Consider the following 72,089-nt stretch of genomic DNA (forward strand, 5'->3'; position numbering starts at 1 on the left):
TAAGAATATGGATTATGGCACCAGATAGCCTGGGTTTGATTCCTGAACACTACCTTAGTTTTCTGTGGATAAATTATGGAATAACTCTGTCACCCAGATTTTTAAAGTGTAGTTATATAAAATTAAAATTATGTACTGAATTTGAAACCAAATAATTGTCGGAATAGTTGAACAAATACCTGAATAGTTGTATAGGTGAAAAGTTATTTGTAAACAAAATATTGTCTGGGGATTAATTTAAAGTAGATTATAAAAATGAGAGATAAAGCAAGAGCCCTAATATTTATTCATTTGCAAGTAAAACATCTTTTCCAAACAGGCTTAAACAGTAAAAATATCTGTTGGATTATAAAATCATAAGAATGTTTTATTGCAATTTATCTGAATCTGTTTCTCTGTGATTTGTTCAACTATGCCCTCCATTATTTATTGAGTTCATCTCCCTGTTTTTTTTTGTTGATGGCAAAATGTACATAGACTGTGGCAAATTTAATATTTACTCACCATGACAGTCAGAGGGACAAACACTAACTTTTTCAGGGATCTCTTTTAAAATAAAAGATATAGTTTTCCCCAGAAACTTCCAGAAAAATCTCATATTTTTTTCTCACTGGCCCCAACTAAGTCACATACTCTTCCCTTAATAGACCCCTGGAATTCTCTGTTGCTAAAGGTTGGGGTGGGTGCTGCAGAAATACAGAACAAAAATCAGGATTCCTTTAGAAATGGGAAACAAATCAATGAATTCAAGTGCTACTAAAAATGTCTGGTAAAATAGAGGGTGATACAGGAGGTACAGCATCCATCAAATTCAGTGCTCCCCCAAATTTTTGGTATCTAGATTCCCTTTGGTTTGCCAAATGTCTTAGGATGTAAAGAACTTTGTTTATGTGGATTACATCTATCAATATCTACCATATTGAAAATGTAAACAAGTTGAAATGTGTTTATTAAACATTGAAAAGTAAAAATAATAAGATTATGATCTATTACCTTAATTAAATTAAAAATATCTTGAAGGAAGTATTTATTGAATGACTAAATGTGTCAGGCACTTTATTGAGCATTCATGGCATGAAATCAGTTATGTGATGTTTGATATTCAGGAAGAAGATAGGCCTTACTTTTGTTATCTAACAGTTACAATTTACCATTTTTTTTCTTTAAAGTTTTGCCCATATCTGTGCACTCCTCTCCTTTTAGGGTATCTCCAGCCTCAGGTCTCCTCATCTAATACATGGTTTGTTGAAGTTAGTCTCCTTGTTTCAGAGCTGTAAGTCAATTTCAAGTTCAGGTTTCTGAAAGGTACCATCACATTAGTCTGTTCCCTGAAGACTTTAGTGACTGATGGTTGTAAGATAAATTCAGATTCTCAGAGTGGCATTTAAGATACTCAGTAACCTGACCTGCTTCCCAGCTTTTCTCCTACATTCACCAACAGTTCTCACCAATATTCTGTCAGCTTTCTAATTCAATTCCATGGTTCACCTCCCTCATCCCCTTTCCCAGTGCCACACTCCTTTCCATAGACATGGACTCTAGTCATACTCATTCCTTTTTTCCCCCCAAATATATTTTTTTTTCTATTTTTAAGGCACATTTTCCTTCTAATACTACTTATGAGCTAAATATTCCAGACTAAAAAAATCTTCCTTCCTCCTTTTCTTCCTTCCTTCCTTCCTTTCTTTCTTCCTTCCTTCCTTCCTTCATTCCTTCATTCCTTTCTTTTCCTTTGTTTCTTTTGTCTTTTTAGGGCTGCACCCAAAGAATATGTAATTTCCCACTCTAGTGGTCAAATCAGAGCTGTAGGTGCCTGCCTACACCACAGCCACAGCAATGTAGGATCTGAGGTATGCCTGTGACCTACACCATAGCTCACTGCAATGCTGGATCCTTAATTCACTGAGAGAGGCCAGGGATTGCAACTGCATCCTCATGGATACTAGTTGGGTTCATTACCAGTGAACTATATTGGGGACTCCAAGAATTTCCATTTTCTTAAATGCAAGGATGTGGGGAGAAAGGCAGCATTGACTCAAATTCCAGCTCATTTTCATGATATAGATGAACTTGGACAGGCTTCTTAATATTTCAAATTAAGAGATATTTACTAAGGAAAACATGAAAATTCATATCTGATACATTGGTAGGCAATATAATGAAAAGTCTAGCTTTGCACTTAACAGATGGTATATTCACAATACATTTTTTTTCTATTTTTTGCACATATAATTATTGTTTAGCTATTTAAAATTTTAATGTTTCCTGCATCATTTGTGTTTGAGCAGCACCTCCAAATTTTTATTAATGCTATACATATATCAATCCTTACCTTGGAATCAGTCCAGTTTAATGGTGTCCCTAACAACAAGCAAAGCAAATAATAATACCAGAGAGAAAAGCTGTATTTACTTAATATACTTGGGAATTACACTGCCATGTATGATGGTTAACCAATCAAACTACATGAAAACATGAAATCTATGGAATTGTCACTATAAATAGAATCATCTTCAAACTATAGATTGATAAGCCACTCATATATTCAGATACTCTACTTTAGAGAACTTGAGAAATATTTGTCCAACACCAAAGAGGAAATTGTTCTGGATTAGAGAATACATTGCTTTCAAATTCAAACATAATCTCTTGAACAATGCAAAACTGAGGACCAAACTGAAATATATTTGTTTACTTTTGTCATACAATGTTGTAAAGGGGGCTTAAAAATGGATTAATACTTGAGGACTTGGAATATGTGATAGTTTGTAAGATTGTGCCTTGGGATCCCAGGATACTGCCAGCAATGTTAAAGGGAGGCGACCTCCATATGTAGTGACTTCCACTCTCAGCATTTGTTGAAGTTGTTAAAACAAATTTTTCCCTTTAAATTTTGCTTTTTACCACAAGGAGAAGAGCTTATCCTTCAATTTTCTCCTCTCATCTTCTGTAATACAGGCACACAGATTCCGGGGAATGTTCATTCCTCTGATGTGTTAGATTTAATGATGGTACACCTGTAACTCAGTACTCACAAGGATGTTTTGATAATCAGAGGGAGGATGCTTACATTGGGAGAGTTTTGTCTTTATGAATTTATGGACGTATAATATGTAAATCTAGGGAACTCATGTTTGTTTTATTCATCTCAAATAAGGTCTGTGTTAGTTTTTACAAGTAAAGATCCTTAAAGTAGATTTAAAATCACCTTTTCTGTACATATAAACTTTTTCATTGAGGAAGAAGTTTTCATATGCTCTCCCAGTGTTGTGAATGTTTTAAATGAGCAAAGATCAGATATATTATATTTACCCCTTAGGATTTCATGAATGTCATGAAGGATTAAAGAAAGGACATTCAGTTTTAAATACATGTGACTAATTCACTTTGCTGTACCCCTGAATCCAACACAATGTTGTAAATCAACTATATTCCAATAAAATTAAATTTAAAAGGAAGATAAACTCAGATAGTTAAGGAATAAAATGTGCATTGTTTACCAATTCTTTCATCCTTCTTGCAAGGCCATACCCATTTTTATGAACACTGACCCTGTCTATGTCATGTTCTTGTTGATTTTTGCCCTTATACATGCATCCTTTCTTCCTTTATGTAAACTTAGTTTACATAGAACGGTAAATTAATAAAGTTTTAACTAAATGATCCAGATGATTCTAACTTCCAATTTCTGTACTCTCAACCAAGTCTTATATACCTGATAGCTTACAATAGCTCTTGTATAGTCTATGGTTTTTTTTTTTCATACATGTACACACAATTTCCTTATGATGCTGGAGGCATTTTGAGGTTTAGTATGATTTATATTTCTTACAAGATCTGTACCATGCTCTGTGCAAAATTTGATTTTGATTCCAGTCTTACTATCACTACAGCAACTTGTGATACATAAACTGTTTTCACTATTCTGCTAGTGATACTCAGGGACTTGACTGGTTGTTCTAACAGTGAAACTTATTGACCTCTTCTGAAGTTTGCGTGTTTTAATTTTGAATGAGAGTCTACAAAGATGAGTTCCTGTCATGGCTCAGCACTAACAAACACAACTAGTATCCATGAGGATGCAGTCTTGATCTCTGGCCTCACTCAGTGGGTTAAATGATCTGGCATTTCCATGAGCTGTGGTGAAGTTTTCAGACATGGCTTGGATCTGGTGTTGCTGTGGCTGTGGTGTAAGCTGGAGGCTACTTCTCTGATTCGACCCCTAATCTTGGAAGTTCCATATGCCATGGGTGTGGCCCATACAAAAGAAAAAAGGAAAGAAAGAAAGAAAGAGAGAGAAAGAAAGAAAGAAAAGAAGGAAGGAAGGAAGAAAATTATTCATGGCACATCTTTTTTATTATTATTGGTTTTTTTAAAGTGGGAGTTTTGTGGTACAACGGAAATGAATCTGACTAGCATCCTTGAGTTCGCAGGTTTGATCCCTGGACTTGCTCATTGGGTTAAGAATCTGGTGTTGCCACTAGCTGTAGTGTGGGTCACAGATAAAGCTTGGATCTGACATTGCTGTTGGTGTGGCATAGGCTGGCATCTACAGCTCTGATTTGACCCCTAGCCTGGAAACTTCCATATGCTGTGGGTGTTGCCATAAAAAGACATAAAGAACTAAAAAATTAAATAAATAAATAAAATATTAATTATAGGCCACTTAAATATTCATCCTAATTGAAAAAAGAATTTCTGTATAAGTACCTGAATTAATTAACGGAGTTATTTTATGTTGTTACCTGTATGTTTGAGATTCCACCTTAATCAGAAAAAGTTAGTGATATGAAGTGTCAGTCTCTTCCTAGTTTTTCCACAGCCTTCAGTTTTGAGAAGAGTTGGGAATATAACTGAGTAGTTAAAAACCTAACAACAATAACAACAAAAAGACTTAATACTTCAGATAAATAAGTATTATTAACAAATACTAAAAAATAAATTTGAATACTTTCATTACCTAGATTTCATTGAAAAAATCTTGTAGTATCTCTTGTTTGGTTTACAGTGTTAGTTTGCACAGAATTTTGGAATATAAATAATTGGTCCCTAAAACATTTGGGATTAAAATAATGAGAATACGTGTGACTACAAATAAGTTAGATTCAATAATGATATTCCTTAAAATGCTAATTTAAAATTTTCATTCAAATTCTGAGGGATCTTTCTGCATTGATATCAGTGTATTTCTGTCTGGAAATTCATAGCCAACAGATATAAAGATGCCCTCTGAGACAGTGACTTTAAAGCAAATTATACACCACATTAACAAAAGAAAAGTCAAAAATCACATGATCATCCCAATAGATGCAGAAAAAGCATTTGACAATGTCCAAAATCCATTTATGATAAAAACTCTCACCATAATGGGTATAGAAGGAACATTCCATAACATAATCAAAGCCATTTATAACAAACCCACAGAAAACATAATACTCATTGGAGAAAAATTGAAAGCCTTCCCACTACAATCTGGAACAAACAGGGATGCCCACTCTCACCACTGCTATTCAACATAGTACTGGAAGTCCTAGCCACAGCAATTAGACAAACAAAAGAAATAAAATGTATCCAAATAGGAAGAGAAGAGATAAAACTGTCCAAAACTACTTTAACTGATTAACATTTTTTGTTTGGCTTGTTTTTGTTTTTCTATTTTTTTTTATATTGAGTTTTATGAGTTGTTTGTATTAATTTGGAGATGAATCCCTCGTCAGTCTTTTCATTTGAAAATATTTTCTCTGATTCTATGGATTGTCTTTTTCTTTTTTTTATGGTTTACTTTTCTGTACAAAAGCTTTTAAGTTTAATTAGGTTTCAGTTTTTTATTTTTCTTTTAATTTTCATTACTCAAGGATGTGAATCTGAGAAGATATCACTGTGGTTTATGTCAGAGAGTGTTCTGCCTATGTTTTCCTCTGAGAGTTTTACATTATTCCATCTTATATGGAGATCTTTAATCAATTTTGAGTTTGATTTTGTGTATGGTATTAGACGGTGTTCTCATTTCATTCTTTTGCATTTAGCTATCCAGTTTCCATGCACCACTAGTTGAAGAGACTTTCATTTTTCCATTGTATATTCTTGCCTCCTTCTATGTAGATTTGTTAACCATTGGTGTGTGGATTTATTTTGAGGCTTTCAGTCCTGTCCCATTGATCTCTATTTCTATTTTTTGGTGCCAGTACCACACTGTTTTGATGCCTGTAGCTTTGTAATGTAGTCAGAAGTCAGGGAGCCTGATTCCTCTAGCTCCATTTTTCTTTCGCACAATGGTTTTGGCTATTCAGTGTCTTTTGTGTTTCCATACAAAGTTATTATTTTTTTTTTTTGTTCTAGTTCTGTGAAAAATGCCATTGTTAATTTGATAGGGATTGTGTTGAATCTAGTAGACTGACTTGGGCAGTTCAGTCATTTTGACAATTTGGATTCTTCTAATCCAAGAGCATGGTATAACTTTCCATTAGTTTGAGTCATCTTTGTTTTCTATCATCAGTTTCTTAGGGTTTTCAGGATACAGTCTTTTTTTTTTCTCTTTAGGGGGGTTTATTTTGAGGTATTTTGTTCTTTTGGATGCAATGGTGAATGGGATGGTTTCCTTCTTTTCTCTTTCTGATCTTTCATTATTAGTATATAGAAATTAAATCAATTTCTGTGCATTGAATTTGAATCCTGCAACTTTTATTGAATTCGCTGATGGGCTCTAACAGATGTCTTTTAGCACTTTTAGGATTTTCTAGGTATAGTATCATGTCACCAGCAAAAAGTGATAGTTTTATTTCTTCCTTTTTAATTTGAATTCCTTTTCTTTTTCTTGTCTCACTGCTGTGGCTAGAACTTCCAAATCTATGTTGAATAAAGGTCACAAGAGTGGACATCCTTGTCTTGTTCCTCATCTTAGCAGGAATTCTTTCAGGTTTTCACCATTGATAATGATGTTAGCTGTGGGTTTGTTATATGTGGCTTATGTTATATTGAGGTATGTTCCCTCTAGACCCCCTCTCCGGAGGTTTTTTGTAAAAAAAAAAAAACATGGGTGTTGGATTTTGTCAAAAGCTCTTTTGCATCTATTGTAATGATAATATGGGTTTTATTCTTATATTGTTAATATACTGTTGTAATGATTGATTTTTGGGATATTGAGAAATCTTTGCCTCACTGGGATAAATCACACTTGATTATAGTGTATGATCTTTTCAATCTATTGCTGGATTGTTTTGGCTAGTATTTTGTTGAGGATTTTTGCATCTATGTTTTTCAGAGATATTGGCTGGTACTTTTATTTTTATGTTGTATCTTTGTCTGGTTGTGGTATCAGGGTGATGGTGGCCTCATAGAATGAATTTGGGAGTGTTTGTTCCACTCCATTTTTGGGGGAAGAGCTTCAGAAAGATAGGCGTGAACTCTTCTTTAAATGTTTGATAGAATTTTCCTGTGACTCCATCTGGTCCCAAAATTTTGGGTTTTTTGGACATTTTTATTTATTTTTACTTTTCTTATTTTTTGTTTTATTTTTTTGTCTTTTAAAATTTTATTTATTTATTTATTTATTTTTAAGGCTGCACCCATGGCATATGGAGGTTCCTAGGCTAGGGGTCAAATCGGGGCTGTAGCTGCCATCCTATGCCATAGCTATAGCCACTTGGGCTTGAGCCACATCTGAGACCTACATCACATCTGAGGGCAATGCAGGATCCTTAACCCAGCGAGTGAGACCAGATATTGAACCTCTGTCCTTATGGATGCTAGTTGGGTTCATTAACTGCTGAGCCATGAAGGGAGTACATATTGGACAGTTTTAAATCACAGTTTCATTTTCTGTAGTTGTGATCAGGACTTTCACATGTTCTATTTCTTCCTGGCTTAGTCTTGGAAGATTGTACATTTGTAAGATTCCGTACATTTTTTCTAGGTTTTCCAATTTATTGGCATATAGTTATGTATTAGTCTCTTATGATCCTTTATATTTCTTTGATGTCCATTATAATGTCTCATTTTTAATTTCTAATTTTATTGATCTAAATCCTCTTTTTTTCCTTGATGAGTCTGGCTAAGGGTTTATCAATTGTGTTGATCTTTTCAAAGAACCAGCTTTTGGTGTCATTGATCTTTTCTATGGTATTCATTGTTTCCTTCATTTATTAATGCTTTGGTCTTTATGATTTCTTCCCTTTTACTAACTTTGAGATTTATTTCTTCATCTTTCTTGGGTTGCTTGAAGTGTAAAGTTAGATTGAGACTTTGCTTCTTTCCTGAGGTAGAATTATATTCCTATCATTTTCCCTCTTATAAGTTTTATTTTTGCTACATCCCAAATGATTCATATCATTGTGTCTTCATTTTATTTTGTGTGTAGGTATTATTTGATTTTTCTTTGATTTCTTCAGTGATTCATTGGTTGTTTAAGAGCATATAGTTTAGTCTCCACCTGTTTTTTTTCCCTGTTGTTGATTTCTAGTTTACAGCCCTTTGGTAGGAAAAGGAGCTTCAATTTTCTTAAATTTACCAAGTCCTTCTTTGTGGTGCAGAATATGATCTATCCTAGAGAATGTTACCTCTACACTTGAGAAGAATGTATATTCTGCTGCTTTCTGATGAATTGGTGTATAAACATCTATTAAGTCCATCTGGTATAATGCATCATTTAAAGCCTGTGTCTACTTTTGATGTTCTGTCTGGATGATCTATCCATTGCTGTAATTGGAATATTAAATTACTCCACTATTACTGTGTTATTATTGATGTCTTCTTTTATGGCTATTAGCAGTTGCCGTTTATATTGAGGTGCTCCTATGTTGGGTGCATACATATTTACAATTCTTACATCTTTTTCTTGGATAGATCCTTTGATCATTATGTAATGCCTTCCTTTGTCTCTTATCACCATCTTTATTTTAAAGTCCATCTTGTCTGATATGAGTATTGCTACTCCTGCTTTCTTTTGATTTAAGTTTTCATGGAATATAGTCTTCCATCCTGTCACTTTCAGTTTGTATGTGTCCCTAGACCTGAAGTATATCTCTTGTAGACAGCATATATATGAGTATTATTTTTATATCCATGTAGTTCCTCTATGTCTTTTAATCCATTTCCATTTAAGGTAATTGTTGATGTGTATGTTTTTATTTCCATTTTATTAATTGTTTTGGATTTGCTTTTGGCTTGTCATTTTTCTATCTTCTCTTGTTCTCTTGTGGTTTGATGACTATCTTTAATGGTGTGGTTGTATTTCTTTTTTTTTATTGTGTATGTCTCCACTGTAGATTTTTTGTTTGTGTTTACCATGAGTTTTTTATATAGGAGCATATACATACACACACACACACACACACACACACACACACAATTTTCTTAAGTTGGTAGGCTCTTAATACAAATGAATCTCCAGTATTCTGCATTTGTACCCTCCTCTGATTTCAGTAATTTCTTTGTCTTTACTTTTGATCAGTTTCATTTATGTGCATCTCAGTGAGTTCCTTCTCAGATTATTCTGTATTCATTGTGCTTCCTGCATTTAAGTCAGTGTTTCTTTTACCATATTAGGGAAGTTTTGGGCTATTATTATCTCTTCAAATATATTCTCCAACACTTTCTCTATATCTTCTCTTTCTTATACCCCTATAAAGCTACATCATTGGTGCATTTAAAGTTATTTCTGGGTTCTCTTAGACTGTCCTCATTTCTTTTCATTCTTTTATTTATTTTTTTCTTTTCTGCATCAGTGATTTCCACCAGTCTGTCTGTCACCTTGCTTATTTGTTTTTCTGCCTCCTGTATTCTGCTATTTGTTCCTAGAAGTGAATTTTCTATTTCACTTAATGTATTTTGCATCTCTTTTTGTTTAACCTTTAAATCTTCTATTTCTTTGTTCACCTTTTCTTGTAATTTATTGATCTTGGCCTCCAGGTGTTTTCCGAGATCTTGGATCAGATTTACTACCATTACTCTAAAGTCTTTTTCATGTCAGTTGCTTATCTAAATTTCATTTTTTAAATCAGTTTTTGCCTTGTTCCTTTATCTGGCTCATATTCCTCTGCCTTTTAATTTTGGATATTTTTTTGTGTGTGGTATCTTTTTTCATGCTGGAGGGTTGTAGCCTCTATGCTTCTTGTGTATGCCCCTTTACAGATGATGTTGATGCAGGCATCTGTGTCAGGCTTCCCGCCCATCAGAAGGGCTTATGCCAGCCCACAGGTAGGTGAATCTGAGCCTTGTCCCTCTGGTGGGTGAAGATTTTTCTCTGAGTGTTATTAGAGGTAACTGTGTGTCTAGGAGGACTTTAGGAAGCCTATTTGCTGATGGGATTGCTCTGTTCCCACCCTGTTTTTATTTGGCCTGGGGCTTCTCAGCCCTGATGGACTGAGCTGGATTTTTCCAAAATAGCAGCCTCCAGAGGACCTCACACCAATGATTTTTCTTAGGACATCAGCCTCCTATGTACTGTCCTCATGGTGAGCCACAACCACCTCCTGCTCTCCCATAAGACCCTCATAGAGTCATAGATAGGACTAACCCAGATTCTTATGGAGTCCCTTCTCTTCCCTGGCATGCAGTGCACATGAAACCATGTGTGTACTCTCCAAGAGTAGAGTCTCTGTTTCCCACAATCTTACGGAGTTCCTTCTCAGAAGCCCTGCTGTTTTTCAATGCCAAATGCTCTGGGGGATCCTCCTCCAAATGCTAGACTCCTAGGGTGGGAAACATAACATGGGGTTCAGAACTCTCACTCATGAGGGAGAGCCTCTGTGATATAGTTATTTTCCATTCTGTGTGTTGTCCATCTGGAAGGTATGGGATTTCTTAGATAATGAAAGTACCTCTTCTACCATCTCAGTGTGACGTCTTCTTTGTCTTTGGGTATAGGATATAATTTTTGGTAGTTTCAGGTCTATTTTGTTGATGGTTGTTCAGCAGTTAGTTGTAATTTAGGTGATGTAAATAGAGGAGCTGAGCTCGAGTCCTTCTAATCCAACATCTTGTCTGTGCCAAATCCAAGTTTTAAATATTTAGAGTGAAAGAAAAAAGAAGAGTGATGGGGGAGGAGAGAGGAAACTAGAGATGAAGGGAATGGAGAAGAGAAGATGAAATTGGATCAAAGGATAAAAAAGGAAGGGAGGAAATGGAAATTAAATGGAAAGGAATGGACAAGGAAAAGGATAGAAAGGGAAAGATACAGAGTAACAAAAGGAAAAGAAATATTTCTTTTAAATAAAGGAAAGAGAGGCAAGCAGGTTAGGAAGTTTCCAGGCTACGGGTTGAATCAGAGCTGCAGTTGCTGGCCTATGCTACAGTCCCAGAAACGTGGTATCTGAGCCATGATGTGACCTACACCATGGCTTTCAACAACATCAGGTCATTTAACCCACTGAGCAAAAAGGCAAGGATCAAACTTGCCTACTAATGGATCCTAGTTGGGTTTGTTACTGCTGACCCATGAAGGGAACTCTGAGGAAAACTTTTTTGATGTAATATTTGAGAGTTTATTTTTGACTTTGTTAAATAATGTGTCTTTGAAACATTCAAATAACTGTGTTCTTCTTGGTAGTTGGATTTATGAATCTGGAGATTAGGGGAGTTGTCAGAGCTGGAAACATATGTTCTGGGTCATCTTCATAGCGATGCAATTAAAAGTAATAAAAATAAAGGAAATCACCTAAAAAGAAAGATTTGGGAGCATAGAATAGGGACTGTTAAATTTTGGTTGAGATTTTCGGCCTCTACCCAATCTCAATAAAAACATTTAGACTGGGTAGAGGTGGAAGAATCTTTCCCAATCATAGTACTTATTACTTTTTAATTTAACAACAATTAAAATTTCTCTTTTCACTACTGGAATAGAAGAAGATAGATTGGGATACTTGCGTTTTTACTGTGAAGATTAGGGAGGATTGAAGTAGGCCCCTCTGTGTATGAAGAGCATGTGACTCTTTGATCATGCATGAACAAAAAGAAGGCTTAAGAAATCAATGAATAAGGGAAGAGTAGTTAGTTATATACGCTTTTCTGTAAATGTTATATAATTGTATAATTCACACTTCACAACATTCTAAAAAGAATCCAAGTTGAGTAAAATGCTGTGTAAAAAAATGTAAGCAATGAGAAAAGTATATAAATTATGTTTATGTCATAACTCTGAATGAGGGGGTCCTGTGAATTTAACACAAGTGGAAGAGGTAAATCATTAACCAGTTGACTTAGCAGTGGAATTTCTGGATGATATGGTAATTCTGTTTTTAATTTTGAGGAATCATCATACTTTTTCCATAGTGGCTGCACCAATTTACATTTGCAAAAACATGGTACAAGTGCTGCCTGTTCCCTCAGTCTCATGTATACTTGTCTTGGGATTTTGATAATAGGTGTGAGATGATATCTCATTGTGGTCTTAATTCCATTACCCTGATGATTGGTGATTTTGAACACCTTTTCATGTATGTCTTTTTAGCCATAAGTTATGTTTTTGGAAAAACATCTGTTAAGTCCTTTGCCCATTTTTAATTAGAAATTAGATTGTTTGCTTTTTCACTGTTTAGGTGCAAGAGTTTTTTTAAAATATATATTTTTGTATATAAATCACTTAGCAGATATATGATTTGCAAATATTTTCTCCCATTTGGGAGGTTGCCTTTTCATTTTTTGTTGATGGTTTCCTTTGCTATGCAGAAGTTTTTAAATTTAATGTAGCCCAACTTGTTTATTTTTGCTTTTGTTGTCAAATCTTAAAAAAAATGTTGTGTGCAATGTAAGGTGCTTACTACCTCTTTTCTCTTGGAGTTTTATGATTTCTCACTTAGACTACTTAAGCCATTTTGAGTTCATTTTTGTTTATGGAGTAAGATAGTGATTCACTTTCATTCTTTACTCTGTTGCTTTCTAGTATTTTCAGAACAATTTATTAAAGAGACCATGTTTTCCCTGTCTTAAAAATTGTTATGCTTTGTTGTAAACTAATCAATCATGTATTCCTGGGTTTGCTTCTGGACTCTGAATTCTGTTTCATTGATCTTTGTGGCTACTTCTATGCCATTACTGTGATTTTATGATTACCATAAGTTTGAATATGGTTCGTAATCAGGAAGAATGATATATCCACCTTGGTTCTTTCTAAGCTTGCTTTGGATACTTGGTGTCCTTTTTTTGCCATACACATTTTAGTACTGTTTGCCTATTTTTTTGAAAAATGCCATTGGAATTTTGATGGGAATTGCACTAGCCTGAAGATTTCTATGGGTCATATGGATATTTCAACAATATTACTACTTCTGATCCATAATCATGAACATTTTCCATTCATTTGTCTTTTTAATACTTATCAATTTTTTTTATACTTACATCTTACAAGTCTTTCACCTCCTTGCTTTTATCTATATATTTGATCCTAGGTAGTGTGTGATACAATTGAAAATAAAATTTTTTCCTTAATATTTCATTCCTCTAGCCTGTTGATAGTGTATAGACATTCACCTGATTTTTGTATATTGATTTTGTATCCTGCAACTCTACTGAATTTTCTTATTGTTTCAAACATCATTTTTTGGAATCTGTAGTGTTTTCTATGTAAAATATCATGCTATCTACAAACAAGGAAGACAAATAATGACATTTTCACTGCTACCTTTCAAGTTGGATATCTTCATTTTTTTTCTAAATCAATTGCTGAGACTTCTGATACTGTCTTCATTAAAAGCAACAAGAGTGTTCATCCTTCTCTTGACCCTAATAGCAGAGGAAAATCTTTAATATCATTTAGCAAAGGACTTATGTATTACATTTATTACATTGAGATACTTTTCCTCTATACCCACTTTATTTAGTTTTTATCATAAATGGATGTTAACTTTTGTCAGCTCTTTTTCCATTAATCTATTGAGGTTATTATCTGAGTTTTATTCTTCATTCTGTTAATGGAGTATATCACATTGATTAGTTTTTGAATGTTGAACCATCATTGCATCTCTGGTATAAATTTGACTTGTTCATGGCACATGATCTTTTTAATGTGTTGTTGAGTTCAGGTTGCTAATCTTTTTTTTTTTTTTTTTTTTTTGGTCTCTAAGTTTTTGTAGCATGTGTTCCTGTCTTTTTTTATGTTTTTTTTTATTTTATTTTCCCACTGTACAGCAAGGGGATCAAATTATCCTTACATGTATACATTACATTTACATTTTTTTTCCCCACCCTTGTTCTGTTGCAACATGAGTATCTAGACAAAGTTGTTAATGCTACTCATCAGGATCTCCTTGTAAATCTATTCTAAGTTGTGTCTGATAAGCTCAAGCTCCCGATCCCTCCCATTCCATCCCCCTCCCATCAGGCAGCCACAAGTCTCTTCTCCAAGTCCATGATTTTCTTTTCTGAGGAGATGTTCATTTGTGCTGGATATTAGATTCCAGTTATAAGTGATATCATATGGTATTTGTCTTTGTCTTTCTGGCTCATTTCACTCAGTATGAGATTCTCTAGTTCCATCCATGTTACTGCAAATGGCATTATTTCATCCTTTTTATGGCTGAGTAGTATTCCATTGTGTATATATACCACCTCTTCCGAATCCAATCATCTGTCGATGGACATTTGGATTGTTTCCATGTCTTGGCTATTGTGAATAGTGCTGCAATGAACATGTGGGTGCATGCGTCTCTTTTAAGTAGAGTTTTGTCCGGATATATGCTCAAGAGTGGGATTGTGGGGTCATATGGATGTTCTATGTATAGATTTCTAAGGTATCTCCAAACTGTTCTCCATAGTGGCTGTACTAGCTTACATTCCTACCAACAGTGCAAGAGGGTTCCCTTTTCTCCACAGCCCCTCCAGCTCTTGTTATTTGTGGATTTATTAATGATGGCCATTCTGACTGGTGTGAGGTGGTATGTCATGGTAGTTTTGATTTGCATTTCTCTTATAATCAACGATGTTGAGCATTTCTTCATGTGTTTGCTGGTCATCTGTATATCTTCCTTGGAGAACAGTCTATTCAGGTCTTTTGCCCATTTTTCCATTGATTAATTGGCTTTTTTTGCTGTTGAGTTGTATAAGTTGCTTGTATATCCTAGAGATTAAGCCCTTGTTTGTTGAATCGTTTGAAACTCCTTTCTCCCATTTTGTAAGTTGTCTTTTTGTTTTCTTTTTCCTTTAATTTGCTATGCAAAAGCTTGTCAGTTTGATTAGGTCCCATGGGTTCTTTTTTGCTCTAATTTCTGTGACTTTCAGAGACTGACCTGAGAAAATATTCATGATGTTAATGTCAGAAAGTGTTTTGCCTATGTTCTCTTCTAGGAGTTTGATGGTGTCCTGTCATATATTTAAGTCTTTCAGCCATTTTGAGTTTATTTTTGTGCATGGTGTGAGGGTGTGTTCTAATTTCATTGTTTTGCATGCAGCTGTCCAGGTTTCCCAGCAATGCTTGCTGAATAGACTTTCTTTTTCCCATTTTATGTTCTTGCCTCCCTTGTCAAAGATTAATTGACCATAGGTGTCAGGGTTTATTTTCAGGTGCTCTATTCTGTTCCATTGTTCTGTCTGTCTGTTTTGATACCAGTACCACACTGTTTTGATGACTGTGGCTTTGTAGTATTTCTTGAAGTCTGGGAGAGTTATGCCTCCTGCTTGGTTTTTGTTTCTCAGGATTGCTTTGGCGATTCTGGGTCTTTTGTGGTTCCATATAAATGTTTGGATTGTTTGTTCTAGTTCTGTGAAAAATGTCCTGGGTAATTTGATAGGGATTGCATTGAATCTGTAGATTGCTTTGGGTAGTATGGCCATTTTTACAATATTGATTTTTCCAATCCAGGAACATGGAATATCTTTCTATTTCTTTACGTCTTCTTTAATTGATTTTATACTTCTCAGCATATATGTAGTTTACCTCCTTGGTCAGGTGTATTCCCAGGTATTTGATTTTTTGAGGTGCCATTTTAAAAGGTATTGTATTTTTGTATTCCTTTTTCTAATATTTCATTTCTGGTATACAGAAATGCAAGTGACTTCTGAATGTTAATCTTATATCCTGATACTTTGCTGAATTTATTAATCAGTTCAAATAGCTTTTGGGTTGAGACCTTAGGGTTTGCTATTTATAGTCTCATGTCATCTGCGTACAGTGACAGTTTCATCTCTTCTCTTCCTATTTGGATGCCTTTTATTTCTTTGTTTGTCTAACTGCTGTGGCTAAGACTTCCAAAACGATGTTGAAGAGCAGTGGTGAGAGTGGGCATCCCTGTCTTGTTCCAGATTTGAGTGAGAAGGCTTTCAGTTTTTCCACATTGAGTATTATATTTGCTGTGGGTTTGTCATGAATGGATTTGATTATGTTCGGGAATGTTCCCTCTATACCCACTTTGGTGAGGGTCTTGATCATGAATGGATGTTGGACTTTATCAAATGCGTTTTCTTCATCTATTGAGATGATCATATGATTTTTGACTTTTCTTTTATTAATGTGGTGTATGATGTTGATTGATTTGCATATGTTGAACCAGCCTTGTGAACCTTGGATGAACCCTACCTGGTCATGTTGTATGATTTTTTTGATATGTTGTTGGATTCGGTTTTCTAAGTTTTTTTTGAGAAAAAACCTACTACATGGAGACTAAACCATATGCTACTAAAAAACAAATGGGTCAATGAGAAAATCAAGAAGGAAATTAAAAAATACCTTGAGATAAACTATAGTGAAGACACAACCTCTCAAAATCTATGGGATGCTGCAAAATCAGTGCTCAGAGGGAAATTTATAGCAATACAGGCCTTTCTCAAAAAAGAAGAAAGATCCCAAATTGACAACTTAACCCTCCACCTGAATGAATTAGAAAATGAAGAACAAAAAAGAACTAAAGTCAGCATAAGGAAGGAAAATATAAAGATCAAAGAAATCAATAAAATAGAGATTCAAAAAACAATAGAGAAAATTAATAAAACTAAAAGCTGGTTCTTTGAAAATGTAAACAAAATTGAAAAACCCCTGGTCAGACTCACTAAAAAGTGGAAAGAATTCAAATAAATAAAATAAGAAGTGAAAAGGGAGAAATCAAAATGGATACTGCAGAAATACAAAAAAAGAAAAAAAAACCATAAGTGAATACTATGAACAACAAATTTGACAATCTGGAAGAAAAGGACAGTTTTTTAGAATCTTACAGCCTGCCAAAACTGAATCAAGAAGAAACAGACCAACTGAACAGACCGATCAATAGAAATGAAATTGAAGAAGTCATGAAAACACTCCCTACAAATAAACATCCAGGACCGGATGGCTTCACAGGCAAATTCTATCAAACATATAAAGAGGATCTGGTGCCCATCCTCCTTAAACTCTTTCAAAAGGTTGAAGAAGAAGGAGTACTCTCAAAGACATTCTATGATGCCACCATCACCCTAATTCCAAAACCAGATAAAGATAACACCAAAAAAAAAACTATTTTCCAATATCTTTGATGAACATAGATGCAAAAATTGTTTAAATTTGGTATCAGAATAATGCTGACCTTGTAAAATTAATTCAGAAGTTTTCTATTTTTGGAAGAGTTTAGTAAGTATTGGCATTAATTCTTTAATTTCATTTTCATTTTTTAATATTTTTTCCATTATAGTTGGTTTTTAGTGTTTTATCAATTTCTAACTGTATAGCACAGTGACACGGTCACAAACACACACACACACACACATATATATGTGTGTATATATATATATATATGTATATATGTATATATACACACACACACATTGGTTTTCTTACATTATCCTCCATCAGATTATATCCTAGGTTAATTCTTCTTTAAATGTTTGGAAGAATTCATCAGTATAGCCACATTTTTCTAGACTTTTGTCTCTTGGATGGTTTTAGTTTACTGCATCAGTGTCCTTACTAACATTTACTCTGTTGAGATTTTCTATTTCTTCATGATTTGTTCTTGGGAGAGTATATATTTCTAGACAGGTATCCATTTCTTTTAGATTGCCCATTTTGTTGCCCATTGTTTATATATTTTCTATTGTATTTCTAGCCTCTATTTCATTTATTTCCAGTATGATTTTTATTTTATCTACTTCTAGTAATGCTGATCTTTGTTTATTTTCTCAGTTTATTTTTGATATGCAAAGCTCATTTATTTATTTGTGATCTTTCTTGTTTCATCATATAGCATTTATCACCATGGATGTAACTCTTGTCACTGCATTTGCTGTGTCACAAAATTTTTGTACATGTTGTATTTTCAATTTTTATAATATATTGTATTTCCACTTTCATTTGTCCAATTTTTGTAATATGTTGTATTTCCACTTTCATTTGTTTCTATTTGATGTCTTCTTTCACACAAGAGCTTTTTCATCAATAATTTGACAATGAACTTACCTCAAGAAAATATAAAGAACACTTACAACTTAATAAAAGAACAAATTATGCCATTATAAAAAAGCAAAGGATTTTGAATAGTCATTTTTTCAAAGAATATATGTTCCAAAATTATAAAACAAGATGCTTGACATTATTAGCCATTCAGGAAATCAATCTAAACTGCAATGAGATACTACCTTGCATGAACTATAATGGACGTAATAAAAAAACCAGACAGTAACAAGTACTGCTGCAGATGTGGAAAAGTAGAACACTCATGCAGGGCTGTTGGGAATATAAAATTAAACAGCTACTTTAGAAAGCAGCCTAGTAGTTCTTCAAATGACTAAATGTAAATTAGAGTTTGGCATTAACATATATGAAATGTACTTCAATAAAGAAAAATTAAATTACATTTAAAATAAAACATTTTGAAAAGTCTAAAAATAGACTTACAATATGACCCAAGAAATCTGCTGCTAGTTGTAAACCCAAGCAAAATGAAAATATATGTATAAACACAAACTTACATGAATTTTCAGAACAGTGTTTTTCATATTTGAAAAACTTTTTCAAAAGTGTATTTGGAAAGGCACAAAACTCAAATATCCATCACAGTAGTGAAGAATAAAGTTGATGGACTCAAACTGCTTGATTTCAAGACTTACTAAACAATGACAGAAATCAAGATGGCATGGTAGTTCTCAAAGAATAGGCATGGGGGTAGAGAATAAAGAACCTAGAATAGGCTTTGATCTTTGACGAAGGAGAAAAACAAATTCGGCAAAGAATGCTATTTTCAAATAAGATGTGTTGGAGCACATTTATTTCTACATGCAAAAAGCCTTGACACAGGCTGTACACATTTTACAGAAGTTGACTAAAGTAGACTATGCATAAAAATGTACAACTCAAAACTATAAGCCTTCTAAGAGAAAACATGAGAGAATATTTAGGTTGGATAACTGGGAAAAATTTTTAATGTGAATTTTATATTAGATGATACTAAATTTCTTGTTGATAATAATGATATTATGACCATGAAAGAAATGTTATTTTGATATTTATGCAGAAGTACTTTCAGATAAAGTGTCAAAACATCAGATACGTCCACACATAATACACACACACGAAGGAAATACACATTTGGGTACAGGCAAATGTGGTAAAATAACAGTTGTTTAACACTGTTTAAAAAAATTGAGCTCAGTATCTGTGTAAATCAATTTTTCTGTAAGGTTTGAACTTTTTCAAAATAAAATTAGAGGAAAATGTCACTGATTTTATTTTTCTTGTATCTCTTCATTATTTCTCTGCCCATTAACAACTTAGCTTTTTGAAAAGTATTGTCTCATGCTATTTTGACTTCTTTATGCTACCCATAGTATGACTTAGTTGATTTTTAAATTATTTTATTTTATTTTATTTATAATTTATAATTTTTAATTCTATTTATGCTTTATTTTATTGATTTTAAATTAAAATTTTTTTCTCTCAGGTTTTGATGGAATAATGATGCCTACTTCTCATGTTTATTGTGAGGCTTAAATAATATAACCCATGTAAAGCACTTAGCACAGTGTCCAGCAGATCTTAAGCTTTCAAGAAATGGTGATCATTTACCCTGCAGATTTCAGATCTCCTTCCCTCCTCTCCCGTGCTTTAGATCTAAATTTCTAACCACCTTGGAGACAGTTCATCTGAGTATTTTTATGCAACCTAGCAGATACTGTATCTAGATTTGAACTCATCTTCCTTTTCATCATTTTTCCAATTCACATGTTCTTTGTTTTTCCCACCAGCTACACTTTCAGTGGTGACATTATCTTTGATGCCTCTTGTGTTCTTGCTTTATTCATCCTGTCAGTAACCATGGCTTTCAGGTTCTACATAGGTCTCACTAAAATTCAGCCGTCATACCCTAGTTCAGGCTACTGGATGATGAAAGGAGACTTGCTGCTCTTTCTGCTGTAATCCATTATACACATTTTCCCAGTCTTATTTGTAAAAGCATAGATTTGATCACATCAACATTTTACTCTAAAGCATTCAGTGATTCCTCATGGCTTATACTGCAACAATTCTAGAAGCAATCTAGAATCACTTAGATTTGGTCTCAAGTCCAAGCTCTAGCATTAGCTAGTTTTATCTTTTCAATGTGTTCAGTTCCCATTGTTTTGCTTTAGTCAAACTCACTTTTTTTAAAAAGTTTTATTGAAGTAGAGTTTATTTACAAGGCTGTGATAATTTCTGTTGTACAACAAAGTGACCTAGTCATACACATACACATATCCATTCTCTCTTAGATTCTGTTCCCACATAGATTATCACAGAATACTAGGTAGAGTTCTATGTGCTGTATAGCAGGTCACTGTTGGCAATTCATTCCATAAAACTCAGTATGCATATGCCAATCCCAAACCCCCAGTTCATCCCTCCCACTGCCCTCACTGGTCCCCTTTGTTAACCATAGGTGTATCAAAGTCTGTGAATATGTCTCTGTTCATTCGTATCCTTATGTTTAGATTCCACATATAAGGGACATCTGATATCGTATAATGTTTGTCTTTCATGGTCCAACTAACTTCACTTGGTATGATAGTTTCTAGGTCCATCCATGTTGCTGCAGATGGCATTATTTCATTTTTTATGGTTGAGTAATATTTCATTGTATACATGTACCACATTTTTCATCCATTCCTCTGTTGATGGACATTTAGGCTCCTTCTGTGTCTTGGCTATTGTAAATAGCACTAAAATGTATATTGGGGTGCATGTATCTTTTTGAATTTTGATTTTCTATGGATATCTGCCCAGGAATGGGATTGCTTGATTGCATGTTAGTGGTATTTTTTTTTTAGGAAACTCCATACTGATTTCCATAGTGGTTGCACCAAGGCACATTTACACCAACAGTGTAAGAGAGTTTTATTTTAATTTAACTGTATGGGTTATAGTTGATACCATGATATATTAGTCTCAAATGTACAGCAAAGTGGATCAGACTTACATAGAAATATATCCACTTGCTCATATAAGGTATAACAAGCTGTTGAGTAGATTTTCCTGTGCTACATAGTAGGTTCTTGTTAATCACTGATTTTTTTACAGTAGGGTGTATATGTTATTTCCACCCTTGCAATTCATCCCTCCCCTACACCGTTTCACCTATGGTGTCCATAAAATTGGTTTTGAAATCTGAGAATTTGTTTTATAAATAAGTTATTGAGTGTAATTTTTATTAGATTCCATCTATAAATGCTGTCATGTGATATTTGTCTTTGTCTGCCCTACTTCGCTCAGTCTGATAAGCTCTAGGTCCATCCATGTTGCTGCAAGTGACATTATTTCATTCTTTTTTAATGGCTGTCAGCATTCCATTGTATATATGTACCACATTTGTTTTCAATCTGTTCTCATGTTGATGTACATCTAGGTTGCTTCCCTGTCTTGGCTATTGTAAACAGTGCTTCAATAAACATTGGGGTGCATGTATCTTTTTGAATTACAATTTTCTCTGGATGGATGCCTAGGAATGGGATTGCTGGATCATTTGACTTAGTTGTTAAGAATATGGACTCGGAGGCAGATAGTCTGAGCTTGATTCCTGAGTTCCACATTAATATTTCTTTGGACAAGTTATGAGAACTCTCTATCCCTCATATTTTTAAGGTGGAGTCATAGGAAATTAAAGTTTAGTAATGAAAGTAAAAGTCTTAATAGACGTGCTGAATAGTTCAATGTATACTACTGAAAAGTTACTTGTAAGTTGAAAAATGTATGAGGATTAATTTAAAATGGGGTTAAAAAATGGGAGCTAGAGTAAGAGGTATGGATATATCAGTTACTGATTATTCTGTTGTAAATCAAGCATTTTTCCAAACAAGCTTAAACAATAAGATCTTTTGTTTAATACAACCAGAAGGAAGATTGATTCCAGTGGCTCTGGGTCTGTTTCTGTGTAATTCATTCAGCCATGCCCCCTTTCTTTGGACTTCATCTCCGGGAGAGTTTACCTCTTGATGGCAGATTGGATGTGGACTGTGCCTGATATCATATTGACATACCATGATATTCAGAGGGAGAAACATTGCCTATTTTGTGATCTCCTTTAAAATATAGGATCTATATTTCCCAGAAATACCCAGAAAATCACTTCTTTTTTCTCATTGTCCCTAAATAAGTCACACATTCTTCTCTTAGACATCTTGGAATCAGTGTTGTTAAGGACGGGGATGAAAACAGTAGAGGCATACAGCTAAAATTGTGGTGCCCTTAGAAAATGGAAACAAAATCAAGGCATGCGAGTCTAAAAGCTAAAAATAGCTGCTAAATTAGAAGATAATACTGGATGTACAACATCCAGATAATTCAGAGCTTCTCAAACATCTTTTTATCTATATTCCTTTTAGCCCATAAAATGTATTAGGAAGCTAAGGAGCTTTGTTTATGTGAATTATTTCTATCAGTATTTACAGTATTAGAAATGAGAACTAAGAAAGTAAAACATGATTATTCATTTATTCATTCCAAACTAAAAACAACAAGCATGTTGCCCTTTTATTTTTATAATTATATGAAAAGTTACTGGGAATGTGTGTACATACATAAGTGAATCACATTGTTTTACAGCAGAAATAATCACAACACAGTAATGTAACTATACTTCCCCAATAAAACTTTAAGAATTGGAAACAATATTGAAAAGGAAGGTTTATTGATGGCCAAATATATCAGGCTTCATATTAAGTACTGATGATATCAAAACAGTTATGACATGTTTGATCAGGAATAAGATAGGTCTTCATTATATTATCTAACAGGTTCAATTTACTATGTAGAGTATTCTCTCATTTTAGAATATTTTTCAGTTTCAGTTCTCTTCATCTAATGTATGAATGACTGAAGTTGCTCTCCTTGCTTCAGGTCTCTTTACAATCAATTGCAAGATCAGGTTCCTAAAGTGTATGCTCATATTAATCTGCTCCAGAAAGACGCTAATGTTTGATGCTTCTAAGCTAGATTCAGATTTCTTAGGGCAGCCCTTAAGATTCTCAATAATCTGATCCTCTTCTGGTTTTTTTTCCTCTCACATTCACCACCAGCTCTCACCAATACTTTTGTCAGCTCTCTGACTCTGTCCCACAGTTCACCTCCCTGATCCCCATTCCCAGTGCCACACTCATTTCCATACTCATTGATTCTGGCCATACCCATTCCTGTTTTTCTCCAAATCTTAAACTTTTTCCCATGTCAAAGGCACAATTTCTTCTAATGCTACTCAAGAACTAAATGTCCCATGTGACAAAGATCTCCACTTTTTGAATGCCTAGGCATGTGGGGGAAAATGCAATACCGATTCAAATTCTAGCTCATTCCAGTGACCTGGATGAGCTTGGCCAAACTCCAAAATATTTCAAAGTATGAGATTTTTCTAAGGCAAATCATGAAAAGTCATTTCTAACCACTTGATAGGTTTAGTGTTTAAAAAGTTTAGCTTAGTTACAGGCAGACCGTAGGTTCTCAGTGAATGAACTTTTTTCTTCTTTCACATTTGCACATGTGAGGATCAATACATATGTTTTGTTTAGCTCTTTCAATTTTTGCTGTTTTCTACCTCATTAATGCTTGAACAGCACCACCAGCTCTTTGTTAATCCTATGCATGTGTCAATACTTTACATTGGACTCAATCCAGGTTCATGGTATTCCCAATGACAAGATATGCATGTAATACTATCACAGGGAAAAAAAAACTCTTTTAAAAAAGAGCTGTGTTCATAAATTATGGTATCATACATAATGGAAAATGATTCAAACTACATGAAAATTTAACATGCATTCAGATATCTGTACAAATAGCATCATTTTCAATCGCAGATTGATAAATCACTAATGTATTCACATATTCTCTTTAGGAGAACTTGAGAGAAAATTGGCTAACATAAATAGGAAAACATGCCTGATTAGAGAATGCATGCTCTGCTTGATTTCATAGTCAAATGCAATCTCTCAAACAAACTCAAAAACAAGAATCAGATTTAAACTTAGAGCATACTCTTGTCACACACTGTTGTTTAAGAAGGGATCAATTTAAGAACTTGGAATATGGCTGAGTTTGTGTGATTATGCCTTGAGATTCCAGAATATGGCCAATAGTATTAAATGGAGGTAATCTATGTAGTGAATTCTATTCAAAGCATTTGTTCAATTTGTTGAAAATTACAACTCATACTCTGAAACTAAAAGCTACTGCTGTAACTGAATACATCTTGACACAGTTTGTGACTCAGGAGTGATTTTGTCTTCTTAGGCCCGGGCCACAGCACACGCAGGTTCCCAGGCTAGGGTTCTAATCAGAGCTACAGATGCCAGCCTCTAACACAGTCACAGCAATGTGGAATCCGATCCATGTCTGCAGCCTACACCACAGCTCACAGCAACGCCAGATCCCTAACTCACTCAGCAAGGCCAGGGATTGAACCCACAGCCTCATGGATTCCAGTCAGGTTCCTTTAACAACTGAGGCATGATGGGAACTCCAGCAGTAATTTTTTAGTTCACCCCTGATGGAAACTTGTAAATTAATTTTTGGAATACATTCTGGCAGAATCTCTCCCTCTGAATTTATTTATTTAGCTCAGACTATCATGTTTTACTGATATAATATTTTATATGTAGTGGTCATTTTTTAGTTTGTTTGTATTCCTTAACTTTGAAAATAATGTTTTATCAAGTTAAAATCAGTTTTTTATATGGGATATTTGTTTCAGAATGTTATGACCTCTTAATCATTTTTTTCATGACATTGATTACTTCCTTATTTCTTAAGCTATAAATGAAAGGATTTAATAAGGGAATAACTAGAGTATAAAAAATAGCCAGGGGTAAATCTTTGTCTTCTTCATTAACTGAATTTGGTCGAATGTACATGAAGAGAAGAGATCCATAGAAGATTGAGACAGAGAGAAAGTGGGATGCACAAGTAGATAAAGCTTTCCCTCTGCCCTTGGTGGATTTCATTGTGAAAATTGTGAAGAGGATGAAAAGGTATGAGATTATAACTATTGTAATACTGAACGTTTGAACTGACCCAGAAAAAATAAATATCATTAATTCATTGAGATAAGGGTCAACACAGGAGAGTCTGTATAATGGAAGAACATCACAAAAAAAGTGGTTGATTTGATGAGACCTACAGAAAGTTAACCTAAACAGAAAACCTACATGAATCATGGAGTGCAGGTTACCAGCTATGTAGGCTCCTGTGGTCATCTTAATGCAGAGTTTATTTGACATCGTGGTGTGGTACATCAGTGGGTTGCAGATGGCCACATAGCGATCATAGGCCATTGCTGCCAAGAGAAAACAGTCTGCAGTTTCAGCTAGGCAGAGGAAATACCACTGTGCCATGCATTCATGGAGGGAAATCATTCTGTCCTTAGAGAAGAAATTCTGTAGCATCTTTGGGGTAATGGCACAGGAACAACAGGAATCCATCAGAGCGAGGTTGCCCAGAAAGATGTACATTGGGGTGTGAAGATGACGTTCTGTACATATCAATGCCACCAGACCAAGGTTTCCCACCATGGTGATCAGATAGATTGCAAGGAACACGAGAAACAGAATGGTCCTCAATTCTGGGTGATCTGCAAATCCTGTGAGCACAAACTCTACTGTCAAGGATTGGTTATCCCCAGTCATGTCTACATTCATTGTCTGTTGAGACAGGAATTATGGTTATACAAGATGGGCAGGGAGGTTGTGGTTGGTGGATACAAACTGTTACACTTGGGATGTATGGGAACGGGGCCCTATTTTATAGCACAGGAAACTGTTCATAATATGTCACCATATTGTACAATAGAATTTGTAGAAATATTGTAAACCACCTATAATTTAATTTATACATATTTGTAATTTGAATATATGTAACTTTCCTTTTAAAATTTTCTTTTTCCACCAAGGAATGAGCTTCTTCTTCAAGCTTTTCCTACTGTCTTGTGATACAAACACACAAACTTCTGGGGGCATTTGTTAGCCTAACATGTCAGTTCCTATGACTTCAACTCTGAAACTCAAAATTTGCAAGATTGTTTTGATAGTTACAGGAGCGTTGCTCAGAGTTACAAAGGTTTGTTTTTATGAATTTATTCAACTAAAGTGCATAAATCTAGGTAATGATTTTTCGTTCACTGTGCCTACCCAATTTCAGTTTTAATTTTTATATTAGAGATACTGAAAATGCTTTTAAATCACTTTTCTATATGTGCATACATTTGCATTAGCAAAATTTTTTTCATATAGTTCCCCAGTAGGGGAAATATTTGAAGTCATCTTTCGATGGTATGTTTAAAATATATTTTATTATTGTTTGAAGGTTGCTAAGGATTAAAGAGAGAAATGCTCAGCTTTGAAGAAAGTCAACTCACAGATCTAAGGAATAAATATATGTATTGTTGGTCATCTCTTTATCCCTTTCCTAGTGTCATACCCATTTCCAGAAACAGTGACTTTCTCCATACCATTATTCCTATTTAATTTCGCCCAGATATATACACATTTTCTTCTTTTACCTAAAACATTGTTTATATATAATGATACTTAATAAAGCTAACTAAATGCTTCTCATCATTTTTATTTTCACTTTCTAGACTCTCCAGCATGTCTATATACCCAGTACAAAGTATGATGATTTATGTCTAATCTTCACTGCATTTTGTGCATATGTGCACACATTTTCCTTACTGTGTTGTAGACATTTTGATTTTAGCTTTAACTTTTAATTCTTACAACAGCTGTACTGTGCTATGGGGATAAAGTTGTGTTGATTCCAGTCCTACTTCAATCTCAGTGACATTAGATGGGTGAATTTGTGTTCAGAGTCCTGCCAATGATCCTTAATGACTTCTTTGGTGGTCCTTCCGGGGATCCTTAGTGACCACTTCCACAAAATGAGTCTGTTAATTTTGAAGGAGATTCTTCAAAGATAATTATTCAAAACTTGTTATTTACAGAAATTAATGTTAATACACAAGGTATGTTAAAACTCATACAATTCAATGAGAAAAAGCACAAACATTCAGATTAAAGAAAGGAAGTAAAAAGTTATTTTTACAAAGGACATCAAAATCACCAAGTGATACATGAAAATATGTTCAACACCATTAATAATTAGCAAAATGCAAATCAATACCATGAGCTATCACTTCATACATGTCAGAATGCCTGTCATCAAGAAGACAAGAGAAAACAAGTATTGCCTAGAATGTGGAGAGTACAGAATGTAGAGAAAACTCTTGTTGGGAATGCAAATCGTTTCGGTCACTATGGATGCCAATATCAATTTTCCTCAAATAAAATTAGAACTACCTTGTGATCCTGCAATTCCACTTCTGTGTATATACTAAAAGGAAGTGAAAACAAATTATCCAAAAGAGATATGAACTCCTGTTATAGCATCATTATGTACAGTAGCCAAGTTATAAAAACACCTAAGTGCTACTAAATAAAGATTAGTGGATAAAAGTGAAAGGACATTCAGCCTTGAGAAAGAAGTGTATCCTATTTGCAACAACATGGGGATATCATGCTGGGATAAGTCAAAGAAAGACAAAAACTTCATATCTGAACAAGCCAAACTCATAAAATAGATTAAATAGTGGTTGCCAGGGTTTGGATAGGAGAGATAGTGTTTATGAGTACAAGCTTGAATCTAATAGATAAATAAGTCAGGAAGATCTAGTGAACACTATGGTGAATATATTATTATAATCATTAAAACTGTTCAGAGTCTAGATCTCAATTATTGCCACCACCGGAAAGAAACGGCAATTTCATGACTTGATAGAGTGCTAACCAATGCTGCAATTGACAATCATATTACTATTTACCATTATGTGAAATCAACATGGTATAAACCCTAAACTTACGCAATGTTACATGTCAGGTATATTTCAGTAAAGTGTATATCATAAAAATTTAAGTATGTCTTATCTGAGTTGACTGAGTACTATTTTTATATTTCTAAGAAAACTGTGTGAGAATTTTCTGAAGTATGTCACAGTAGATCAAAGACAATAAATAAAAGTTTACCTTTATACTTATTTTTTCTAACATTTAGAAAAGAGAAAACCCTTAAATCTTAATACATTTTTGAAAGCAAGTTGTAATTTTCTTTAAGTGGCTATCTTCTATCATTATTTAGTGATCTCCTAGGAATATTTAGTGATTTGTGTAGTCATATGTATTCCATATTGAATATGATTTATTTTTCCATAACCAAATTTTGAAATAAACACCTTGGCTGAAACTTTTATTTATTAGTTTTCTTTAAAATATAAAATGTTAACCACTTAATTATTCCCAAAATATCCAGCACAGTTACTTTGTGTCCTTACCTGTGTATTTAAGTCTGACTTTTAATCAGAGAAGGTCAGAGGGCTTTGCAGTTTGAATCTCCTTATAGTTTTTCTACAGTGCTCAGTTTTAAGTAGAGGTAGAGAGATAACTGAGTAGTTGAAATCTCACAACAGCAAAATACTTTAGATAAATAAATATTAATGAATGCTAATATTAAAATAAAAAATTGGAATATTCCCTTACCTGGATTTCACTAGAAAAAAGTTTTGTGACACCTCACAATTGCTTTGTGGTGTTGCATCTCAAAGAATTTCAGAATATAAACCTTGGTCTTGAAAACATTTGGGATTAAAAGAATAAATATGTTCAAATACAAATAGGTTACTGTTGATAATTATGTTCTTTACAATGAGAGTTAAAATTTTCCATAAAATCCTAAGGGATATCACTGCACTGACATCAGTAAGTTTCTGTGGGAAGATTCAGTTGCCAATACCTATCAGGAATTCTGTGATATAATGAGGTCAAAATAATTACCTTTGTGAGGGTCAGTAAAGATTTTATGATACCTATTGATAATTATATAACTGACCACATTTTTATTTTTTGTTTTAATTTTTTAAATTGTTATTTCCCCAATACAACTTTTTTTTTCCTACTGTACAGCATGGTGACCCAGTTCACTTTTATATTGTTTCTGACTTGTCAAAAGTGCCATCTGAGCAGAAAAGAATCTCATGTTTGCTTGACTTTTTTATCAGGGTAATTAATATGGTTTATGAAAAATGATTAGAATTTTGTGAGGAGACTAGAAGCTGTTGTATGTTTATCACAGGGTCATCTGTGAGTTGATTTGTTCTGATGTTTTGCAAAATACCATTGGAAACTCTGATATTATTCCTTAGTCCCATACGTGAATTACCTAGATGGTTTTCCTTCCTTTGGTTTTCCCCGACTGCCTTTATTTTTTCACTCAGTCTTTCTCCACTCATGCCACTAATCACTGATCAGTATACTACATGTTTATTTGTTAGTGCATGTATAGGTAGTCACTGACTTCCCTCCTCCCAGTATTAACATATAGGCTCAAAAGAGAAAAGGTTTCTCTGTTAGGTACATTCATCTATTTATAATACCTTGATAATAGGTGGAAATTTACAGTAGTTAAGAATGATTTGTCCTGTGAAAGAAAAAATTATACCCAAATATTTGAAATGTGCTTTCATTAGTTTTCAGAGAAATTCATTTTTGATTATGGTATTTCAGATGCTTCACTGTCTGTGTGTATTTGACATACAATCTTGATTTTTTCTTCTTTCCGAGGACATTACCATTTGCCATGTTCATTCCATCACTATTGCTTTGTGTACTTGCTTCATTAATTTACTTGTAAGGTTTCCTTCAACTAAAACACCATTTTAAGCCTCTGTTTTCATCCCAATCTGCTCATTCTGGATTGCAAATCAGATCTCCATGAAGATGTTCCTAGGTCCTTTATTTTTTTAATTTAATTTTATTAGAGTATAGTTGATTTACACTGTTGTATTAGTTTCAGGTGTACAGCAAATGAATCAGTCATACATATAAATAAATCCATTCTGTTTTCCCATATAAGTTATTACAAACTATTAAATAGATTTTCCTGTGCTATAAAGTAGTTCCTCATTAATCATTTATTTTATTCATTCATGTTTATATGCTATTCCTAACGTCTCAATTCATCCCTTCCTTCAGTGGTTTCACCTATGGTAACCGTAAGATTTTCTGTAAACAATAATGTTTTATTACTTCATTTTGGATTCAGATGCCTTTATTACTTTTATAATTGCTCTGGCTAGAACTTTTAATCCCATGTTCAATAAAAATGGCAAGAGTTGGTATCCTTGTCCTGATCCTGATTCAGAGGAAAAACTTTCAGCTGTTTAGTGTTCAGTATCATGTTAGCTGTGGGCTTGTCATATATAACCTTTATTAAGATGAAGTGTTTTCCCTTGGTACCCACTGTTTAAAAAGTTTTTATAATAAATCGTTGTTGAATTTTGTAAATGTTTTTACACATTCATTGAGGAGATTATTTGATTTTTATCTTTTTTTTGTATTTTTGTCTTTTTAGGCTTATATAATACTTATTTTTTCAGATAAACTCTTTTAGATTATAATTTAGAAGTCCTGGTACTATATAGTTTTTAAGTCCACACTGGCAGCATATGGATGTTCCCAGGCTAGGGGTCCAATCAGAGCTGTAGCCGACAGTTTACACCAGAGCCACAGCAACACGGGATCTGGCCGCATCTGCAACCTACACTACAGCTGATGGCAACGCTGGATCCTTAACCCACTGAGCAAGGCCAGGGATCGAAACCCTGTCTTTTTGGATGCTGGGCGGGTTTGCTAACCGCTGAGCCATGACAGGAACTCCACATCTTTGGTTTTTTTTTAATGTTTATATATTGATTAGATTCTGGAAGTTAAGCCATCTTTACATCCTTGGACTAAATCCCACTTGCCAATTGTGTATGATCCTTAAACTGTACTGTTGAATTCAATTTGATAATATATGTTGAAGATTTTTGCATCTTTGCTCATCAGGGATACTAGCCTGTCATTATCTTTTCTTTTGTGGCCCTTGTCTGGTTTTGATATCAGAGAGATGCTGGCCTTGTAAAATGTGTTTGGAAATATTCCCTCCCCTTCTATATTTGAAAGAGTTTGAAAAAGATTAGTATTGTTTTTTATATTATTATGCTTATTTTACTTTCATATTGAGGTAGAGTTTATACACAGTATTATGTAAGTTTCATATACACAGCATAATGACGAAGTACTTTTACAGGTTAAAATCCACTAAAATTTATTACAAGATAATGTTTGTCATGAAAAAGAATGAAATAATGCCATTTGCATCAACACAGATGGACCTAGAGTCTATCATAACAAGTGGTGCAAGTCAGATAGAAAAAGACAAATATATGATATCACTTATATGTGGAATCTTAAAAAATGGTGGACATGAACATATTAACAAAACAGAAACAGACTCATGGACACAGAAAGCAAACTTAGGGTTACCAAAGTGGAAAGTTAGAAGGAAGGGATAAATTGGGAATTTGGGAGTGACATATACAGATTAGTATATATAAAATAGATAAATAACAAGTATCTAATGTTTATCACAGGGAACAATAATCAATGGTTTATAATAACCTATATGGGAAAATAATATTATATGTGCATATATACATATGTACACATAATAATTTTATGTTTGTGTCTACATATTATATATTTTTGATATTATATATTTTAGATATGTATATATTCATAATGTGTATACATACCCACACATATAACTGAATCACTTTGCTATACCCCTAAAACTCACACAACAGTGTAAATCAACTATATTTCAATTAAAAAAAAGATAGTGGCTATATTCTTTTTATACATCATATCTTTATTGCTTATCAATTTCATACATAGGAGTTTGTATATCTAAGTCCTACACCCTTAATTTGCCTCCTCACCTCTTCTCTCTCCATTTGGTTTGATTTCTCCATTGGTTTGATTTCTCCATCTGTGAGGATGTTCCTGTTTTGCATATACTTTGTATTATTTTTTAGATTCTACATATAAGTAATATCACATACATTTGTCTTCTGACATATAGTCTGACAAATATTTCTAACACATTTAACTAAATATAGTATTCTCTAAGTTTATCCACATTACTTTAAATTGTAGAAACATAATTTGTTATTTTTGAGGAATGTTTCATTGTGTGTGTGTGTGTGTGTGTGTGTGTGTGTGTGTGTGTGTGTGTGTGTGTGTGTGAGTATATATACCCATACATGCTGACATTTTTTCTCAATTAGTCTGTAGAATGTGGCACATGGGTTGCTTCCATATCTTGGCAATTGGAAATAGTGCAACTGTGAACACTGGGGTCCATGTAGGATTTAGAATTAGTGTCTGTGTTTTCTTTGGATATATGCCAGGAGTGAAATTGCTGGATCATGTAGTAGTACTATTGTTAATTTTATGAGGAACCTCCATTCAGTTTTCAATATTGACTGCAGCAATTTAAATTCCACCAAACGTGTTCAAGGGTTCCCGTTTTTCTACATCCTTGCCAACATTTGATATCTGTGGAATTTTGGATGGTAGCTGTTTGACAAAGGTGAGGTGATATCTCATTCTTTTTATTTGTGTTTCTCTAAAAATTAATGAATGTTGACCTTCTTTCATTTGCCTGTTATCCATTTATATGTATTTGGAAAATATCTATTCTGGTCTTCTGCCTGTTTTGAATAGGATGGGTTTTTGGTTATTGATTTGTATGAGATGTTGCAGTATTTTGGATATTTATACTTTGCCACTTATATATTTGCAAACTTTTTTTCATTCTGTAGATTGTCTTTTCATTTTGTCAACTATTTTCTTCTCTACGAAAAAGCTTTTAAGTTTAATTTGGTCCTCTCTGTTTATTTTTGCTTTTACTTCTTTTGCCTTAAGAGAGATATAAAAAATATTGCTGTGATTTATGTCAAAGAGTATTCTCTTCTGAGAGTTTTGTATTTTAAGGTCTGACAGATCTTTAATCTCTTTGAGTTTATTTTTTGTATAGTATGTGAAAATGTTCTAATTTAATTCTTTTACATGTAGCTGTCTGGTTTTCTCAGCAACAGTTGTTGAAGAGACTGTCCTTTTTCCATTATTGCCTCCTCTTTTCTTGTCATAGCTTAATAGACCATAGGTGTGTGAGTTTATTTCTGGGCTCTTGAATCTGTTCCATTGGTCTGTGTGTCTGCTTTTGTGCTAATCCATACTGGTTTACTTACTGTAGCTTTGTAGTACAGTCCAAAGTCTAAGAGAGTTTTGGTTTCAGGTTTGTTCTTTTTTCTCAGGTTATGAGTGTCTTTTATGGTTCCATCTGAATTTTAGGATTATTTGTTCTAATTCTGGGGATGGTGTCCTGAGTATTTTGATAGGAATTACATTAAATCTGTAGATTGCTTTGGGTAGGATGGCCATTTTAACAGAATCAATTCTTCCAGACCAAGAACACTAGATAACTTTCCATTCCTTTGAGTCAACCTCAGCTTTATTCACCAACAATTTATAGTTTTCAGAATATACGTGTATATTTAACCCCCTTGGTTAAGTTTATTCCTGGGTATTTATTCTTTTAGCTGTTTTTGTTTTGTTTTGTTTGGTTTGGTTTGGTCTTTTTGCCATTTTCTTGGGCCGCTCCATTGGCATATGGAGGTTCCCAGGCTAGGGGTTGAATCGGAGCTGTAGCTGTCAGCCTATGCCAGAGCCACAGCAATGCAGGAACTGAACTGTGTCTGTGACCTACACCATAGCTCATGGCAACGTTGGATCCTTAACCCACTGAGCAAGGCCAGGGATCGAACCCACAACCTCATCATTCCTAGTCAGATTTGTTAACCACTGAGCCATGATGGGAACTCCTAGCTGTGGTTTTAAATCAGATTGTTTCAATTTTCTCTTTCTGATACTTAATTTTTAGTATATGAAAAAGCAACAGGTTTCTGTATATTAATCTTGTACCCTCCAACATTGATGAATTAATTTATTAATTTTTTGAAATAGTTTTTTTTTTTTGGTGGAGACTTTAGGGTTTTCTATATATAATACTATGTCCTTGACAAGTAGTAACAGTTTTATTTCTTCCTTTCCAATTTGGATGCCTTTATTTCTTTTTTCTTGTCTGAGTGCTGTGGATAGCATTTCCGATCTTATGTTCAGTGGAAACGATAAGAGTGGGCATCATTGTATAGTTCTTTTATAGGACAGCTTTTTCCTTTTTACCATTGAGTATGATGTTGCGAGTTTGTAATAAATGGCCTTTATTATGCTGCGTATGTTCCCTCTTTCACTTAGAGGAGAGTTTTTTTTAACATGAATGGTTGTTGAATTTTTTATATGCTTTTTTTGCATAATTGAGATGATCATGTGTTTTTTATCCTTCCTTTTATTAATGTGGTGTATCCCAGATATTGATTTGCAGATGTTGAAAAGTGCTTGTGACCCTCAAATAAATTCAAATTGACTGTGTTGTATGAACCTTTTTTTATGTACTGTTGAACTTGGTTTGCTAATATTTTTTGAGGATTTTGCATCTTTACTTATGCCTATCATTTTTTTATAGTGTCTTTGCCTGGTTTTGCTATCAGGAAAAATATTGGCCTCAGAAAAAATTTGAAAGTGTCACCTCCACTTAAATTGTTTGTAATAGTTTGAGACTGATAGATATTAGTTATTCTATTTTTTATGTTATTTCTGTGAAGCCATCCGGTCCTGGACTTTTGTTTACTAATGAGTTTTTTAAAATTACAAATTTAATTTCAGTACTTGTGATCCACTTGTTCAAATTTTCTTTCTTTAACTTTGCTGGCTGCATGTTTTTACAAAATTGTCTTTCTTCTAGGTTGTTCAATTTGTTGTTATAAAACTGTCCATAGTTATCTTAGGATGTTTTTGTACCTCTCTGGTATCAGTGTTAATTTCTCCTCTTTCATATCTTATTTTGCTTGATTGAGTCCTCTATTTTTTCTTCATGGTAAACCTGGCTAAATGTTTATTAATTTTTCAAAAACGCAACTCTTGGCTTAATCTTTTCTATTTTTTTGGTCTCTATTTTTTTTTTTTTACTTCCTCTCTAGTCTTTATTATGTCCTTCCTTCTGCTGACTCTGGACTTTTCTCTTACATTCTAATTCTTTTAGCTTGTCAGTTATAATGCTTAATTGAGATTTAAAAAAAATTTCTTGAGGTAGGATTTTAGTACTTTAAAATTACCTCTTGGAACTGCTTTTGCTGCATTCCATATGTTTTGGCATGTTGTGTATGCATTTTCATTTGTCTCAAGGTATTTTCTGATTTCCTCTTTGATTTCTTCATTGACCATTTGCTTCTTTTATGTGCTGTGTTGTTTAGTCTTCCAGTGTGTGTTCTTTTCTCATTTTCCTTTCTGTAATTGTTTTCTAGTTTCATACCATTATGACTGGAAAATAATGCTAATATACTTTATATGTTCTTAAGTTTTTTGAGACTTGTTTTATGGCTTAGCATGTGATCCCACCTGAAGAACATTCCATGCGCACTTCAAAGATGTGTTTTTAGATGTTTTTGAATGTAATGTCCTGTAGATGTCTATTTCATTTTACTGGTCTGTTTTATCATTAAGAGCATAGTTGCCTTAATAAGTTTCTCTGAGTGATTTGTCCTTTCAAATGATGCAACTGACCAGGACTTAATATCTAAAATATACAAACAACTTATACAACTCAACAGCAAAAAGTGAACTATCCAATTTAAAAATGCAAAAAAGACCTGAACAGACATTTCTCCAAGGAAGATATACAGATGGCCAACAAGCACATGAAAAAATGCTCAACATCCCTGATTATTAGAGAAATGCAAATCAAAACTACCATGAGATACCACCTCATACCAGTCAGAATGGCCATCATTAAGAAGTCCACAAATAACAAATGCTGGAGGGGGTGTGGAGAAATGGGAACCTTCCTGCACTCTTGGGGGGAATGTAAGCTAGTTCAACCACTATGGAGAATGGTATGGAGAATCCTTAGAAAACTATACATAGAACTACCATATGACCCAGCAGTCCCACTTTTGGGCAAACATCCAGACAAAACTTTCCTTGAAAAAGACGCATGCAGCCTTGTGTTCATTGCAGCACTATTCACAAGAGCTAATATATGGAAACAACCCAAATGTCCATCGACAGATGAATGGAGTAATAAGGTGTCATATATATATACAATGGAATACTACTCATGCATAAAAAAATGAAATAATGCCATTTGCAGCAACATGGATGGAACTAGAGACTCTCATTCTGAGTGAAGTAAGTCAGAAAGAGAAAGACAATTACCATTTGATATCACTTATATCTGGAATCTAATATATGGTGCAAATGAACCTCTCCACAGAAAAGAAAATCAAGGACTTGGAGAATAGACTTGTGGTTGCCCAGGGGGAGGGAGAGGGCGTGGGATAGATTGGGAGCTTGGGGTTAATAGATGCAAAATATTGCCTTCGGAATTGATTAGCAATGAGATCTTGCTGTGTGGCACTGGGAACTATGTCTAGTCACCTCTGATGGAGCATGGAAATATGAGAAAAAAATGTATACATGTATGTGTAACTGGGTCACCATGCTGTACAGTAGAAAAAAAATGTATTGGGGAAATAATGATTGATTACAATTTTAAAAATTAAAAAAATAAAAGTTAAATAAAAAATTTTCAATCTCTTCTCTTTTATTTCTACTCCTGGCACCTGTATAATACAAATGTTGGAACACTTAATATTATATAAAAGATCTCTTAAATTTGTTTTATTTTTATAATTTATTTTTCTTTCTACTGTTTTTATTGGTTGATTTTATTTATCCTGTGTCCAGATCACATATGTGTTCTTTTGCATCAATTAGTCTGTTTTTCATTTCTTTTAATGTGTTTTTTATTTCAGTATTTACCTATTAATTTCTGCTTTTGTCTTTTTTATATTTCCCAATTCCTTATTAAAATATTCAGTGCTTGTACAGAATCTATAGTTAATAGGTCCTACTTGCAGCACAAAAAATTCTACTCAGTACTCCGTGATGACATATATATATATAATATATATGAAATATACAAATAAAATTATAATATATATATAAAATTCATTCACTTTTATGTATACCTGAAACTAACACAACATTTTAAATCAACTATTCTCCAATAAAATTTGAAAATTCACTATTGGATCAATTACTTTCCCTAATTCCATTCATACTTTATTATATATATATATATATTGCATTCTTTATCTGGTAATTTATTGAGGTTTTATTATTTTTTCACTTGCTCTTTCAATTAGGAATAGTTCTTCTGCCTTTTCATTTTGCTTAACTTACTTTGTATGTGATTAAGTGAGATAATTACCTATTATGATCTCGAATATAAGAATGAACTCCAACATAAGACTTTCCCAGTACAGATTGCATGACTTTGGTGGAAGACCTGCATTGGATGTGGATGCCAGTCACATCTTTCCTTAAAGTGTGCTGGCAGCTGTCACCTTGATAGAAGGTTGGTCTGGAGATAGGAGTTCTGATTCTGGTGCTGATTATGATGAGGAACTTCCACTCTGCTCTTTGGCTCTCACCACTCTGTCAGGGGTGACTCTAATTACATGTTGCTGGAGCAGAAGCCCTGAGGATTGGGCTTGGGCTGGCTATGTTACATTTATATGTGTTTTTTCCTTCTCCCTTCACCAGGTCCTTTGTTCCAAGGGAAGAAAGTGCTGAAACAAGTGAGTCCTGTGCACAGATGTGGGTTCAATATACTACATATGTAGACATCTGTAGCTCTTCTCAGACACAGCCTTGGATGCAAGTTCCCTTTGACTCAGACAGTCACTGCCTCCTGCATCTTCCACCCTTGCCCCTGTTCTGTTCTGAAACCATTTCACAAGGCTGATGAGGGCCTCTGTGGATTCTTAGTATGTGTTGGGAGCTTAGCTGTGACAAAGTAGTCACTTTCAGCTATCTGGGTGGCTTCTGAGATGACACATGTCTAAGCACCACAGTGGCCATCATTGCCCTACCTAAGCTCTGCCCTGGGAATAGGTTGCTTCCTGGTCCCATAGGTTAGTCTTTTCCTTAGGTTGGGTTGCTTCTCCAGACCTGGTACATTACTGTGATGTAAATTGAGCAGGGCTGGAACATTCACTAGGTTTGGATTTTGGGGCACATGTCAAGCCTTTTGAGGGACACTAGGCAACTGTTAGGACAGATCTCTCTCCATCCTGCTTTGGGAGCATGACTCTTTTGTTCACAGAATTGACAACCATTCCCAGCTCTGATCCTCCTGCCTTCTGTGGAAACTTCCCACAAATCAGGGAGGGGCTATACCATCTTTGTGCATATATCATGAACAAGATGTGGTAGAGCACCTCTGTTAGAGGTATGGGCAGTTTCTGAGGTGCTTTTTGCATAAATGACAATGATGGCCACCACCATCCCACCTAGGACCTGGCCAGGACCAGTTTGCATTTGCATCCCACAGTCAAGTTTTTCCACAGTCCTTATTCCCATAGAACCAGTGTTGCAAAGTGGAGTGATGTAAGTAAGGCTAGAGATTTCACTTGGCTCAGTCTGGACTACACGGCTATGTAGTCATGGGAAACCTGGCACCCAGTAGAGAAACCCTCTCTCTGCCCCACATCAGGGCCTAGCCAGCACATGTGTGCTCCTCATGAGCAGAGTCTGGGCTTTTAAAACACTTCTTTTAGTCCCAGGGACCTTCCAGCCAACTAAGGGTGGCTTGTCTCCTCCATGAAGAAACTCAGGACTGGGATGCCCAATCATGTACTTGGTCTGCTCACTCCTAAGGGTAGATGTCTACTCCCCAAATCTCCCTTTTACTAGAAATCCCCTTAGTAGATATTCCAAAGTAATCACTTTTATTTCCTTCTTACCCAATTATTTGGTGTTTTGCTTATAGCCTTGGTTTTACAGGGATCTTTATGCCAATTTTCAATAGTTTTCAAGGAGAATTTTTCCATATATAGATATATTGTTTATGTATTCGTGGGAAAAGGTGAGTTCCACGTTATTTTACTCAGCTGTCTTGATGTCCCTCCAGGATTGGTATTAATTTTCTTTAACTGTTGGGAGTAATTCACCAGTGTAACCATCTGGTCCTTGTTTTGTTCCATGGGAGATTTTTTATTACTGATTTAGCCTATTACTAGTAATCATTCTATTCAAAATTTCTATTTCTTTTTTTTTGTAAAATTATTTATTACTCAATGAATTTATTACACTTATAGTTGTACAATGATCATCACAATCCAATTTTATAGGATTTCAACCCACAATCCCAGCACATCCCCCAACCCCCCAAACTGTCTCCTCTTGAGACCATAAGTTTTGCAATGTCTGTGTCAGCATCTGTCCTGCAAAGAAGTTCATTCTGTCACTTTTTCAGATTCCACATGTCAGTGAAAGCATTTGATGGTGTCTCATTCTATGTTTGACTTCATTTAGCATGATAATTTCTAGGTCCATCCATGTTGCTAAAAATGCTGGTATTTCATTCCTTTTAATGGCTGAGTAATATTCCATTGTGTATACATACCACACCTTCTTAATCCACTCCTCTCTCGATGGCTGTTTAGGTTGTTTCCATGTTTTGGCTATTGTAAATAGTGCTTCAATGAACATTGGAGTGCATGTATCTTTGCAAGTCGTGATTTTCTCTGGATAGATGCCTAGGAGTGGGATTGCTGGATCAAATGGTAGTTCTATGTTTAGTTTTCTGAGGGATCTCCATACTGTTTTCCACAGTGGTTGCACCAACTTACATTCCCACCAACAGTGTACTAGGGTTCCTTTCTCTCCATACCCTCTCTAGCACTTATTGTTTGTAGACTTTTTGATGATGGCCATTCTGGCTGGTGTAAGGTGGTACCTCATAGTGGCTTTGATGTGCGTTTCTCTAATAATGAGTGATGTTGAACATCTTTGGCCATCTGTATGTCTTCTTTGGAGAACTGTCTGTTTAGATCTTCTGCCCATTTTTTGATGGGGTTGTTTGTTTTATTGGTATGGAGCTGCAGCAGGTGTTTATAAATTTTGAAGATGAATCCCTTGTCAGTCGATTCATTTGCAAAGATTTTCTCCCATTCTGTGGGTTGTCTTTTGCTTTTGTTTAGGGTTTCCTTTGCTGTGCAGAAAGCTTTAAGTTTGATTAGTCCCATTTGTTTATTTTTGTTTTTATTGTCAACAGAAGATGTTGCTGTTGTTTATGTCAGAGATTGTTTGGCCTATGTTTTCCTCTAAGAGTTTTGTAGCGTCTGGTCTTATATCTAGGTCTGTAATCAATTTTGAGTTTATTTTTGTGTGTGGTATTAGGGAGTGTTCTAATTTAGTCCTTTTCCATATGTCTTTCCAGTTTTGCCAGCACCACTTATTGAACAAGCTGTCCTTTCTCCATTGTATATTCTTGCCTCCTTTGTCATAGATTAGTTGACTAAAGGTGCGTGGGTTTAATTCTGGGCTTTCTATCCTGGTAACCATTTTGATTTTCCATGTAAAGTCTGCCTTGAGTGCCTCTTGAGGCTGGATCATAGCTACAACCTGACAGTTGCCTTATGGGAATTTAGATTTGACCTCAGAGCATCAAGTGAAGAGGTGGAAGGGGAATTTTTTTTTTTTTTTTTTTTTTTTTTACTTGTTAAAGGTCCTTCTTGGTCCAGGAGATAATAATTAATATCATGGCAACTTTCTCTCTTCTAAGAAGATAGAAAACCTGGTGTTTTGGTAAAATATATATCCCAGTATGTAGAGCAGTTCTTCAGAGGTCAGGCTTTCAAGAGATCTGTGTTGAATAAATAACTGGAAGGTAATCCTTTCTTTATGTCAAATTAAGGTCATGTACTTCTACCTGCATTCCACAACTTCAGCTTTTGCAATAATGAAAAGAATAAAAATTAATTCATTTATTTTTTTGTTTTTATGGCTGCACCTGTGGCATATGAAGGATCCCAGTCTAGGGGGTCGAATGAGAGATGTAGCCTCTGGCCTATACTACAGCCATGGCAAGGTCAGATCCAAGCTGCATCTTAAATCTATATCACATCTCATGGTAATGCCAGATCCTTAACCCACTGAGTGAGGCCAGGGATTGAACTTGTGTCCTCATGGATGCTAGTGAGATTTGTTTCCACTGAGCCATGATGCGAACTCCAGAAAAAATATTTTAGATAAGACCATAGTTTAACAAGCATACTTTTCTTCATTTCTACCTATAATCAATAGTGTCCCCTTTACTGAGCCCCTTTCTCACCTCTCAGAGAAGTCTAGCCTAGCTCACTGACAATAACCTCTTCAGATCCTAAACGAGGTTTGGCTGCTTGTCTGGAACTTTCTGTTATGGCATCTTTATGCATATACATCTGGGAATAAATAAACGTGAAAATAACTACTCTTGAAAATTGACATTCCATCTTTAATTATTCAATACCATAGGAACTTCAACTTGGAAATATAATATTCACTTTTATTTCACACCTTTATTTCCTCACTACATCTTTTCTAACTGCAGTATCCCTCAAAATGCTATTAAAAGTGTTTCCTCAAATTTCACTTGCCTCAACTCTGACACTCATGAACTTCACATACTTTTAAACCCTTTTAGCTTAACTGAAGTGCTCATGTTCCAAGCTATTAATGTGGGTTGGCTCTTAAAGTTTAATAGTTATCCTTTATACTTTTAACTGATAATTCATTATTTTTCTTCCTTTTTTTCTCAGTATGACGATTGTTTTTTTCCATTTTACTCTTCCTTTAGGGCAGCTTTATTTTAAAACATAAAATCCCTGAATTTCTCAAGTGACAGCTCATTATGTTTATTACACAACATTCACTTTCTGAAATCAAGTCTATGTTTGTTCATTCCATCATCTATTTCCCCAATAGTATGTACAATCACAGATGCCTTAGATTATAGAATTCAGATTGTTTCTTTTTTCTTTCTTTCCTTCCTTCCTTCCTTCCTTCCTTCCTTTTCTTTCTTTCTTTCTTTCTTTCTTTCTTTCTTTCTTTCTTTCTTTCTTTCTTTCTTTCTTTCTTTCTTTCTTTCTTTCTCTCTCTCTCTCTCTCTCTCTCTCTCTCTCTCTCTCTCTCTCTCTCTCTCTTTCTCTATTTCTTTTTCTCTCTTTCAGTATAGCTATCCGTAAAACAGAAACAGACTCACAGACTTAGAGAAAAGACTTATGGCTATCAGTCTTACAATTTAAAAACTTTTTTTCAGTTTTATTGAGGTATAGCTTTTGCTTATTGTTTGAGTTCTGATAATCCCTGATGCTGACCCAATCCATGATATTGGCAACATACTGTGTTGTTTCTTGAATTAAGTCAAAATTTGGTTTTGATTTTTATTTTCAATTAATATTTGGTACAGTTTATTCCATGCAGTATATTTTCTCCCTTACATATTGCTGCTTAAATTGATTGCTTTATGATACATTTTAATATTTTACATACAGTTTGTGCATTTTCTCGGGTAATTTCACTTGGATTTTTTTGTGGCATTTAAAATATTAAGCTACAGTAGATGTCATTTGTTTTAAACTTTTTTGAGATTTGTTTTCCTTCAGAATTTTTCTCAAGACAGTTATTATTTCCTTATTTCTTAGGCTATAAATAAAAGGATTTAGTAAAGGAACTACTTCTGTAAACAAAATAGCAGCTGGTATATCTTTATCCCCTTCTTCAAGCAAATTTGGTCTAATATACATGACAATAAGAGATCCATAGAATAATGAGACTGACATAAAGTGGGATGCACAGGTGGAAAATGTTTTGATCCTTCCCTCTTTGGATTTCATTCTGAAAATAGTAAATAGAATATGGAGATAAGATATTAAGACACTGCCTATAGTGAAGACTTGAATTGAGCCTGAAAATATAAATAGTACCAATTCATTAACATAAGGGTCAACACAAGAGAGCCTGTACAAAGGAAGAATATCACAGTAAAAGTGGTTGATGTGATTAGAGCCACAGAAAGTTAACCTGAACAGAAGCCCAACATGAATCATGGAATGCAGGTTTCCAGCTATGTAGGCTGCTGTGGTCATCTGAACACAGAGTTTCTTTGACATCATGGTGTGGTACTGCAGTGGGTTGCAGATGGCCACATACCGATCATAGGCCATTGCTGTCAGAAGAAAGCAGTCTGCTGTTTCAACAGTGCAAAGAAAATAAAATTGTGCCATACATTCATAGAGGGAAACCATTCTGTTTTCAGAAAACAAGTTCCCTAACATGTTAGGAGTAATGGCAGAGGCACAGCAAGAATCCACAAGAGCGAGGTTGCCCAGAAAGATGTACATTGGAGTGTGCAGATGATGCTCTTTTGAAATCATTATCACCAGGGTGAGATTTCCCACCATGGTGATCAGATAGATGGCAAAGAACACCACAAACAGAAGGGTCTTCAGCTCTGGGTGATCAGTAAATCCCATGAGGATAAACTCATTGTTAATGGTCTGATTTCCTTTAGCCATTCCTGAATTATCTGTTGAGAAGTAATTGTGGAGAAATGAGGTACTAATTTATAATACATCCAATTCAACTCTGAGCTCTCCCTGGCCCAGAAGGACAAGGAGCATCTTTCATAATGCTCTAACAAGTCACATGCATTTTGGTGCATGCCCATTTCTGTACAAGTATCAATCTTCAGGACCTCTTACCTTTAAACTAGTTATGTAACAATTTCCCAGAATATTTTCAAGAAAAACATTTGATAAGATGCACAAAGATGGCATTTGAGGTCTTAAAAGGAATATTCAGTGCAAAGAGACTATTCTGTGTGGGTTAGGTAAAGCTGATTCATAATTTAGGTGTCAGCAATTGGTATAAATATTCCCAAACAATTTCAATGACTGTGTCTGTACAGATTAACAATGTTGTCTGAAAGACTATTTTGTGTATCCATGTGCATAGATGCATTATTCAGGGTAGCCAAAGGTGGAAACAACTCAACTTTCCACTGCTGGATGAATGGATGAACAAAATGTGGTGTAGACATAAAGTGGTATACTATTCATCCCTAAAAAGGGAATAAAATTCTGACACATGTTAAAATATGGATGAAACTTGAAGTTGTGCTAAGTGAAAGAAACTAGACAAAGAAGGACACATATCGTTAATTCCACTTAACATGAATTAAAGTATTCAAACACATAGAGCCAGAACATAGAATGTGGTTTTCAAGGGAGGGATGGAATGGGGTGTTATTGTTTAATGTGTACAGAGTTTCAGTCTGGGAAGAAGAAAATATTCTGGAGTTGGGTAGAGATGATGGTTATAAACAATATAAATTTACTTAATGCCAGTGAACTGTATATACTGAAACATAGAATTGTACATTTTATGTTATGTATTTTTCTATTATCAAAATTTTAAAGACTATTTTCATGGTATTTATATCTTTTATGCATGAAATATAAAAGTGCTCATGTGTGAGTGTGCATAAAGAAATCTAAAGAAATGTAAATGCTATCAAAAGAAACAAAAGCATCCCTGAGGGTTAAAAATTGCTAAATTCAGTTACATAATTGTTTTGTCAAAAACGTCGAGTAACATCAAATGTCAGATACGAACCAGGAAATTATCACAACTAATATGACATAATTTCTATAGTTTTCTTCCATAAAGTGTTTCTATAATCAGTTGGAATATCACTAGAAAATACATAAAGGACAGGAACAGAAATCTCTAAAGAAATATAATTTTTTAACTAATTAAAAATGTTTGACTTCACTGATAATCAGAGAAACATAGTTTGAAGTGGTGAGGAGGGCATATTTATTTTGCCTATCAAAATAACATTTTAAAGATGATGCCATATAGTGTTTGAAATACAGTAAAATGGGAACATAATTTCATTCCTAGGCAAAGTATTAGCTGGTGCAATCATTGGAAAATAACTTGGTAATAGATTATGGAAACTCTTAAAAATATTCAGATCTCTAACCAGTTACTATGAATGTAGCAGAAATATTTAGAGCCTCAGTCAAAAATTTACATATAATGATGCCCATTGTAGCATCATTTGTAATAATAAAAAATTCAAATGTAAACATTTTGTCAGCATGATTAAGTCAATGTGAATCATCCATATGATGGTATATTGTTTAATCATTTAAAATGTTTGTTTCAGAAAGAGTCTTACAGATATAGAAAACAAACTTATGGATTTCAAAGGGGAAGAATGCAAGGGATAAATTAGCAGGCTGGGATTAACATATACGTACTGCTATATATAAAATATTTAGGAGTTCCCGTCATGGCTTAGCAGTTAACAAAACCAACTAGCATCCATGAGGATGTGGGTTTGATCCCTGGCTTTGCTCAGTGGGTTAAGGATCCAGTGTTGCCCTGAACTGCGGTGTAGGTCACAGACACGGCTCCGATTGGACGCCTAGCCTGGAAACCTCTATATGCCGTGGATGTGGCCCTAGAAATACAAAAATAAAATAAAATATTTAACAAGAAATTATTGTATAGCACAGGGAATAATACTCAACATTTTATAATAATCTATAAAGGAAAAGATTCTGAAAAAGAATATACATATAACCGAATCACTGTGCTATCTAGCTGAAACTAACACAATACTGTAAATCAACTATACTTTGATAAAACAATATTTAAAAATTAAATCTCAACAAACATTATAACCTAAAAAATTATGTCTATTTAGAATATTCAATGTATTATTAAAATATACATAATAAAAATATGTGGAAGATGTAAAGTTTTATATATAGAATTGTCCTAATTTTCCAAGTAAAGAATTACATATGTATGAAAAGGAAAGTTAGCACAAAAACACATCAAAATTTTAACATTAGTTTTCTCTGTGCAATGAAAATTATAGGTCATTTTTTTCTTCTTTGTCATTTTCTTATATTTCAATTTGTCTACAAATAAGTATTATTTTTATAATCAGCACATTTTTAAACAAAATGACATGCTCTTAGTTCCGTACCACAGCCGTAGCAACATGGGATCCAAAACACATCTGTGACCTCTACCACAGATCTCAATGTCTCGTCTTTAATCCACTGAGCAAGGCAAGGGATTAAACCTGTATCTAAGACTGTGTCCTCATGGATACTAGTGGGTTCATGACTACTGTGCCACGATGGGAACTCCCAGGTCTGCTATATTTTAACACTTGATAAACCCATAATAATTATTGGGGATCCAACTGATGTTTTCTACACTTTAGTGGCTAAATAAACAGTGAATATGTTGAGGAAATGCCTGCTCCATTCCTGTGATAATAGAATTCCCAGTTATAAATATTAAGAATTTGCTAACAATCTTGTACACATCCAAAACCATTCAGGAATATATTCATGTGTTATGGTAATGCATTTTTGAGGCCTCTTGCCTCTATATAATGCACTAATTCTTCAATGTCAAGTTTCACACTTTAATGTCAAGGGTTTCATAATGTTCTGAGATTCCATAATTATCACATTTATTAAACTTTCAGTATATTTTTTCTATCTTCATGGACTTTTAAAATTTGAAGTATTGTTGATTTACAATGTTGTGTTAATTTCTGCTGTACTGAACAGTGACTAAATTACACACACACACACACACACACACACACACACACACACACACACACACATATACACATCCTTTTTATATTATTTTCCACTATGGTTTATCACAGAATATTGAATAGCTTTTAATATATTTTTAAACCACAATTATCTATCCTTTAGATTTTTCCTTACAGCCTGAGAGTTGTAATCTATTGGGGAATACTATATTTCAATCTACCTTCATTTATTTATATGAATTCAAGAATAATTCATTTATTGATTTATTACTTATTAAATGTCTGCTCTGTGCTAGGTACTTTCTCAGAATATTAGTTGACTCTCCTGGACATTTCCACATTGACAATTTTCTGGATCTTCATTAACCATAACTAAGGTCTGTATTTCTGGAAGAAAGGAAAAAATATTTTGGGGAGAAGATCTCTTTCTTTTTTGCTTCCTGAAACTGTTTAGCAACTTTTAAACTCAGACTATGTGTGGCTGATGCCTTTAGAAACAGTTTTGGAAATGAACACTTGAAATCTATATAGTCTGAATTGTTTTTTCACTAAATGCCTTACACTTGTTAAACTGACATCTAAAAATTGGACATTTCAGGGAGTTCCCATTGCGGCTCAGCAGGTTACAAACACAGCTAGTAACCATGAGGATGTGGGTTTGATACTTAACCAAGCTCAATAGGTTAAGGATCCAGCATTGTTGTGAGCTGTGGTGCAGGATGCAGATGTGGCTCAGATCTGGCACTGCTGTGGTTGTGGTGTATGCCAGCAGGTGCAGCTCCGATTTGACCCCTGGCCTGGGAAATTCTATATGCCCCAGGTGTGGCCCTAAAAAGCCAAAGAAGTAGAATTCATATCTATATAATTTGAATACAGTTTTTCATTAAATGCTTTACACTTGCCAACATGAAGTCACAGAGCAGTTTTCCTAGTTGATAGTTAATCAGACAGAAATGATTTTTACTTTGATATCTTATTTCTCTAAAAATCAAAAGATAAACTAAAAAACTCACTAAAATTATGTCAGGGGTTTAAAAGCATGATTTAAAAATATATTCTTTCCTCATATAATTTCTTTAATAGGGAGAGTCTGATACAAACATTTTAAATACCATTTCATTGTAGAGGCTAATATTCCATTTCATCTGTTAATGTGTAAGTTACGTAGCCAACCACATTATTTAAAAAGTTGCAAAAAAATTTTCAGTTATTACTCTAAAAGTATGCTTTTACTTATTTATTTTTGGGTAAATTTTGGTTTCCCTTAAATTTAGAAGCAATGCAAATGAATTATAGTCATTTGTTCAGATCTTATCCAATGGACCTTAGGGTTGAGGAAGGATTTTTAAGGAATGTAAAAAATTTGAAAATAAGAATTGTAAGGAAAAAACCTTAAAGAATTAAATAAATGTTTCTGTAAGTTAATATTTCCACCAAAAACATTAAATGCTTTCTCACCTGGATTTCCCATATAAGAGCTGGTATGTGTAAAGGCTAGTTGATTACCTGATGATGGTTTTTAAAGTAGATGCAGTAATAAAACTATCTTCTTGACTGTTAAGAAGAATGTTTCTACCAACAAGTTAATGATAATATTTGCCATTGGTAGAGAATGGTTCAAATATTTTAAATAATTAATTCTAAAGGGATTTACTTGGCATTGACAACAGAGCATCACCTCAGAGACCTAATCTCCTACGCAATACAAGCATACTCAATTAGAATAATTAAATGCATCCTTTGAGAGCTAAAGAGTAAGGCAAATGCCCACTTATAAGCAAATTTTAAGGGCCATATTTTGATTTTAATTCATATGAGTTTATACCACTTATCCTCATTACCAATCTGAATATAAAATTCTAAGTGGGAAAAAAAAATTCCCTCTGGATTGGTCAGCAAAGGCTTCATAGAGGAAAGATTTATTCATAGGACTTATTGACTCAGAGGAGAGGTTGTGTAAGCAGAGGCCTTAAAATATCACCTTCCCCACCTTTTTTTTTAAAGGTAATATAGTATTTCTAGAATATTCATTTAAAATCACATACATAATGTTTTTAATCTTATACCTCTAGTTACTAAAATAACTTTTAAATTTTCCTTGTGGCGTTCTATTGTGATGAGTGGGTTAAGGATTCTGCACTGTTAGTGCAATGGATAAAGTCACTGTTGTGACACAAGTCTGATCCATGGCCCTGGGAACTTTCACATAACTCAGATGCAGCTGAAAAAAAGAAAAATGTACTAAATTTTTCTTGCAAATCCAGAAGTAGCTTCAGTGAAGATTTCTTTCCTCAATGTATTCCCTTATTTAGGACTTTCCCATCATTTTTAGTATAATGAATTCCAACTGCCCATTAATCATGAGTCATGATTTGTTTGGTTAATTACACATCTGGATTTTTCTAACCCTACATCATTTGAGCTTTATCTCCTTTTATTTTGCACTTCCCATGTACCATCCCTAAGCCAAACCCTTGTTTTCATGTCTTTCTGAATAAATCACTTTCATTCTTCATTTGGTACTTTTTGCCTTAACTGCATTACCACCGTCATTTTCTTACATCTATCCAAATCCCACTCCTTTCTTAAGGTCAATCCAAGGTCTGTGTGGGACAAGTTTATCTATCTTCTCCAAGCTCTTATCACCCATTTACCACATTCTCATGTCTCCATATTTGCCTTGTGTGGTCCTCTGGAATTTCATGAGTATAAGTCTTATTCTCCTCAGTTTGATTACAACCTCATATTTATAAGGATAATACATATATCTGAGATGGACCCTGAGGATACAGCTAAAAAACAAAGCAGAAATCAACCCCTGCCTTCAGACTTTAATTCTAGGGCAATGTTGTTGTTTCAGGTGAGGGTAACATTACTACAATGATGCAGGACCAAGTCTATGCTGATATACAACAGGGGGAAACTTTCTCCTTAAGCAAGAGCTTAAGAATCCTGGGGACAAATTTCTATCAAAGGAACTAGAGAGAATGATGAATGTTGCCCCTAGCTCACCTCTTATCCATGAAACAATGTGGGCTCAGAGAAAGATTTATGGAGTCAGTGAAAAGGATCATTTATTTCATATCTTATTATTTTAATTTTCTTGCAAATTTATGAAAAATTTTATCTTTACCTTTCAGTACCACAAAATACCTGCCACTTATTACAATATTTCTTCATATATTCATGCAAGAAACATTTTATAGTACCTACTATTGTTAGAGGAAGTCATCAAGAGGACGTGAGGCCTGGTTGACCTGAAACCTGAACCTGGGCAGTTGGGCTATCATCCCCTCAACTGTCCTTGGAAAGTACTTCTGGACAATGTTTCCACTATGGGTGCTATTCCAAGGACACAGCCTTGAGAGAGCAAGAGGTATTTGAGACCATTGGATGGTATATGTGCCTGAATACCATTAAGGTCTCTACATAATATTTTAAGATTCTTATGGGTGGATACAGAGATCTTCTTGTCTTGAAGCAGCCCAGTTCAAGCCTTGTATGTAAGTTCTTTTGCTTATAAAAACTACCAGTTTATAGTGGTCTGAGTCTTTCTTTTGTCTCTCCTTGTCCTTTGTGTAGTTTTCAAACCAACAACTCTGTATCATTACAATTATAGATTCTGTTCTCATGGAGCTTAATATTCTTTTATTAATTTAATTTTTAATTTTTTGACTTCCCATTAAATTTTTTTATTATAGTTGATTTACAATGTATTAATTTCCGCTGTACAACAAAGTGATTCAGTTATACATGTACACATATTCAATCTTTTTCAGATCCTTTCCCCATAGAGGTTATCACAGAATATTGAGTAGAGTCCCCTATGCTTTATGGCAGGCCCCCATTAAGCATCCATTCCTTATACAAAAGTGTGCATATGCCAATCCCAAACTCCCAATCCATCCTTCTCGTAAAGATTGCATTCTAATAGAGGAGACTGGGGAAGCAAATATAAATAAATATATAAATAAGGAAAAGAGCAAAAACTAGAAAGCACTGTACTGAGATTAAAATGGAGTGACATGATCGGCAAAGTTGACAGGAAATGTGGACTATTCAAGCTGAGACATGAGTAGCAAGAAGCCAACCATAGCATTTTGGGAAAGAGCATGTTAGGTATGGAGACGACAGTGAAAACTTAAGGCAGAAATAAGTTCTTCATGTCTGAGGAACTGGTAAAAGGCAGGGGAAAGTGGTTGGTAATGAGAGTGATCTTGCAGGGTTTGTAACACAGAATATAGAAAATGTGTTTTATTTTCAACTCAATCAGAAGCCATGGGAGGGTGTATTGATTTCCTAATGCTACTCTAACAAATTGCCACAAACTCAGAAGCTTAAAACAACACAAACTGTTATTCTTTCACAATTCTGAGGTTATAAATCCAAAATGCTTCTCACTGGGCTAAAATTCAGATGTCAACATCCTTTCTGGAAGTTGTAAGGGAGAATCCATTTCCTTGCCTTTTTCAGCTTCTAGAGTCTTTCTGTAGTCCTGGGCGCATGGCCCCCTTCCATCTTCAAAGCCTGAAATTGACAGTTAGATATTTCTCACATTGTACTACTCTGATTTTGATTCTTCTGCTTTTGTCTTAAGAAATTACACTGGGCCCACCTGGATACTCCAGGATTATTTAATTCCCCCTTGTTGTGTAACATACACATGATTTCTGAGAATTAGGATGTGGACATATTTGACTGGGGGACCATTATTATGCCTACCAAAGCAGATTTTTTGTTTTGTTTTGTTTGTTTTTTGTTTGTTTGTTTTTAAACAGAGAAATGGCTTTGCCTTATTCATTTTTTTAAATGAAAATAGATCACAAAAGGTAAGGGTGAAAGTGGGGAGAGAAGCTTGGAGAACACTGAAGTAGTTCAGAATTAGGCTAATGGAAGTAGACCTAGAGAAATATAGATGGATTTGATTTATGTTTTAGAGGATGTCAACAGGATTTACTGGTGATTTCTATTTGAGAGGGTGTAAAAAGAATAAATGGGAAAAATGGCCAGATTTGTTTTGCCCCAAGCCATCTGAGAAGAACCTGGTAGCATTTATTAGCTGAAGGAGATTGGAGGAGAAATACATTCTTTTTTTTTTTTTTTTTTTTTTTTTTTTTTGTCTTTTGTTGTTGTTGTTGCTATTTCTTGGGCCGCTCCTGTGGCATATGGAGGTTCCCAGGCGAGGGGTCTAATCGGAGCTGTAGCCACCGGCCTACGCCAGAGCCACAGCAACGTGGGATCCGAGCCGCGTCTGCAACCTACACCACAGCTCACGGCAACGCTGGATCGTTAACCCACTGAGCAAGGGCAGGGACCAAACCCACAACCTCATGGTTCCTAGTCGGATTCATTAACCACTGAGCCACGACGGGAACTCCGAGAAATACATTCTTTGGGTGGATGGTGGAGCTAAAATATGTTTTATTTTATGCATGTTATGTTTAAGAGTCTTATAAGTTATATAAATCGAGATATCAAATAGGTAATTAAATACAAAAGACAAGTCTGGAGATTAGGATTCATCAGCATTAGTATTTTAAGCCTTGGAACTGAGCGAGATCATGTAGGAGAGTGGGAAGGCGGGGAAGAGAAGAGTCACTGAGAGAGAGCCCTCTGGGACTTTCTGGTTTAGACTAGACCAGATTATCTAGCACACAGAGTGCATGGTAGGAATAGAAAGCAGTGAGTTAGAAAGTATAGGAAGTGTCCTAAAATGATGATATCAGGATGCCAAATCAAGGAGCTTGAATTCTAACCAGTAGACCCTGATACATTTGTCAAGGGATTGACTCTGTCAAATCCGATTTTCAGAACAACAATTATGTGTGTGACTCTTTACTTCATCCTCTATGCTGCATTTTACATGTTGACATGGTGTAAATGAAAAATTTATGCCCAAGTGTTTGAGGGCCTCTCACATACTGTGTTAAGGTTAAAGCTGTAGGAATTCCTGTCATGGCTCAGTGGTTAAAGAATCTGACTAGGAACCATGAGTTTGCGGGTTTGATCCCTGGCCTTGCTCAGTGGGTTAAGGATCCAGCATTGCATTGAGCTGCGATGTATGTTGCAGATACAGCTCATATCCTGCATTGCTGTGGCTCTGGTGTAGGCTTCTGGCTACAGCTCCGATTAGACCCCTAGTCTGGGAACCGCCATATGCCCTGGGTGCAGCCCTAGAAAAGACCAAAAAAAAAAATTAAAGCTGTAAAACTAAAGTTGACTTTAAGTTTTTTTTTTTTTTTTTCGAAAACCAAGACAATCCAAAAGACCACAAATTTAATATGATAAATATTGGTGTGCTTTTCCAGTCACGTTTGACCACTGTTCAAGAGTTGAGAAGATAGAGCAAGAGGGAGAGGAAGAGAGATAGGATAATGTAGTAAAAAGCCAAGGAGATAGTATTTCTCTAAAAAGTTAGTGGTTAAAGGATTTGACTGACTTCACACTTTACAAATATAAAAGGTGTTTTTTTTTTCCTAAAGTTGTGTACTTCTGCCCTATTTTGGAAAACCTTAACTGATCTCACTGTCAGCTCTTTAGTTCCTGTCTCATTCTCTCAATTTTTAGCACTGAACTTAAAAAGCATTCTACAGTTGCTGTCTGTGCTAATTTTCTTTAATTTTCTGTAACCTAGATTTTTCATTCCCATTACTTTGTAAAAACTACTCTCCCGAGTGATCTGTCCATCACATCCAATTATCTTTCTTTGATCTTTGTTGTCATGACCTCTCTGAAACATTTCAAAGATTAAATATTCTCTCATTCTTAAAACCAGTGCTTACCATTTCATCATAAGCATTTTTTAAAAGTTCCATCTCTGAGCATTTCTTCTTGCTTGGAAATGAATGACTGACAGCTGGATGCAGCTGACTCTCAAATTTTCATTTGCAGTCCTAAACAACCCACCCATCTGATGACTGTGGAATATTTCCATAATATCTAATCATCCTCTCAAACTCACCATATTGAAAGGAGAATTACCTCATACCAGGAAGCAATTTTTCCTCTTAACCATGTGACAGAGATAGTGTAAGTGTAACCAGGTAACAGGAGAGAGAGGGAGACTGTGTTCTAGGTTGTAGATTTCATTTGTTTACTCAAATATCCTTTTATGCCTTTATCAGCATTGTCTTCTGACTGTTGAATGCTATACACTGTGCTAATATTTTGGGATAGGCAGTGAGTGAGTTAAACATGGTTCTGCTTTCATAGAGCTTATACTCTAGTGGTGGAGAGAGACCCATAACAACTGTATGAAGTGCTATGAGGAACAGTACAAGAAACTGTGGGTGTATAAATGTAATAGGGGTCTTACCCTAGCCTACAGATTGGGGCAGGAAAAAAATCCCCATAGAAAAGAGCATATAAAATCTGAAGCCTTGAGAGTATATGAATTAACTAGATAATAGATGAAAGGATGAGACAAGTGACATTTATGCATTTGAAAGCTTTGAGATGGTAAGTAGCCTAGTGGGTTCCAAGAAGTGAGAAGTCAGTGCACTTGTAGCCCAGTAAATTAGAGGGATAGTGGTGGTAGGTCATGCTAGAAGGGGAGTCAGGGTCCTTATGGTCCAGAGTCAAGATTCTCAAATGTATTCTAGGAGTGAAAGGGTACATTCAACATCCCAAAGTTCAAACACTCAGGATTATCTAAGAGACTGTGGTTATCCTCATTGCACAGATACAACTTGTAAACAAGATGCCATCAAGTCCCATGGATCCTTCCATTTTATCATTTCTCACGTCAGTTCCTTCTACTACACTTGCTCAGAAAGTTATCCCATGATTCTTAGCTAACGTTTCATGCTCTGCTTAAGTGGACTACACACTTGAGATCAATAAAATCATTTTTTTTAATTTTTATTTTTTAGGGGGCTATAGCTTGCAGGAAGTTGATATAGGATCTCAATTCACAGACCAGGGATTGAACCCAGGCCACAGTGCTGAAAGTGCTGAATCCTAACCACTACAGTACCAGGGAACTCCCAGTAAGATCAGTTTTGATACAATTATTTTTCCATAGTTTGACTAATATGTAAAATTCACTTTTTCTAAAACTGACCATGTATACTGAGAAGGTACTAACCATCAAATGGAGTATCTTTTTAAATTGAAGTATAGTTGATTTACAATGTTGTGTTATTTTCAGATGTACAGCAGAGTTATTCAGTTATACAAATGCACACACACACAGACATATGCATATACACACATTTTTTTTTGTTTTTTTTTTTATTTTTAGGGCTGCACCTGTGGCATACAGTGGTTCCAGGCCAGGGGTCTAATTGGAGCTATAGCGGCCAGCCTACACCACAGCCAGAGCAACACCAGATTTGAGCCGCATCTGTGACTTACATCACAGCTCAGGCAAAGCCGGATCTTTAACCCATTGAGCGAGGCCAGGGATCGACCTGAAACCTCATGGTTCCTAGTCAGATTCGTTTCCACTGTACCACAATGGGAACTCCACATGTTCTTTTTTTTAATCTTTTCCCTTATAGGTTATTACAAAATGTTGAATGTTGCTCCCTGTGCTATACACTAAGACCTTGTTGGTACCTGTTTCATATATAGAATTGTGTGTATATTAATCCCATACTCCTAATTTTTCCATCTCCCCTTCACCTTTGGTAGCCATGAGTTTGTTTTCTGTGTCTGTGGGTCTGAAAAGAAAAGATACAGATGAACTTATTTACAAATGGAGTATTAATTGAGTGAGCCCTAAGAAGTATACAACAAGGTACTACTTCTAGCAAAATGGTCAGAAGTATACCATCACCCTGAGCTGGTCCCACAAAAAAAATGTGTAAATTTTGTCTTGTGAATATATGAGGGAGCTTGGTCAACAGTGAACAGTTCTTTTAAAATAGAAACACTGTATGAAGGGCAATCAAGAAAAGCTTTCCTTTCCAAAGAACAAGCTCTTGGTTTGATTGATTTCATCTATTGTTTTTTGAATCTCTATTTTATTGATTTCCTCTTTGATCTTTATGATTTCCTTCCTTCTGCTGACTTTAGGTTTAGCTTATTCTTTTTCTAATTCATTAAGGTGGTGGGTTAAGTTGCTGATTTGAGATTTTTCTTCTTTTTTGAGGAAGGCCTGTATTGTTATGAACTTCCCTCTGAGCACTGCTTTTGCAGCATCCCATAGATTTTGAGTGGTTGTGTTTTAATTTTCATTTGTCTGAAGGTATTTTTTAATTTCCTTCTTGATTTCCTCATTGACCCATTGGTTTTTTGTAGCATGTTGTTTAGTCTCCATGTAGTCATTTTTTGTTTTTTGTTTTTCATTTCTTTTCCTGTATAATATGTGGCACAAATGCACCTCCCCACAGAAAAGAAAATCATGGACTTGGAGAATAGACTTGTGGTTGCCAAGGGGAAAGGGGAGGGACTGAGAGGGACTGGGAGCTTGGGGCAAATAGATGCAGAATGTTGCCTTCAGGATCAACTAGCAATGGAATCTTCCCATGTAGCACTGGGAACTCTGTTTAATCAGTTATGATGGAACATGTAATATGAGAAAAAAGAATGTATACATGTAAGAGTAACTGGGTCAACATGCTGTACAGTAGAAATAAATATATATATATAAATAAAAGATAAAAAAATGTGAGGAATAACACAGACTTTTTTATACAAAAAAAGAAAAGCTTTCATTAATGGTGGATACTTTTGCCAATGTTATGAATCTTTGTTATACTAATGTAGTAATTTTATTGTAATTATTTTTGTCTTGTTTAATGCTTTTGTGTCTTAGTTTTTAGACTATTCTGCTAAAATTTTTTGTGTCAGTATATGACTTAGTTAATTGTATCTTTAATTATCTGGGGAGATTTGCATGAATTAATAATATCTAGTAAAATGTTTAGTAAAGCTGACTGTCCTCACTGGAGACTTTATTAAATGCTTGACCCTTAGAGGCTGGGAATTGGATAAGTTCCAGGGCTGCAAATGAATTTTGTTTCATTTGCAACAATGCACAATGGACATTATTAGGAAACAGAGATTTCTGGTAAAGGTATGACTAATGAGAAGAGATTTTGATTTGAGACAGCCCTTTGGGCCAAGACATCACTAGCAGGGAGGGTTCAGTCATCCTTTAAGAACCACAATTTCATTATATGAAACAAAGAACCCTAGAAAATCTCTCTAGCAGGCTGAAAACCAATTATTTTTATTAAAGAAAACAATCCAATCTCAGGCCTATCACTCTAGTGCCCTGTCCCCTACTAGTTTATATCAAAGGTTTATTTCATGAAGGATTTCTATACTCTTCAGGTTTAAAATGGTACAGCTTCTCTAGTGAAGGACCTATGGCTTAGATTCCTCCCAGCACCACTGAACTGCATTTACTCAATGCATATTTCTTGCCCTCCTTCTCTTATAAAATGTGAGGATTTTCAACCATAAAATCACTCAGTAACAATAACAATATCTGATTTTATCAAGAACTTAAGACTGTTACAAATATAATTTAATATCAACAACAAAACCTCAAAAGAAAAATTGTCCCCATCAAGGAGGCATAAATGATTTTCAGTTAATATAATTTCTTTATCCAAGAGAACCTTCAGTATTTTCTAGTCTGGAATTGAAAAAAAAAGAGACATCTTCATATTGTATTTTTTGGTGCCATGTATGTAATCTCATTGCTATTGATATAAATATTGGACACATCTATATAATTGATATAAATTTCAATTGTTACATATATTGTTTATATTATTATCTATATCAATATAAATATCAACATTGTTATAGCTATATAGATTTTTTCCTTTTTTCTTTTTTTATTATTTCAATTTTTTTTTCCCACTGTACAGCATGGGGATCAAGTTACTCTTACCTGTATATGTATTTTTTCCCACTCTTTGTTCTGTTGCAATATAAGTATCTAGACATAGTTCTCGATGCTACTTAGCAGGATCTCCTTGTGAATCCATTCCAAGTTATATCTGATGACCCCAAGCTCTTGATACCTCCCACTACCTCCCTGTCACCCCCTGGCACCACAAGTCTATTCTCCAAGTCCATGATTTTCTTTTCTGTGGAAAGGTTCATTTGTTTTGTATATTAGATTCAAGTTATAAGTGATATCATATGGTATTTGTCTTTGTCTTTTGACTCATTTCACTCAGTATGAGAGTCTCTAGTTCTATCCATGTTGCTGCAAATGGCATTATGCCACTCTTTTTTATGGCTGAGTAGCATTCCATTGTGTATATATACCACATCTTCTGAATCCAGTCATCTGTCGATGGACATTTGGGTTGTTTCTATGTCTTGGCTATTGAGAATAGTGCTGCAATGAACACAAGGGTGCATGTGTCTCCTTTAAGGAGCGTTTTGTCTGGATAGATGCCCAAGAGTGGGATTGCAGGGTCATATGGAAGTTCTATGTATAGATTTCTAAGGTATCTCCAAACTGTTTTTAGTGGCTGTACTACCTTATATTCCCACCAACAGTGCAAGAGGGTTCCTTTTTCTCCACACCACTTCCAGCACTTGTTATTTGTGGACCTATTAATGATGGCCATTCTGACTGGTGTGAGGTGATATCTCATGGTAGTTTTGATTTGCATTTCTCTTATAATCAGTGATTTTGAGCATTTTTCCATGTGCTCGTTGGCCATCTGTATACCTTTCTTGGAGAACAGTCTATTTAGATCTTTTGCCCATTTTTCCATTGGGTGATTGGGTTTTTTTTGCTGTAGAGTTGTATAAGTTGCTTGTATATCCTAGAGATTAAGCCCTTGTCCATTGCATCATTTGAAACTATTTTCTCCCATTCTATAAGTTGTATTTTTGTTTTCTTTTTGCTTTCCTTTGCCGTGCAAAAGCTTTTCAGTTTGATTATCTCCTATTGGTTTATTTTTGCTCTTATTTCTCTTGCTTTGGGAGACTGACCTGAGAAAATATTCATGAAGTTGATGTCAGAGAATGTTTTGCCTGTGTTCTCCTCTAGGAGTTTGATGGTGTCTTGTCTTATATTTAAGTCTTTCAGCCATTTTGAGTTTATTTTGTGCATGGTGGGAGGGTGTGTTCTAATTTCATTGATTTACATGTGGCTGTCCAGGTTTCCCAGCAATGCTTGCTGAATAGATTGTCTTTTTCCTATTTTATGTTCTTGCCTCCCTTGTCAAAGATTAATTGACCATAGGTGTCAGGGTTTATTTCCGGGTTCTCTATTCTGTTCTATTGTTCTGTCTGTCTGTTTTGATACCAGTACCACACTCTCTTGATGACTATGACTTTGTAATATTGCTTGAAGTCTGGGAAAGTTATGCCTCCTACTTGGTTTTTGTTTCTCAGGATTGCTTTGGCAATTCTGGGTCTTTTGTGGTTCCATAGAAATGTTTGGATTGTTTGTTCTAGTTCTGTGAAAAATGTCATGGGTAATTTGATAGGGATTGCATTGAATCTGTAGATTGCTTTGGGTAGCATGGCCATTTTTACAATATAGTTTTTTTCTATCCAGGAACATGGAATATCTTTCTATTTCTTTACATCTTCTTTGATTTCTTTGATTAAAGTTTTATAGTTCTCAGCATACAACTTCTTTACCTCCTTGGTCAGGTGTATTCTGAGGTATTTGATTTTGTGGAGGTGCAGTTTTAAAGGTATTGTATATTTGTATTCCTTTTCTAATATTTCATTGCTGGTATACAGAAATGCGACTGACTTCTGAATGTTAATCCTATATCCTGCTTCTTTACTGAATTTATTAATCAGTTCAAATAGTTTTTGGGTTGAGTCCTTAGGGTTTTTTATGTATATTATCATGTCATCTGCATACAGTGACAGTTTTATCTCTTCTCTTCCTATTTGGATGCCTTTTATTCCTTTTTTTTTTTTTTTTTTTTTTTTTTTGCCTGATTCTTGTGGCTAGGACTTCTAAAACGATGTTGAAGAGCAGTGGTGAGAGTGGGCATGCCTGTCTTGTTCCAGATTTGAGTGAGAAGGCTTTCAGTTTTTCCCCATTGAGTATTATATTTGCTGTGGGTTTGTCATGAATGGAATTGATTATGTTCAGGAATGTTTCCTCGATACCTACTTTGGCAAGGGTCTTCATCATGAATGGATGTTGGACATTGTCAAATGCTTTTTCTGAATCTATTGGGATGATCATGTGATTTCTGACTTTTCTTTTGTTAATGTGGTGTATGATGATTGATTTGTGTATGTTGAACCATCCTTGTGAACCTGGGATGAACCCTACCTGGTCATGGTGTATGATCTTTTTGATGTTGTTGGATTCGGTTGGCTAAGATTTTGTTGAGAATTTTTTCATCTATATTCATCAATGATATTGAGCAATAGGTTTCTTTTTTGGTGGTATCATTGTCTGGTTTTGGAATTATGGTGATGGTGGCATCATAGATTGTCTTTGGGAGTGATCCTTCTTCAACCTTTTGAAAAAGTTGAAGAAGGATGGGCACCAGTTCCTCTTTATATGTTTGATAGAATTCACCTGTGAAACCATCTGGTGCTGGACTTTTATTTGTAGGGAGTTTTTTTATGATATATTCAATTTCATTTCTAGTGGTCAGTCTGTTCACTAGAGTCTAGAAAATTGTCCATTTCTTCCAGATTGTCAAATTTGTTGGCATATAGTTGTTCATAGTGTTCTCTTATGGTTTTTTGTATTTCTGCAGTGTCAGTTGCGATTTCTCCTTTTGCATTTATAAATTCGTTTATTTGATTCCTTCTCTCCTCCTCTTAGTGAGACTGGCCAGGAGTTTGTCAATTTTGTTTACCTTTTCAAAGAACCAGCTCTTGGTTTTATTAATTTTCTCTATTGTTTTTTGAATCTCTATTTTATGGATTTCCTGTTTGATCTTTATAATTTCCTTCCTTCTGCTGACTTTAGGTCTTTTTTGTTCTACTTTTTCTAATTCATTTAGGTGGAAGGTTAAGTTGTCAACTTGAGATCTTTCTTCTTTTTTGAGGAAGGCCGGTATAGCTATGGATTTCCCTCTGAGCACTGCTTTTGCGTCATCCCATAGATTTTGAGAGGTTGTGTCTTCATTATCATTTGTCTCAAGATATTTTTTAATTTCCTTCTTTATTTCCTCATTGACCCATTGGTTTTTTGTAGCATGTTGTTTAGTCTCCATGGAGTATGTTTTTTATCATTTCCTTTCCTGTAGTTGATTTCTAGTTTCATGCCATTATGGTCAGAGAAGATACTTGAAATAATTTCTGTGCTCCTAAATTAGTTGAGGTTAACTTTGTGTCCCAATATGTGGCCGATTCTTGAGAATGTTCCATGCGCACTTGAGAAGAATGTGTATTCTGATTTTTTTGGATGTAGTATCCTGAAGATGTCAATCAAGTCTAATTTTTCTATTGTTTCCTTTAGGATCTCTGTGGCTTTATTGGTTTTCTGTCTAGAGGATCTGTCCATTGGTGTGAGTGGGGTATTAAATTCTCCTACTATGATTGTATTCCCATGAATTTCTCCATTTATATCTGTTAATATTTGTTGTCTGTATCTGGGTGCTCCTGTATTTGGGGCATATATTTTGATGATAGTAATGTCCTCTTCTTGGATGGATCCCTTAATCATTAAATAGTGTCCTTCTTTGTCTTTCTTTGTGTCTTTTGTTTTAAAGTCTATTTTTTCTGATATGAGTATTGCAACTCCTGCTTTTCTGCCATGTCTATTGGCATGAAATATTTTTTCCCACCCCTTCACTTTCAATCTATATGTGTCCTTTGTCCTAAGGCAAGTTTCTTGTAGGCAGCAGATTGAAGGTTTTTGCTTTTTTATCCACTCAGCCACTCTGTGTCTTTTGATTGGAGCATTCAGTCTATTGACATTTAAGGTGATAATTGTTAGATGATTATTTATTGCCATTTTGAACCTCATGTTCCAGTAGATTGTATGGTTCTCCATTCTTCCTTTCTTTTTTTGGTTGGATGGTCTCAAATTATTTTCTGCTTGAGTGTTTTTTTTTTCTTTTTCATTTTTGTGATTGCAATGTTTGGTTTTGGTTTGTGGGTGCCCTGTTTTTTTAAGTATGCTAACCCCTTCCTATAATTGTGTGTTTTAGCCTGATGGTCCTATAGGTTCAAACTCTTCATTACTTTACCAAAATTAAGAATAGAAACAAATTTTTTTTTAAAAAGAGTCTGTCTATTTCCTTACTTCCCTTGCCCATATTTTATGATTTCGATGACTCTTTTTTTCTTTTTAATTTTATTTTGTTTGAAACATGTTCATGATTAAATCTGTATGCTGGCTTATTTGAGTGACTGCTCTGTGGTTGTGGTTTCCTCAATCCTAGTTCTTCCTCTTTTTTTTTCTTTTTCCTCCCTTTCTTTCCTTTTGGTTTTGAGAAGCCCTTTAAATATTTCTTTTAGCCTGGGTTTTGTATTGCTGTATTCTTTTAGCTTTTGTTTATTGGAAAAAATTTTTATTTCCCCTTCTATTTTAAGTGATATTCTTGCTGGATAGAATATTCTAGGTTGCAGATTTTTTCCTTTTAGCACTTTAAATATCTCTTGCCATTCCCTCCTGGCCTGTAGAGTTTCTGTAGAGAAATCAGCTGATAACCTTTTGGGGGTTCTCTTATAGGTAACACTCTGCTTTTCTCTTGCTTCCTTTAGGATCCCCTATTTTTTCATTTTTATTATAATGTGTCTTGTGTGGGTCTATTTGGGCTCAACTTGTTTGGGGCTCTCTGTGATTCTTGTAACTTGAACTCAGTATCCTTTAGATTTGGGAAGTTTCCAGCGATAATTTCTTCAAATATATTTTCCATCCCCTTATCTTTTTCTACTCATTCTGGAATTCCTATTATGTGTAGATTGGCCCGCTTTATATTATCCCATAGGTCTCTTATATTGCTTTCCTGTTTTTTGATTTGGTTTTCTGTCTGCTGACCTGATTGGGTGATTTCCATTATTCTATCTTCCACATCACTAATTCGTTCTTTTCCATTATTCATTCTGGTTTTTACTGCCCTTAGTTCAGTTTGTATCTGTGCAAATGGGTGTTCTAGTTTTTCTTGGCTCCTCCTTATCTTTTCTAGTTCCTTTCTGAGGGTATCTGCATTACTGTTCATATCTTCTCTTAATTCCTTCAGTATTTTCACTATTTCTCTTTTGAACTCCAAGTCTGTCAGACTGCAGAGGTCTGATTCATTTTTGACTGCTTTAGGTGAGTTCTCCTGTTGGTTTGACTGGGGGTGGTTTCTCAGCTTCTTCATCTTGCTTGTTGTTTTCTTTTCCTTGGTGGAGTCGTACTCCTTGTGGCCAGGCAGGGTTTGCCTTGGCACTGCCGTGGAATGTTTCCTGAGGTCTGGCGTTGTTGGTCGGTCTTCTTTGAGGCAGTGTGGCTACCTTTGAGGGTGGGCAGTGCTGACAGGGTCTCTCTGAAGCAATGGAGGACTACCTGAGGGAAGACAGGACTGGGAGGTCTGCACCACGATGGAAGCAGATTTCACACGGCTGGGCAGAGCTTGCGCTAGTGTTTTGGGGCCATGGGGCTCTTCTAGGTGGCTGGTGGTGCTTGGCAGCTGTTCCATGGGAATGCTGTGCCCCCCGAGGGTGGGAGCAGCTAACTGGGCTTCTGAGAACCCAAGGGGCTCTTTCCCAGGGCAGCTGGAATTGGCAGGATCGACTAGGGATGGAGGCAGATATTGCACAGCTGGTCTGAGCTTGTTCTAGCTTTTCTGATCTGTGGGCCTTTTCCAGGGGGCTGGTGGTGCTGGGTGCAGCTCCGTGGGGGTGTAGCCCCTCCAGAGGGCCTGTAGGCCAGGGCAGGGAAAGCCCCTGTGGTGATCAGCTTCCCACAAATAGTGAGGCCAGCCCTCCAGGATGGCCGGCCATCTCAGGTCCAGTGCACATGCACGTGGGGGTAGGGGGAGGGGAGATGCACTGGGAAGCACAGCTTTCTGATAGCTGGCAGGCAAGTGAGCTCACTGTGGTGTGGGGAGTATTCTGTGGCAGCCCACCCCTCTTCCTCTCCCATCCCCAATACTGGTGCCTTGTCTCTCTTGCAGATCCAGCTGTTCTGCCAGGTTCCCTCTGATGTGGCTTTCCACTCCCCAGCCCTTAGAGTATTGCTCCCTCCACCCATGATGCTCCACTTTCTAGACTCCCAGGCAGTCTCTGCCCCGCCAATCTGAGAGACCTACTTCCTAGTCCCCTGGGGTGGTCTCTGCCCTGCCAACCTGACTGACCTGTTCCTAGTTCCCCAAGCAGTCTCTGCACTGCCCACACCAAGCCATTCCCAGGGACTAACCTCCGGAGCAAAGGTCTCAGTGCCCAGCCCCCATCCAAGCGTCTTGTTTTTTGGTAACTGTACCAGTAGTTCGGATGATCTGTTAAGTTCTCACTCTGCTCTTCAGATCGCAGACTTGCTGCTGCACTCTTCTCTGATTCTGGAGATCCCTCCAGTTCAGTTTTTCTTTCCATCGAGTAGGTGTCTTTCCAGGGTGTGGGATCCCTTTCTTCTCCACAGTTCCTTTTTGGGAGCGCCTGTCCAGCACCAATTCCCCTTCTCTCACTCTCCTTTTTTCTCTTGTTTTACCCAGTTATGTCATGAGATTCTTGCCATTATTGGAGTTTAGGTTCTTCTGCCAGTGATCATTGCTGTTCTGTGCGAGTCATTTAACCTGTAGATGTGTTTTAGTGTGTGTGTGTTTGTGGGAGAGAGTGAGCATGTCCCCCTACTCTTCTACTATCTTGCCTTGATATAAATATCAAGTTACTTAGGTTTATAATCTTGATGATTAAGACAGCAGTTAAGCCTGAGTTGAAAGAAAGAAAAGGAATTGCCATTTGGCACTTCTTTATCAAAAACCATTGGTTTTTTTTTTTTTTTTTTTTTCCTTCTTTTGGCTTTTTAATTTTTTTTTTTAATTTTTTCACTTTGCCCGCTACTAGTGTGAATGGACTCTCCTTGTCTATTCCTAATTACCAGGGACCTTTTTAGCCTCCAGAAGCTGAGCACACCACTGGAACCTGATGTATTTTTGAAAATTAAGTTACAACACACTTGTAATATATTATGCAAATCTTATGTGTACAGTCTAATGAATTTTCAGCTTTTTATATACCTGTTAATGTAATTATCACTAAGATCAACTTTAGTGTTATTCCCTTTCTCCTAAGTGAGTGACCTGAACTCTTGAAAACCTGCTACAGCACTTTCCCACATTTTGTATCTTCTCTTCTATCTCACTTTCCTTCCTATTTCCCCTGCTATCATCTCTATGTCTATCCCTCTTTTTGGCCACTTCCCCATCTTCTCTACATCTCTCTCTTTCTTTTTTTTTCTTTCCTCTTTTAGGGAATACATCTGAATAATATGGAAATTCCCAGGCTTGGGATTGACTCGGAGCCATATCCACCCACCTATGCTACAGCCACAGCAACACAGGATCTGAGATGCATCTGCGACCAATGCAGCAGCTTGCAGCAGTGCCAGATCCTTAACCCACTGAGGCCATGAATCACACCTGCATCTTCATGGATACAAGCCCACTGAGCCACAATGGGAAGTCCTTCCATGTCTCTCTTAAAGCAGCTTTTTGGGTTCTGTCTCCCCTTAGTTCACCAACTTAGTCTCACTTCTACTTGTGTCAGTGTAAGTGCAAGTTCCTGGACTCATTAGGTTGGTTGCTCAACCTTATCCCTCACTAATCTAGACTCTTGCTGGAACACTTAGCAGGTAAAATCAAAGCACTTCCAGGGAGGGTGAAGTGGGATAACTGTGATTGCTTTCCTCAAGTTTTCAGTGTTTGGGTGAAAGAGGCTGGCCCTTCTGTTGTAGTAAATAAGCAACCCACCAACTCCAACACATTGATTAAAGCTGGCTTTCAAGCCCAAGGGACAGGTGCTGAATCCAGCCAGCCTAATATGTTAATCTGACACTGGCATAAAAACTGTACATGGAGGTAACATTATGGGCAGCAAATAATGTCAATACCAACCAGTTCTTAATGAAATTGCATTTATCAAAATGGAAAGTTTTTATTAGAAAATGATTAATTTCACACATCCTTATAAGATGTGAGGAGTTTCTTCATGGTGCAGTGAGTTAAGGATCCAGTATTGTGGCTCAGGTTGCAGCTATGGTGCTGGTTCCATCCTCAAGAACTACCCTGGTCCCTCAAAGAAATACCCTGGAGTGGAATTGCTGGATAATATGGTACTCCAAATTTATTTTTTTGAGGAATCGCCATACTGTTTTTCCTAGTGGCTGAACCAATTAACATTCTCACCAATGTGCATGAGGGTTCTCTTTTCTCCACATCCTTGCCCACACTTCTTATTTGTTGTCTTTTGGATAAGTCCCATTTTGACAGGTATGAAATGATATTGTGGTTTTGATTTGCATTTTCCTGATGGTTAATGATGCTGAGCATCTTTTTCCTGTGCCTATTGGTTAATTGTATGCCCCTATTTTTGGAAAAATATCTATTTAGATCCTCTGCCCATTTTTTTATAAAGTTGTTTTCTTGAGTTGAGCTATTTGAGTTATCATATATTTGGAGAGTAAACCCTTGATAGATATATTATTTGGAAATATCTTCTACTATTCAGTAGGCATCCTTTGCATTTTTTTGATAGTTTCCTATGCTGTTTTGGAGCTATTTTGATGTTGTCTCATTTGTTTATTTTTACTTTTGTTTTCCTTTCCTGGGGAGACATATCCAAATAGAAATTACTGAGACTGATGTCAGAGCATACTGCCTAGGTTCCTCCAGAAGTTTTATGATTTCTGGTCTTACCTTTAAGACTTCAATCCACTTTAAACTTATTCTTGTATAACATTTGAGAGAGCAGTCCCATTTGATTGTTTTGCATGTAGCTGTCCAGTTTTCCCAGTGATATTTATTGAAGATGCTGTCTTTTCCCCGTGCTCCTTTTTTGTACATTAATTGCCCATGTAAATGTGGATTTGGAGTTCTCTGGTTCCCTAGCAGTTAAGGATTTGGCATTGTCACTGCTCTGGCGTGAATTCGATCCCTGGCCCAGGAACAAATATACGTTAAAGGCACGGCCAAAAAAAAAGTGTGTGTTCTTTTCTAGGCTCTGTATTCTATTCCACTGATATATCTGTCTGTTTTTGTGCCAGGAGCCTACTTTTTATGTTTTAGTAGCTTTGTAGTGTAGTTTGAAATTAAGTAGCATGATACCTCCAGCTTTGTTCATCTTTCTCAAGATTGTCTTGGCTACATTGGATCTTTTGTTTTTTCATATAAAGTTTAAAATTTTTGTACCAGTGCTATGAAAAAAAAGCCATTTGTATGTTTATGGGAATTACATTGAATATGTAGATTGCCTTGCAGTGTATGGTCATTTTAATAATATTTATTTTTCCAATCCATGAATGTATTATATCTTTACATCTCTTTGTGTCCATTTCAACTGCTTTAATCAGTTTTCATAGTTTTCCTAGAACAGATTTAGTTAGGTTTATTTCCAAATATTTAGTTAGATTTATTTCAAGGTTTTTTATTCTTTCTCATCCAAACATTAATGGGATTGTTTCCTTAATTTCTTCTTCTGATATCTGGTTGTTAGTATATAGAAAGGCAACATATTTCTATATAGTAATTATGTATCTGCAATTTTACTGAAATTATTGGTGAGTTCTAGTAGTTTTGGTGGTGTTGAGGATTTTTTTATGTGTCATATTATACATCTGTATATAGGGACAATTTTCTTCTTTCTCTCCAATTTTGGTTCCTTTTATATTTTCCTTGTTTGATTGCTGGGTTGGGACTTCTAATACTATGTTGAATAAAAGAGGTGAGGGTGGGAATTCTTATTGCTAGTTTTAGAGAAAATGATTTCAGCTTTTCACTATTAGCATGATGTCATCTCTGAGCTTGTCATATATGGCCTTTATTATGTTAAAGAAATTTTCCTCTATACATACTTTGTTGAAAGTTTTAATCATAAGTGAATGTTGAAATTTGTCAAAATATTTTTGTGTGTCTATCGAATTGATCATTATAGTTTTGATTTGCATTTCTCTAATAATTAGTGATGTTGAATATTTTTTCATGTGCTTGTTGACCATCCATATGCAATTCTTGGAGAAATGTCTATTTAGGGCTTATGCCCATTTTCAGATGGTTTATTTATTTGCTGTTGAGTTTTATGAGTTGTTAGTATATTTCAGAGATTAAGGCCTTATTGATTGCATTGTTTGCAGCTATTTTCTCCCATTCGGTAAGTTGTGGGGTTTTTTTTATGGTTTCCTTAGCTGTGCAAAGGCTTTTAAGTTTGACTAGGTTCCATTGGTTTATTTTTGTTTTTATTCCTATTGCCCTGGGAGACTGACATAAGAAAAGATTTGTATGGTTGATTTCAGAGAATGTTTTACCTATGTTCTCTCCTAGGAGTTTGATGGTGTCTTGTCTTATGTTTAAATTTTTAAGCCATGTTGTGTTTATTTTTATGCATGGTGTGAGGGTGTTTTCTAGTATCATTGATGTTACATGCAGCTGTCCAGTTTTCCAGTATCCACTGCTAAAGAGACTGTCTTTTTCTCATTTTATATTCTTGCCTCCTTTGTTGGAGATTAATTGACCATAGGTGTCTGGGTTTATCTCTGGGTTTTCTGTTCCATTGGTTTGTATATCTGTTTTGGAACCAGTACCACACTGTCTTGATGACTGTAGCTTTGTAATATTTTCTGACGTCTGGGAGAGTTATACCTCCTGCTTGGTTTTTGTTCCTCAGTATTTCTTTGGAGATTCTAGGTCTTCGATTGATCCATATACAATTTCAGATTGTTTATTCAAGCTCTGTGAAAAATGCCATGGGTATTTGATAGAGATTCTACCAAATCTGTCATTTGCTTTGGGTAGTATAGCCATCTTAACAATATTAATTCTTCCATTCCAGGAGCATGGAATATCTTTTATTACATTTCTTTGAAACTTCTTTGCTTTCCTTGATTAATGTCTTATAGTTCTCAGCACATAAGCCTTTCACCACCTTGGTCAGTTATATTCCAAAGTATTTACATTTTTGAAATGAAATTTTCTTTCTTTATTTTTTTATATTCACTGTAATTTTCTTTTTTAAATTAGTAAATGATTTTATTTGTTTCTATTATAGTTGATTTACAGTGTAGTGTCAATTTCTACTGTACCATGAAGTGACCGACTCATACATACATATGTGTATATATATATATTCTTTCTCTCACGTTATCCTCCATCATTTTCTATCACAAATGACTAGATATTATTCCCTGTGATATATCACATATATATCACAGTTGTATGAGTATATATATATATATATATAGCCGGAACTCATTGCTTATCCACTCCAAATGCAATAGTTGGCATCTTTAATCCCTAACCCCAGACTCCCAGTACATCCCACACCCTCCCCCTTGGCAAACCATGAGTCTGTTCTCCAAATACATGAGTTTCTTTTCTGTGGAAGGTTTACTTGTGCCATATATTAGATTCCAGATATAAGTGATATCATGTGTTATTCGTCTTTCTGACTTTACTTAGTATGAGAGTCTCTGGTTACATCCTCATTGCTGCAAATGGCATAATTTTGTTCTTTTTTCTAGATGAGTATTATTCCATTGTGTATATATATATGTATACCACTTGTTCTTAATCCATTCATCTTTTCATGGACATTTAGATTGTTTCCATGTCTTGGCTATTGTGAATAGTGCTGCAATGAACATATAGGGGCATGTGTCTTTTTCAAGGAAGGCTTTGTCTGCATATATGCCCAAGAGTGGGATTGCTGGGTCATATGGTAGTTCTATATTTAGCTCACTGAGGTACATTCATACCATTTCCATAGTGGATGCACCAATTTACATTCCCACCAACAGTGTAGGAGGGTTCTCTTTTCCCCACACCCTCTCCAGCATTTCTTATTTATGGATTTATTAATGATGGCTATTCTGATTGATGTGAGATGGCACCTCATGTTTGATTTGCATTTCTCTAATAATCAGTAATGTTGAGCATTTTTTCATGTGCTTATTGGTCATCTGTATATCTTCTTTGGAGAAATGTCTCTTCAGGTCTTTTGTCCATTTTTCCATTGGGTTGCTTGCTTTTTCTGCTTTCGAGTTGTATAAGTTGTTTGTATATTTTATAGATTAAACCCTTGTCAGTTGCATCATTTGAAACTTTTTTCTCCCATTCTGTAAGTTGTCTCTTTTTTATGGTTTCCTTTGATGTGCAAAAGGTTGTCAGTTGGTTAGGTGCCATTGGTTTATTTTTGCTTTTAATTCTGTTGCCTTGGGAGACTGATCTGAGAAAACATTTATAAGGTTGATGTCACAGAATGTTTTGCCTATGTTCTCTTCCACGTGTTTGATGGTGTCTTGTCTTATGTTTAAATCTTTAAGCCATTTCGAGTTTATTTTTCTGCATGGTATGAGGGTGTGTTCAAGTTTAATTGATTTAATGTGGCTGTCCAATTTTCCCAGCACCAGTTTCTGAAAAGACTGTTTTTTCCCCATTTTATATTCTTGACTACTTTGTCAAAGATTAATTGACCATAGGTGTCTGGGTTTATTTCTGGGTTCTCTATTCTTTCCCATTGGTCTGTCTGTCAGTTTTGGTACCAGTAGCACAGTCTTGATGACTGTGTCTTTTTAGTATTGCATGAAGTCTGAGAGAGTTATGTCTCCTGCTTGGATTTTTTTTTCTTAGGATTGCATTGGCAATTCTGGGTGTTTTGTGGTTCCATAGAAATTTTTGGATTATTTGTTGTAGTTCTGTGAAAAATGTCATGGGTAATTTGATAGGGATTGCATTGAATCTGTAGATTGCTTTGGGTAGTAAGGCCATTGTAATGATATTAATTCTTCCAACCCAGGAGCATGGAATATCTTTACATTACTTTGAATCATCTTTAATTTCCTTGATTAATGTTTTATAGTTCTCAGCATATAAGTCTTTACCTCCTTGGTCAGGTTTATTCCAAGGTATTTGATTTTTTGGAGTGCAATTTTAAAAGGTATTGTATTTTTTATTTCTTTTCTTGTATTTCTTTGTTAGTACAAAGAAATGCATCTGATTTCTGAATGTTAATCTTATATCCTGATACTTTGTTGAATTTGTTGATCAGTTCAAGTAATTTTTGGGTTAAGGGTTTTTTATATATATGCCGGAGGCCCACTCCGGCAGCCAGGGAGTATACATCCCGATCAGAGAGGGACACGTGTCGGCAAATGTACATATGGAGACAGCCTCTTTGTCCCTTCTTTCAGGGCGCTGGACTGTTCAAACTTTATTGGCAACAGTGGTTGATTATGTAGACAATTTTTTACTAAAAATTACATTACAGTGTTAGAAGTACATTATGTTTTAAGATCTCTATCTTAACTAAACTTAGTGAGTACTTTGAAGAGGCCATAAAACACAAGAATTTAGCATTTACAAACTTTGTTTGTAGACTGATGCTTATCTTCAAAGCGTTATGGCAGGGAGACAGTGTAAGTAAATATAAACCAACTTAATTAAACTAGCTATCACTAAAAAGCTTTTAAAATCAAAGACAAAACTCACAGCTAGGTGAGCTCCCGTTCTTGGTTAAGAACCTGCTTTGAGGTTTTTTCGCCATCAGGCAAGGTCCTTTTTTTGAGTCCCTGAATTTTCTCAGCTCCCCGCATATATAGCATCTTGTCATCTAATTATAGTTACAGTTTTATGTCTTCTCTTCTACATTGAATACCTTTTATTTCTTTTGTTTGTCTGATTGATGAGGTTAGGATTTCCAATACTCTGTTGAATAAAATCAGTGAGAATGAGCATCTTTGTCTTATTCCAGATATTAGTGGGAAGGCTTTCAGCTTTCCTGCATTGAGTATTATATTTACTGTGGTTTTGACATAAGTGGCTTTTATTATGTTTAGGTATATTCCCTCTATACCCACTTTGGTGAGAGTTTTTTTCAAAAATGGATGTTGGAATTTGTCAAATGCTTTTTCTGCATCTATCGAGTTGATCAGGTGGTTGTTGACTTCTCTTTTATTAATGAGGTTTATGATGTGATTGCTTTGTGTATGTTGAACCATCCTTGTGAACCTGGGATGTATCCCACTTGGCCGTGGTGTATAAACTTGTTTATATGTTGTTGGCTTCAGTTGGATAAAATTTTGTTGGGAAATTTTGCATCTATATTCATCAAAGATATTGGCTTATATTATTCCTTTTTTCATAGTATCTTTGTCTGGTTTTGG

The 72,089-nt window shown here is 35.2% G+C and overlaps 2 protein-coding genes across 2 annotated transcripts; both read right to left on the reverse strand.

Annotated features, from left to right (window-relative positions):
• Window positions 1–25,110: 25,110 nt before the first annotated feature.
• On the reverse strand, window positions 25,111–26,037 carry LOC146397781 (olfactory receptor 5K3-like). The gene has a single exon (XM_084992462.1). The coding sequence runs from the start codon at window positions 26,035–26,037 to the stop codon at window positions 25,111–25,113; it is 927 nt and encodes a 308-aa protein (XP_084848588.1).
• Window positions 26,038–42,836: 16,799 nt separating this feature from the next.
• LOC100627665 (olfactory receptor 5K1) lies at window positions 42,837–43,805 on the reverse strand. The gene has a single exon (XM_003358844.3). It carries the CDS (start codon window positions 43,803–43,805, stop codon window positions 42,837–42,839), a length of 969 nt encoding a protein of 322 aa, XP_003358892.2.
• Window positions 43,806–72,089: the final 28,284 nt, after the last annotated feature.

This window comes from Sus scrofa, chromosome 13 (genome assembly GCF_054392235.1).
Source record: "Sus scrofa isolate SSC_HxYL_T2T_F1_AM1 chromosome 13, Sscrofa_HxYL_maternal_Yorkshire_Landrace_v2.0, whole genome shotgun sequence".
Lineage (NCBI taxonomy): Eukaryota > Metazoa > Chordata > Mammalia > Artiodactyla > Suidae > Sus > Sus scrofa.

What these genes read in the sequence shown, in the direction of transcription:
- LOC146397781 (XM_084992462.1), bottom strand. Translation starts at nt 26,037, where the DNA reads ATGACTGGGGATAACCAATCCTTGACAGTAGAGTTTGTGCTCACAGGA.
- LOC100627665 (XM_003358844.3), bottom strand. Translation starts at nt 43,805, where the DNA reads ATGGCTAAAGGAAATCAGACCATTAACAATGAGTTTATCCTCATGGGA.